The 72089-nt window shown below is 47.6% G+C and overlaps 2 protein-coding genes across 2 annotated transcripts; one reads left to right on the top strand and one right to left on the bottom strand.

Moving 5' to 3' along the window:
- Window positions 1–24135: 24135 nt before the first annotated feature.
- Window positions 24136–38326, bottom strand: LOC149343387 (uncharacterized). The gene is made up of 9 exons (XM_089545893.1): window positions 37716–38326; window positions 35598–35692; window positions 33476–33707; window positions 31087–31151; window positions 30770–31015; window positions 28763–28837; window positions 27385–27456; window positions 25318–25549; window positions 24136–24318 (listed from the first exon to the last, which is right to left on the bottom strand). The coding sequence occupies exons 1-9, from the start codon at window positions 37906–37908 to the stop codon at window positions 24209–24211; spliced, it is 1320 nt and encodes a 439-aa protein (XP_089402019.1). The 5' UTR covers window positions 37909–38326; the 3' UTR covers window positions 24136–24208.
- A 1133-nt stretch (window positions 38327–39459) lies between these two features.
- On the top strand, window positions 39460–46470 carry LOC149343386 (uncharacterized). Its single transcript, XM_089545892.1, has 4 exons — window positions 39460–41260; window positions 42518–42775; window positions 43851–44111; window positions 45401–46470. Exons 1-4 carry the CDS (start codon window positions 39610–39612, stop codon window positions 46195–46197), a joined length of 2967 nt encoding a protein of 988 aa, XP_089402018.1. The 5' UTR covers window positions 39460–39609; the 3' UTR covers window positions 46198–46470.
- Window positions 46471–72089: the final 25619 nt, after the last annotated feature.

Genomic DNA, 72089 nt, shown 5'->3' with positions numbered 1-72089 from the left:
GTCGACCGAAGAGAAGTACTTGGCTTGACGAAGTCGGTCGAGGGAGTCGTCAATACGCGGGAGCGGATACACGTCTTTCTTGGTCACACTTTTGAGCTTCCTGTAGTCGACACAGAATCGTACAGTCCCGTCTTTCTTTTTCACGAGGACGACAGGTGACGACCACGGACTGCTTGACGGTTGGATGACGCCGTCTGTGAGCATCTCTTCGACCTCTGTTTGGCTAGCATCCCTCTCACGAGGGGACACACGATAGTGCTGCTGATGGATGGGTCGGGCTCCTTCATGCTTGATAATGCGGTGTTTGACTATCGACGTTTGTCGCACTTTAGACGATGACGTGAAACACGCACCAAACTCCCGCAAGAGGTCCTGGAGTGACCTCTTTTCAGCGGGTGGAAGGCCTGAATGGATGTCTACGTTGGTGATCGCTTCGGCGTCAGCTCCAGGTGTGCCCTCCTCGCAAGCAAAGCATTCGGCCACTTCCTGAAGATGGTCGACATAAGCGATGGCTGTGCCACGAAACAAATGTCGATGCTCATTGGAGAAGTTGGTGACAAGGACCTCTGTACAACCATCATGAAGGGATCCAAGGCCCCGTGCCACCACAACTCCCTTAGTGAGTACGAGGGATACATTAGGCTGAACAACCTGCAGTCCCCTATGTGGCTCGTCACAGGTAACACTAGCGAGAATGCTGGCACGTGATGGCACCGTAACGTCATCGTCGACGACTCGCAGGGCGGGCCGAGAACCCTGGTGCGCAGGTTCTTCTGTGGCCATGGCGGTAGAAAACGTCACCAAGCGATTCGGGAGGTCTATGATAGCACCGTGCTCGCGAAGAAAGTCGACGCCAAGGATGACATAGCGAGAACATTCGCGCAGAACGAGAAAAGTGGCAACGAATGTGCAGCCTCGAACCGTAACCCGGGCCGCACACATACCGAGTTGTGCGACAAGATGTCCGCCTGCCGTACGTATGTCGGGACCGTCCCAGGGTGTCGTCGCTTTTTTCAGGGCCGTGGCAAGCCGTCCGCTAAGGATAGAGTAATCTGCGCCCGTATCGACCAACGCGCTGACCTCGTTGGTGTCGACGAGAACAGGGATATCCAAGGAGACCCTGCCTTCAGCGCGGCCCGTCGATGGCTGTTGTGGATGACTCATTCGGTGCGGCGGCGGAGGCTGGTCGGCGACTGGGGTTGCGTTGTCGGAGCGATTCAAGCGGCGCGTTGGGGCGGCCGACTCCAATCACCGCCCATCCTGGCACATTTCGACGAAGTTGCCGGCATATAGGTGCACACGGATGCGAGCAACGTCCGTCTTGGCGCCGTTCTAGTACAGCGGCAAAACGGTGTCGACAAAGTAATTGCCTACGCCAGCCGCGCACTGTCGCGCGCTGAGTTGAACTACTCTACTACGGAAAAAGAAGGTTTGGCGGCAGCCTGGGCCGCTGCTAAGTTCCGCCCATACCTGTACGGTAGACCGTTTTGTATCGTCACCGACCACCACTCGCTGTGCTGGCTGAAAAATTTAAAGGACCCTTGCGGCCGCCTAGCACGTTGGGCATTATGCCTGCAGGAATTCGATTTCACCGTCACCTACAAGTCAGGAAGGAAGCACACCGACGCTGACAGCTTGTCCCGCGCTCCTGTCGAACCTCCCCCAGAAGACACCAGCGATGATGATAGCTTTCTTGGAGCGGTCAGCACATCTGAGCTCGTTTCCAGACAGCGTGCCGACGCCGAGCTGCGTCTGCTCATCGAACATCTCGAAGGTGGGCGCCCTGAAATACCACGATACCTAGCTCGTGGACTGTCGTCGCTCTGCCTGCGGAGAGGGGTACTTTATAAAAAGAACTCTACTTCAAGTCCGACAACTTACCTGCTCGTCGTATCGTCTGATCCACGGGATTAAATCCTCCTTGCCTGCCATGATGAACCGACTTCCGGCTACCTTGGAGTTACACGCACGTTATCCCGAATCCGGAAGAACTATTACTGGCCCAACCTAACTTAAAGTGTCAAGCATTATGTCCGGACATGCCGGCAATGCCAGCGGCGGAAAAAACCCGCGCTCAAGCCTCCTGGACAGCTTCAGTGCATCGAGCCGCCACAAATACCATTCGACAAAGTCGGCATGGACCTTCTGGGGCCATTTCCTCTCTCGTCGACCGACCACAAGTGGATCGTAGTCGCCACAGACTACATGACCCGCTACGCTGAAACGAAGGCCCTTGCGCGAGCTACTGCCGCCGAAGTTGCCCACTTATTTATGCACGACATCGTGCTTAGACACGGCACCCCATGGGCCATCATTACTGACCGAGACAAGGCGTTTACAGCCCGACTCCTACGAGACATCTTACCCCTTATCCATACTGCTCATCGGCCAAAAACAGCGTATCATCCCCAAACCAATGGTCTAACGGAACGGCTCAACAAAACCTTGGCGGACATGATCTCGATGTACGTCGACGTTGAACACAAAACCTTGGAAGAGGTCTTGCCGTACGTCACCTTCGCATATAATACTGCGACGCAGGAAACCACCCAGTTCACCCTGTTCCGTCTCGTGTATGGCAGAGAGGTCCGCATGATGCTCGACGCCATGCTGCCGTACGGCGACGCAGAGCTCCCCCTTAAAGCAGGCCACTTCGTGGAACAAGGAGAGCAGGCCCGTCTGCTGGCCCGCTTGCATATCAAGGATCAGCAATCCGCCGATGCCCGACACTATAACCTTCGGCACAGGGACGCGCACTACGAGCCGGGCGACCACGTGTGGATGTGGACCCCCGTGCGCCGCAAGGGATTGTGCGAAAAGCCTATAAATAGGTATTTTGGCCCGTACAGAGTCCTGCGCCGCCTGAACAGCGTCAACTACGAAGTTGTCCCCCATGGAACTGTGATCGTCGGCCCTCTGCGTCAACGGCCTGAAATCTTGCATGTAGTGCGCTTAAAGCCGTACTTTTCGCTTCCCATTCCACATCGGGACGATGTTTGCTTTCGCGGGGGGGGGGGGAATAATGCTCCGCGCTGAATCGAAGACGACGACGAAGCGGCGGTGGGCTCTCGCGGCGCGCTTGTTTTGTTCGGTGTCGTGGAAGCTGGCTCTATAATTAAAAGAAGGCTCCCAGTCTTGGGTTCTTCCCGACGCCTACCTTCACGGCTCCTCTGGTCGTGACACTAATGCCACGCGCCTAACGCGCCGCGCGGCCTCCGCGCTGAATCGAAGACGACGACGAAGCGGCGGTGGGCTTTCGTGGCGCGTTTGTTCTCTTCGGTGTCGTGGAAGCTGGCTCTATAATTAAAAGAAGGCTCCCAGTCTTGGGTTCTTCCCGACCGCGACCGCGAGAGGTACGGGGATCGATGCCCCGCACCTCCACCAGTGTCACGACCGGAGGAGCCGTGAAGGTAGATGTCGGGAAGAACCCAAGACTGGGAACCTTCTTTCAATTATCGAGCCAGGTTCCACGACACAGAAAAGAACAGCGCGCCTCGAGAGCTCACCGCTGCCTCGTCGTCTTCTTCGACTCAGCGCGGAGGCGGCGCGGCGCGTTAGGCGCGTGGCAATATATACTACTCTGTAGACAACTATAGATATATGGACATTCACTTTTAGTAGAGATTTTTTATAGACAGCCTATTGACAAACGTCTAAAAAAGTCATACACAGCTCTATAAGCAATCTATAGAAAATCTGTATTTATGGCGGTACACTTCTTGTTGATTTCTGCATGCGGAGATCCTATAGAAAGAAGTCTACTGGTCCAGTAGACTCAGGTCTGCAGACCTTCCATGGACAATTCATAGATTAATATTTAATTTCATTTCATGTATCCAAGACATAAGGGCCCGCCCGAACTGTATAGGGTTGGGACAAGAACAGTGTGCAACAACATATTGATACGAGCTTAAGAATAACCAAACTAATAAAGCAAAGTAAAGAAACAAAGCAAGAAATCAAGACATCAGACAGTAGCGCAGGATCAGATTATTTGGTATGGTCAAAAACACCACGTAAATCTTAGGTAAATCGCTAGTTTAGTGACAAAAATTGCTGGGTCGGTGCACGACGCAATATTTTCAGGCAGGGCACTCTATCGGGCAATTGCATCTGGAAAGAATGAATCATTTATCGCTGATGTACGAACTTTCATGAGATCTATGGGATGACTATGGTCTAGGGTAGGGGATATTTTGATGGCGGCTGTAGCAAAGGACGCCTGCTTATATGATGGCAGAATTAGGAATGAAGGAGGGATAGGCGTGATACGATCCGACGTGATTGGAGACTTTGGAGGGAAAGGGCTCGTTTTAGTGCAGTGACTCTAGTATTACGCGAGTACTCTAATATGATAAACTGCCAGGTGGGTTTTGATCGGCTTCTAATTCATTTGTAAGGTATGCTTGTGAAGGGTGCCAGATGGTGGAAGGTTATTCGAACTTCGGGCGTACTTCTGTCTGATAAGCCAGTTGTCTTATTTCAGGCTGTGCTGATATTAGGTTTCGTCGTAGATAACCAAGAGTGTGTCAAGGCCTGAGACCATACTGAATAAATATGAGAGACCCATGATAAGGATGACGTCAGGTGAATGCCAAGGTATTTGTAAACGGAAGATCGGGCAGGGGGGGTCGAATAAATGTAGTATTTTCAGTTAATAGAGGTTTGTTTGCCAAGGAAATGACGAAGATCCTCCAGCGATCACGTCGTATGAAGACGCCGAACTAACTACGCCAACGCTACATGCACTAACCTGGAATAAAATGGAGAGTTGAGCTAGTTGGTACATACTTCTGGGGAAAAAAAGCAGCGCTGAGACGAAGGACAAAGAAAGAAGAAGGCAACAGGACCGGGGCTGACTATCAACTGAATGTTTATTAGAAACAACACGCAAACTATACTCCTTCGACAACCAAGAGCGCATGGCAACACCAAAGCCATAGTGATACGTCATTCACCTGAATCTAGATACATTAGTTCACAGTCATGAACTGTTACAAAGGGGATGCTCACATACGATTCAATGTTTTTGTGGATATGAAACGCTTCTCTAATTTCCCTTGTTAGTTTATCTTTGTGTTTGTGCAGGATCCCAGATTCATTAAAAAGGCGGGGACATGATCTTTCAGGAGAATCAGGTGGGTTATTCAGGGGACAGTTCCTGTAATGTAAACCTAGATTTGAGGACGGAGCCCCTTTTAAAGAAGTGTTGTAGTCTCGTAGGCGGATGTTCAAGCACCTTCCTGTTTGACCTATATAGGTCTCCCGGCATGTGAACCGCATGTAAAGCGGTTTATTGGCACCTTCAAGCGCCGGCGACGAAGACCCTGGCGCAAGAAGTCTAGGAACGAGCGAGGCGAGGGACCGGCACACAAGCGGCAGTTTTCCAGCACGAGCCTGCTACGGGCGGCGCTAGCGCTTCGTCGTCGTTGGTGGCGCTGCTGGATCATCTTCTTCATTCCAACTGCCCCGGAGGAAAGAGGGAGCCATCCTGGCGACTCAAGGCGAGGAGACGACGAGAGGGCTGTAATAAGGCTTCAAGCGGCCGACATGAACGACGTCGCGACCACGGCGGCGATGGTCCAAAGAAGGTGTCACCGGTTCGATGATATAGTTGACAGGTGACGTACGCTCTAAGATACGGTAGGGACCAATGTGCTTGGCCGAAAATTTGGACGCAGCCGGAACAGAGAGCCAGACCAATGATCCAGTGGAAAAGTGTGCAGCGGGCGTGTCTTGATCGGACTCATGTTTGCGGAGTCCTTGACGTTCGACGGTGAAGGAGCGAGCCAACTGGCGGCACTGCTCAGCATGGCGGGTAATGTCAGAAAGGGAAGTATATTCTGAGCTGTCCGGGTTGTAGGGAAGGATGGTGTCTAGGAGGCAGGAAGGCTCGCGCCCGAATAAAAGAAAGAAAGGGGAAAAGCCGGTGGTTGCCTGGGATGCGGTGTTATATGCATAGGTCACGAACGGAAGGACTTGATCCCAATTAGAGCGGTCGGAGCTAATGTACATGGCGATCATGTCCCCAAGAGTCCGGTTGAATCGTTCGGTGAGGCCGTTAGTTTGAGGGTGGTAAGCAGTAGTGGTACGGTGGACTGAGTGGCACGCATCGAGAAGCTCGCGAACAACTTCAGACAAGAAAACACGGCCGCGGTCACTGAGAAGTTCGCGCGGAGCGCCATGACGCAGGACGAAGTGATGAAGAAGGAAGAGGGCGACGTCGCGAGCAGTAGCCGCATGTAGGGCAGCGGTCTCAGCATACCGAGTGAGGTGGTCCACGGCAACTATTATCCATCGATTCCCGGCGGTCGTGTAGGGGAGCGGCACATATAGGTCGATGCCCACACGATCGAAAGGGCGAGCCGGGCACGGTAATGGCTGTAACGGAGCAGTCGAGCGTCGAGGGGGCGACTTCCGCTGCTGACAGGCTGTGCAGGAGCGAACGTAGCGACGAACGAAGTTGTACATGCCTCGCCAGTAGTACCTCTGCCGTAGTCGCTCGTAGGTTTTTAGCGATCCAGCGTGAGCGCTCAGAGGGTCGGCATGGTAGTGTGCACAGATCTCAGACCGAAGGTGGCGGGGAATCACGAGAAGCCACTTTCGGCCGTCCGGACGATAGTTGCGGCAGTACAGGAGATCGTCGCGGATGGCAAAATGGGAAGCTTGGCGACGAAGAGCTCGAGGGAAGGGGGACGTAGAGTGTGCACGAAGAACATCGAGCAAGGACGAAATCCATGGATCCTGGCGTTGTTGATTGGGCATGTCCATAGTAGTGAGCGCTGCGAGTAGGGGATCAGATAAGGGGGAAGAGGGCGCAGGAGAGGGCAGTGGCGAGCGTGACAAGGCGTCGGCGTCGGAGTGCTTGCGGCCCGACCGGTAGACTACGGTAATATCGAATTCCTGAAGACGGAGTGCCCAGCGGCCAAAACGTCCTGAGGGATCTTTGAGGGGGGCCAACCAGCACAAGGCGTGGTGATCAGTAACGACGGTGAACGGGCGGCCATATAAGTATGGGCGGAATTTCGTGAGAGCCCACACTACGGCCAGACACTCCTTTCCAGTCACGGTGTAGTTCGACTCTGCTTTGGTGAGAGCACGGCTGTCGTACGCAACAACGTATTCAGAAAATTCAGGCTTGCGCTGGGCCAGAACAGCACCCAGGCCGACTCCGCTTGCGTCGGTGTGCACCTCAGGAGGAGCACTGGGGTCATAGTGCCGAAGAATAGGGGGCGAAGTAAGAAGGCGACGGAGCGCAGCAAAAGCTTCATCGCAGGCAGAGTCCCACGTAGACAGGTCGGCGGGACCATTGAGGAGTTTCGTAAGGGGCGCGACGATAGAAGCGAAATTAGGGACAAAGCGCCGAAAATAGGAGCAGAGGCCCACAAATCGGCGCACCTGTTTCGTAGAGGTCGGTTTAGGAAAGTGAGCAACACGGAGTTTGTCAGGATCAGGTAGGACGCCATCTTTGGATACGAGGTGGCCGAGTATTGTTAGTTGCCGGGCGCCAAAGTGACATTTCTTGAGGTTTAGTTGAAGGCCAGTACGGGTGAGGCAGCTCAATATCTGACGCAAGCGCTGGAGATGCGTCGGAAAATCTGGCGAAAACACAACATCATCTAAATAGCAAAGACAAATGTTCCACTTGAGGCCGCGCAAGATGTTGTCCATCATTCGTTCGAACGTGGCGGGAGCGTTACACAGACCGAATGGCATTACGGTGAATTGATATAGGCCGTCAGGCGTAACGAATGCCGTTTTAGGACGGTCGGACGCAGACATTGGGACTTGCCAATAGCCGGAACGAAGGTCCAGAGATGAGAAGAACTCGGCGCCTTGCAAGCAGTCAAGGGCATCGTCAATACGGGGTAGCGGGTAGACGTCTTTCCGCGTGATTTTGTTGAGCCGGCGATAGTCCACGCAAAATCGTATCGAGCCGTCCTTCTTTTTCACCAGGACAACTGGGGATGACCAAGGACTGGCAGATGGCTGAATAATGCCGCGTTGTAGCATGTCGTCCACTTGCTCAGCGATGAGGCGGCGCTCGGGAAGTGACACACGGTAGGGGCGCTGGCGGAGAGGAGGATGTGTACCGGTTTCAATGTGGTGCTCGACAGTGGTCGCACGGCCCAAAGAAGAGGAGTGGTGGTCAAACGATGAGCGAAACTGATTGAGCAGGACAAGAAGCTGCGCGTGTTGAGCTGTGTCGAGGGCGAGATCAATAGAGCGGTCGAAAATGTCCGAAGACAGTTGGTGATCGGGAGGAGCGGCACGTGGGGTGAGGGCAGCGAGGTCGAGACTGGAGGAGGGCGCATCGGTGTCCAAGGAATAGATGAAGTCAGCGGTTTCAATATGACCAAGGCACTCGCCACGAAGCAGGGGAAACGCAGAGAATGAGGTGTTGGAGACTAGGATTGCGGCAGCACCGTGGTGTATGTCGATGACGGCGAAGGGAAGAGAGAGACGTCGGCGAGAGGCAAGGAGCGGGGAAGGCGTGAAGAGAACGGTGGCGTCAGAAACAGAGGCGGCGCACACAGGGACGAACACAGCACTCTCAGGGGGAATATCGGTGTCCTCGGCAACAACAAGTTTATCATCACAGCGAATCGGAGGTTCGTCGAAGAGTGCATCACAGAGCGGAGAAAAGACGACATGCGCACGGGCACAGTCAATGACGGCGCTATGGCGGGATAGAAAGTCCCAGCCAAGGATTACGTCATGGGAGCTTGCACGGAGGACTAAAACTTCGACAACGTATAAACCATCGGCGATGACGACGCGGGCTGTGCAAGCTGCAGAAGGATGAACGGGCTCGGCGCTAGCTGTACGGACGGAGAGTCCAGAAGATGGGGTCGTAACTTTTCGAAGCGAACGGCAGAAGTTTTCGTTAATCACAGAAACGGTGGCCCCAGTGTCCACAAGCGCAAGTGTCGGGACGCCGTCCACAAACACGTCAAGAAGATTGGGCGGTGAAAGGCGAGGACTTGAACAGGGCGATGAGAGCGCAGTTCGTGCCCCAGGAACTGCGGCTGCTAGTTTTCCGAATCGGCGGTGACGGTGCGACGCCTCATGGGCGACAAGGAGCGGCGGCGAGGGGATGGCGATCGGTGGGAAACGTAGGGCTGGCGACCAGGCGCGCGATCAGGTGAGGTGCCCCGATAGGGTCGTTCGAAACGTGGGCGAAAGGTGCGATCCGTAGCGGGGTAATCCGGCCTGGGGTGTAGAGGCGCAGGCACAGTACGTCGACAGAGGCGCGCGACGTGGCCGGGACGACCGCAGGCATAGCAGATAGGTTTGTTGTCAACTGTGCGCCAAGGATTGTAGGCAACGGGAGTGAAACGGTACCGGGGAGCAGCAGGCACAGACACCGCAGGAGGAGCGTATGCATAGGCCTGCGGCGGCGGTGGTCTTCGGACAACGTCGGCATATGTGAGAGGCACGGGTGCGTGCGCAGGCGGCACGGTTACTGCAGGATCGTAGCTCAACGAGGCGGCAACAGGAGTGGGCTGGATTGGGAAAAGACCGGCCTGGGGAGCCAAAGGTGCCGGTTGCCGAAGACGGAAGTGCATCGGCAACCTCCTGCGTAATGGCGTGCCGGATCTCAGGACTTAGGACGGGCGGTGACGGGTGTTGGTGAGATAGGAGCGAGAGTTGCCTGGCGACCTCGTCCCGCACGAAGTCTTTGATGGTAGCGAGTAATTCATTGTTGATGCCCAGGCCGCAGATGGAGTCGGCAGATGGGGGAGAGCGACGAACGCAAAGGCGTTGTTTCCGCAACTCGTCGAAACCTTGGCACAGGGTGTACACCGAGGCAACGGTGGTGGGGCTCTTCGCCAACAACATCTGAAAGGCGTCGTCATCGATGCCTTTCAGGATGTGCTTGATCTTGTCAGCCTCGGTCATGGCCGGGTCAACACGCTTGCAAAGGTCAACTACATCCTCAATGTAGCTCGTGAAGGTCTCATTGGTGTGCTTAGCTCGGACACGCAGGCTTCGCTCAGCGCGTCGTTTCCGCATGGCGGGACGACCGAAAACCTCCGCGAGTATGGTCTTTAGAACGGCCCAGGTGGGAATGTCGGCCTCGTGGTTCCGGAACCACAGGTTTGCGACGCCGCTCAGGTAGAATATCACATTTGTGAGTTTGACGCGGTCGTCCCAGTTGTTATGGCGGCTCACCCGTTCATACGTCTCCAGCCAATCTTCGACATCTTGATCGCTGTGGCCGCTGAAAACAGCGGGGCCCCCTGCCGGACGGCACCGGAGCAGATGACTGGCTCCGGCGGAGAGGCTGGCTGTTGACTGGGGGGCTGCTGACCGGCCTTGGACATCGGGATGGTGCGACTGCGAAGTTCCACGATGAGGGGGAACGGTGGTGACCGCAGCAACCTCCACCAAATGTAAAGCGGTTTATTGGCACCTTCAAGCGCCGGCGACGAAGACCCTGGCGCAAGAAGCCTAGGAACGAGCGAGGCGAGGGACCGGCACACAAGCGGCAGTTCTCCAGCACGAGCCTGCTACGGGCGGCGCTAGCGCTTCGTCGTCGTTGGTGGCGGTGCTGGATCATCTTCTTCATTCCACGCACTTTATAGAAACGACTTCGGTCATGCTTATAGAAACGACCTGAGGTCATGCTTAATCTGGCACCCTTTTTTTTTTGTTTTCCTTCATTTCTTTTCCTCTTCGCTGGTGCAGAAAATAGAATATCAGTGATAAATCCGCTGCCTACTTGCTTCAAATGGTGTGACGTTTGGTAAATGTACGTTAGAACCTTTGCCTTTCCTGTTGTTTTTTGCTGAACGGGTTGTGTATGAAGTGCCGGTCACGGGCGGGAAGACCTATAGAGGTCAAATAGGAAGGTGCATGAACACCCGCCTACGACACTTCTCTGAAAGGGGCTCCGTCCTGAAATCTAGCCTTAATTACAGGAACAGCCTCCTCAATGACCAACCTGATTCTTCTCAAAACCAAATACCCCCTTTTTAATGACAACAGGATCCTGTACAAACACGAAGACAAACTAACAAGGGAAATAACTGAAGCGTTTCATATTCACAAAGACATTGACCCGTGTGTGAGCACCCCCCCTGTAACACTTCATGACTGTGAACTAATATATCTAGATTCAGGTGAATGATGTATCACTATTGCTTTGGTGTTGCCATGCACTCTTGGTTGTAGAAGGAGCATATTTTGCGTGTTGTTTCTAATAAACTTTCAGCTGATAATCAGCGCTGGTCCTGTTGTCTTCTTCTTTCTTTGTGCCTCCTCTCAGCGCTGTTTTTTTTTTCAGCATACAATAACCTCCTCCACGACGCTAAACGCCTTCAAAACGACGCGCCCATCTGAAAAGCTCTGACCACACGCCTCATTCGCGATTTACATACCCGACGAAGGCGTGACCCGCCGCCGAGGACGACGTGCAACGCAGGAGCCAAGACATCAGAATTTGAAGTGGTTATCGACGACCGAAGAGTTACCGCTGTGGTGGACACAGGAGTCGATTATTCTCTGAATGGAACATTCGCTGCGCAGCAGAGGAAAGTAACGACCGCTTGGGACGACCCACAACTTCGCACCGCAGAGGGCCATCTCATTACGCCGGCCGATAAGAAAGCTGTGCGCAGCTTCCGCGGACTGTGCGCGTATTACTGATGATTTCACAAGCATTTTTCGAGCATCGCCGAGACTCTAGCGCAACTGACAAAGGCATAGATACCAATTAAATGGGAAGCAGCGCAAGTAGAAGCCTGCAAGGAACTTCAGCGTCGTTTGCAATCCCCACCTATCCTTGCGCATTTTGATGAAAACGCCGAGACTCAAATTCATATCGACGCAAGCAGTGTTAGCCTAGGCGCTGTCCTCGATCAGAAAACAGAAGGTCTCTAGAAGGTAATCGCATACGCTAGCCGATCCCTGTCTAAGGCGGAGGCTAAGTGTTCAGCATCTAGTGCCTTACCATCATCTGGGCTACGTCGAAATTCTGCCCTTACCTGTATGCACGACCGTTGAAGGTGGTCAGCGATGCGCACGTAGTTTCCTGGCTTGTCAGTTTTAAAGACCCCTCCGGCCGCCTCACTCGATGAAGCCTGCGCCACCAGGACCTTGACGTCACCGACGTTTCACAGTACAGAAGCAAGCTCTCGGACGATGACTGCCTGTCACGAGCCCCTGTACATACACAGCCGCCGGACGACAATGAGGACGGTGTCCTGGGATCCATCAGCTCCAGCTCATTTGCACAGACAACACTCGGACTCCTGCTTAAAACGCCTCACCGAGTACTTGGAAGGCAAGGTTTCTTCTTACCCTCCTTATCCAAGTGAGGACTGAATTCGTTCAGCGTACAGAGTGATACCCACATGAAGAAGAACTATGCAGCGAACAAGCAGCTTACCTCCTCGTTGAACCTGCAAGTCTGCTGGAAGAATTTACACAACGAGCACGCAGCTGGACATATCGGGCTTTCTCGAAGCCTCCACCGCATTCCGGACGGTTATTGCTTACCCCGTCTGCCGATGTCGCACAATATGTGAAAATCTGCAGAGATTGTCAGCGACGAAAGACCCCTCCCACCCGACTAGCAGGATTTCTGATCACCATTAAACCCCCCTCGAGGCCCTTTCTGCAGGTCGGCATGGACTTGCTTTGCCATTTTCCGAAGTTAACGTCAGGAAATAAGTGGATCATCACAGTGACTGCTACGTGACCCTCTATGCCCAGGCAAAAGCCCTACGGAATAGAACAGCAGCAGAAGTCACCAAATTTTTTGTGAAGTGCATTCTTCTGCGAAACGGCACCCCCGACCTGCTCATCACGGACATAGGAACAGCACTCACGGTGGAACTGACGGGAGCCACCTTGCGTCAGAGCTAAATCAGCAACCGGAAGATAACTGCTTAAAATCCGCTGACCAACGGACTGACCGAGCGCCTGAATAAAACCATCGCCGATATGCCTTCCATGTATGTCGATGCCTAACACAAGGCTCGGTACGTCATCCTCCCTTACGTCGTCTTCTTCTACAACACCGCAGGGCAGGAGACCAACCGCACACCTTTTAGGCTCGTCCATGGCCTTGGAGGCCACGACCACTCTAGACGCCATGTTGCCCAACGTTACCGAAGAAGTTAACGTCGACGTCGCCGCCTACCGTGAATGCGCAGAAGCTGGAAGACTTGCCCGATCACGGTTGAGAGACCAGCAGTGGACCGATGCCAGACCTTGAATAACCTACGAAGATGCAACGCGCAATACAAGCCACAAGATCGAGTCTGTTTTGGACGCCCATTCACCGCCGAGGATTGAGTTCAAAGGTTTTGCGCCGCTATTTTGGCCCGTACAAGCTTCTACGTCGACTAGGTGAACTGGACTATCAAGTCGTTCCTGACGAAATGACTGAATCCCTCCGATGCCACACATGACCAGAAGTTGTACTTGTCGTCCGTTACAGCCCTCCTACGCGCGCTCAAGGGCGCTGTGTTTCCGGACTTGGTGTTTATTTTTAAAAAAATCTGTTTTGTTTGTTTCTAGTCGCCTTATGTTTTAAAGCATCGGATGGATGCTTCTCTGAGAGGAAAGTAATGCCGCGAATCTTTGCAATGTTAGTTTGTTTATTCTTTAAAGCTGCCGGCACGCCACTTTATCAATTTGTTTGTGATGCAAAAAGCGAGCAGATTCCTGTTCACTCATGCGAAGCCACTTTTACAGCGACCGAAAGGAAGCTAACCCATATGCTGAGAAAAACATGTTAATTTAGGGACGCGAAACAAATGAACATGTCAAGAAATGTAATACACCTGACTAATGCTTGTCCTTAAAAACGTTTCAACGCAGACTGAAAGCTATTAGCGAAGGACCTTTCCATGCCAGGAACTTCGCGCGCACATGCTTGTACCGCATACATGTGCAATGAAAAAGAAGTTGACGACTCCGCACTGCCGCGCTTTGTCCTAATCGGTGGTGGCTAGAGCTCAAGTTTCATGCTGAAGATGCTGCCTTTGGTGACCTGCGACCTGACTGCTGCCTGCGTTGGTTGCCGTGACCATGTCCGCTCTTCTCTCGTTGGAGGTGCCACAATCCCCACCTCTGAGGTTGGCCTGGAACTCCACATTCGCGCGGTGCCCGTTCCCATGGCGGATACGAACCAGCAGCCCACAGGCCCGCTTCCGCCTTCAGCCTATTCTGGCGCCTTACGTTAACGAGACCCCGGTATGTTCAGTGTCAACTACGGCCAAGACGTCGAGGACTTGTTGTCAGCGTATGAACGGGTGAGCCAGTGCAACAAGTTGGATGACGCACTCAGCTTAACAACGTCATGCTCTAACTGACGTTTCCAATCTGTGGTGTCGAAACCGCGAGTCGGACAACACCTGGCCTTCGTTCAAGACTTCCTTAGCTAAAGTGCTCGGCCGTCCTGCCATTCCCTCACCTCTTGCTGAGCAGCGTCTACGCTCGCGAGCGCACCAGGCAGGATTAAGCTCCACAACTTGCGTCGAGGTCGTCGTGGACTTTTCCAAATGCATCATGGCGGAGGAATATAGGATTCGGCACTTCTTCAAGGGCACTACTGATGGCACCTTCAACATTCTTACCGCTAAGAGAGAGAAAGAGAGAACAAACTTTTACTAAAGAAATAAAGAGGATGAGCCGGCGCAGATAGTGAATGCCGGCACTTTCTTGGTCCGCGTCTCTAGTCCGGCATGCCGCCTCACGAGCCCGGCGTGCGAAGGCAGCTTATGCCGTCACACTCGAGCACTCGAGGAGGAAGGTCTCCCAGTCCACTTTAAAGGGAGGTGGGAGAGAAGTAGAGACTGTGATGATATGCATACACTATGTGTGGTCGATAACAGAGCTCCTCACAGTGTGGACACAAAAAATTCAATTTTGAGTCAAAGCCACCAGCCATAGCTCACTTCATTTTTGAAACAGCGCAACAAAGACGGCACATGGAAACTGAGGGGTAAAGACAACCAGGCGCTGACTAACAACTGGTTTTATTGAAAAAAACACACAAATACATAGAGTTAGATAGGTTCACCTGCTTAGGCAGGTGAAAAATAAAAATAAAAGACCGGCAGTGGTTCCATATGCGCACAGCATGTCCCATGGGCTCAAAAGAGTTGCAGGCAGATATGGCGTTGACGTCGTGTTTTCTGCCCCGAAGAAATTAGGCAGGATGTGCAAACAGGTAAGGCAGAGGCAGGAGGGAAACAAAAGGGCTTGTCAGGTGCGCCATGTTTCTCCTTATGTACCTTGCGAGGTAGGGGTAGTATACCAAATTCCCTTCTCGTGTGGCGGCACATATATTGGCCAAACAGGAAGATGCATCAACAAGCGACTCATGGAACATGAGAACACCAGAAAAAAAGACCCCCTGTCACACTTGGCGGTCCACTGCAGAAAGTGCAAATGTAAACATGAAAAAGATTACGAAAAAAGAAAATCAGAAGGAGACCCTCTCGCTAAATGTGCATTTCGGTGCAAGAAATGCAAATGTACCCCGACTATAAGAACACCAACATCATGTTCCGCCATAGTGATAAGATGATGCGAGAAGTTATTGAAGCTTTTCTTATACGTGAGAAGGGCGCAACGTGCATTAGTTGCCCATCAGTCGCCCTTTCCGAAGGCGAGATTGCGTATCTGGCGTCCCATGTGGCATGAGATGACTATAGTGGCGATTAATCTTTCCTAACTCTGTCTATATATTTCTGTTTTTTTCAATAAACCCAGTTGTTAGTCAGCGCCTGTTTGTCTTTACCCCTCAGTTTCCACGTCCCGTCTTTGTTGCGCTGTTTAAAAAATGAATACGTACCAACTTGCCCAAATTTCCGCTTTACTCAGCCATAGCTCGACACCATTATGTGTTCGTCTCTAGCTGTCGCAGAATTCGTACGTCTGGCTTCGACAGCCCCTTGTGGAGGGAAGTGGCGATGCCTGCCTTTGAAACAGTGGATGACTTTTTCAAACTGCAGAAGCGGTCGGCTAGGCTCGCTAAGACTAGCTAAGAGTCCGGCTACTTCTACGACGGTCTACGAACTCTGCCACAGCTTTTACGAGTTGAGCTGCGCATGCTCTGTTAGGTTTCCTGGGAGACTGACAGTTTTTCAATAAAGCACAGTTGATAGTCCAGTCGTTGTGTGTGCCTTGCCTCTCCTTTGTCCCCGTCTTTTGGCTGGTTTTTTCTGAAGCTCTTAAGAGCTGCACAAGCGGCGTGTATTGGTTCGCCACCCGGCTGAAGCGTCGTTTGCAGTTATGGCCCAGGGCAACGAACGAAATCAAGAAGTGTCTGCACAAGGAGGTCGCCCGTCTGCTGTCGCTACTGCCCTGTCCACCGGAACCACGATAATTGTGTCGCATCTCAGGCACGAACTTCAGGTCAAGGTCTCGGAAGCTCTACATTTGCGGCCATACTACAGCTCCTGTCCCTGCTCCTTCTGCCGTTTGCTGAGGCCGCCCTCACTCATCCTGCCCCCGACGGTGCTCCGCTGAGTTATCCCGACGCCTTCGCACCGTACCAGATTCTGGCAGCGCCTCGTACCTATGCCGAAGCTGTGGCTCCCCAGCAACCTTCCCGATATCATTCGCCCCTGGTGCGCTCGCCACACACTTTTCCTAGACCTGCGCCGCAGCCTGCAGCTCCACAGCGCACATCGGACAACCGCTTTGCTTGCTGCATACAGGGACGCGCTGCATTCTTTTGCGGACGCCGCATGCCGCTGTCCTTGCCTGCACCACGTGCGATGTCCTATTCGGCACCTCAGTTCTGGGTTCCGCCCAGGCTGCCTCCAGAGTCTTCTGATCTTCACTCCATCCTGTCTCGCCACTAACCTTCACCTCCTCCCCGGTCCATTTCGCCCATGCACCGCCGCCACCCTCTGCCGAGCCAGGAAACTAACCGCGGCAGTTCCTGAGGCATAACTGCGTAGGCGTCTGAACGCCACAGTCCTCTTTTCCCCACGATTGTTATTGTCGTTATCGTTGAAGGTGTTTTGACTCTTTCCCTTGTAGACACTGGCTCCGCCGTGTGTGTTATTAGTCAAAAACAGAAGCTCTCTTCGCGAGGTGTCGACGCCGCTTTCTGGCCTCTCGATGCGTGTAGTGCTCGCCCAGCGCAGGCCTGGCTTTTTCAAATATGTGGTCGCCTATGCCTGCAGTACTCTTCTCCAACATCTCCGATACTGAAAAATAGTGTTTGGCAATCACCTCTGCGATAAGAAAGTTCAGCCCTTACCGATACGGCCACAACTTCGACGTCGTTACAGACCACTGTGTCCTTTGCTGACTCGCTTTTGCCATGGATCCGTCGGGACTTCTTGGCCATTGTGCCCGAGGTTTCAAGAATGTGACATCCGTGTCGTGTACCACTCGTACCGCAGGCATGCTGGCAACAGCGCGTTCTCTGTCACCGGGGCCGTCGCCTACTCTTACTGTTCCCGCGCCCGACCCTCCACTGATGTCCCTCCTCATCTTAGATATGCCCTCCCAGCAACAAATGAGATCTTCGGATTTCTTCGCTGCTCAACATCCACGGCGCCCCAGCCATTGCGCCACATTCTCGGGGCCTCAGCAGCAAAGTTCCCATTTCACCATCAGGAGTGGTCTTCTTTAGCGCCACGACTGCACTGCTGACAGCAAAAAATGGCTTCTTTCCATCCCATGCCATCTTCGCTCCGAAGTCAGCCTATCATCACGCTGACTCGCAATGCGCTCTTGCTGGCGTCCTGAAAACCTATAATCAGCTTCGTCAGCGCTGCTGCTCGGGTTGTATGTATAATTTTGTCCGTCGCTACCTTCGCTCATACCCCACCTGTCAGCACCCAAAGGAATCACCTTGTCGCTGGGCCTGCCCGCTGCAGCCTTTGCCATGGCCTGCTCGCCCCTATGACAGCATCGACATCTACCTTTAGGGGCCGCTTTTATGCACCTCCGCCGGTTTCCGATGGGTAATCATCGCCGTAGATCACATAACCCTTTATTGGGGGACAGCCACACTTCCCGCGGCGGCGGCCCTTCACATCGCTTACTTTATTCTCCGCCAATTCGTCCTCCGTCACGGCGCATCTCGGGAGCTCCTGGGTACCAATATGCTCGTGTCTTTGTGTCCGAGGAAGTTTAAGAGCTCCTCTCAGCATGCACATTCGTTCAAGGCCTCACACAGCGGTTCAATCCCGCAGTTTAGGTGTTATGCTCGCAAGGGACGTTATCATACCATTCCAACTGGGATCAAGTGCTCCTATTTGTTCCTTTTGCGTACAATACAGCTCAGCAAACGACAACAGGTTCCTCACCTTCTTCATCTTTCAGGGCCGTGCACCACCCTGCACTCTTGACACCATTTACCCTATTGTCCAGATCCATCTGAGTACACAGTTCTCTCAGACCTCACTACGAAGGCTGAGGAATGCCGTCAGCTGGCCCGAACTTCCGACATCCAAGGCTACCGCAAGGATCTACACAATGCCAAGGCTGCTCCGATGTTTTCCGCCGACTCCCTCGTTTGGCTTTGGGTTCCTGCCACCAGCTAATTTTCCACCAAGCACCGTGGTCCTAACAGAGTAGTCCAACGCATGTCTCCCGCAAACTACCTCATTGAGTCAGTTACTCCTCTCTTAGACCACCGCCGCCGTGCTCGCGTGGTTTTCCACGTTAGCCGCTTTAAGCGGCACTAGAACTCTCTGCTCGCCTCTTCGCCGTGAGTCGCCAGGATGGCTACTCCTTCCCGTCGGGGCCATTGTAAGTGAAAGATGAAGACGCCATCGCACTGCCGTGCTTCGTCGTCATCCCTGAAGCCTAGAGTTCGAGTCGCGTGCTGAAGCTGCTGCCTCTGGCTGCCTGGGTTGGTCGCCGAGACCCATCAATAAATCCACTGTTCAGCACACATGTTTGAGAGCTCACAGATTATAGATAGCTAGCCCTGAGCCCAACTCTGAACTAGAGTCAGTGACGACTGAATTATGGTCCGAGAAAACAATCATAAGTATCGTCTCTGGTTAATTAAGCACGTCAATGTAGGCGGCGCGACTCATACTAAATTATTTTCACGGGAAGAGCGAATTGGTAAATAGTATTCTTTAGAAAGTACAATTCATTTCATAAAAAATGTGAGGCATGTGGGTGGCATGTCGACTGCACCGAATCTAAAGTAAATGTGCATAGTATGTCCAACGCATAGTAGATGTGTCCGGTGGGTAGGTTGACACACAAAATCCCGAGGCAGCGAGACTGCCGGCTCGAAGTCGTCCTTCCCTGAAGTCACCATCAAAATACCATCCGCGCCCCCACGTCGACGGAGGTGACGCTGATGAACACTTCCAAGGTCATGTGACATGCAACAAAACCTACTCTCAAACGTAGAAAGTTGGGAACCCGCCTTCGTATTTCAGTTGGTCCTGTTCTCGCAAATATTTTTAACTACAGTGCCTACTACGCAAATTACTACCGCTGCGACGCCTATTCCTAGGGCAACGGCGTCGTTCCGCTCTCTCTACGCCGCAAAAAACGATTACGAATCGTCATGGCCCAAAACATACTCGTGTTGCATAACAATCCCACTGCAGCGAGCTACGGCCTGAACACACCCACTTGATAGAGTGAGCCAGACCTAGAACGTACAGCAAAGATTTCACTATCTCTTCTAGAAATCATTAATTAGCTTCGATTGAGCCACTCCCTCAGAGTCGTGAAATTAGTCAATACTTTTTCTGAAAGCCTGCCGTCTAACGTTACATTTCGGGAGTTGGTGTACAGCGTCGTGGAGAGCGACCTCATTACTGGCCAGAGCGAAAGTTTTAGGTTCTCGTATTGTTCTCTAGATGGCGCCACCCTGCTACAGCTGGGGTTTTCCGACAAGAGCCCCAGCTTTGAAGGCGCGAACTGGAAATAGGGCAGTCGTACGTCGTCAGTGGTGACGCATGCAGTGCGCCCGTTCCGTTCGGGGTCTGAACGTGACACAGGTGTCTATCGCCAAGTGTTAATGCAAGGCGCTACGCGCAAACGCTACGTTTCTTCGGTGCACGCTCGTGAGTTGGCTCTTCCGAGTGTTCGGTAGGCGCAATGTTATGCCGATAAATTTCGGCAGCTAGCTCCCGTTTCCTTCAAGCTTAAAGCTTTCGCAGCTGGCGCGGTAGTGAGCATTGAAGGGGAACTCAACGAAATAGTGAAAACAACCTGGAGCGTTTCATAAACTTCGATTCTGATTACAAACTGAGTTAGAAAAGTTCACAGCGGTGAAGCGCTGCTAATTTTGTCCAGCTGTCACCCTTTAACGGAATACCGCTGCCACTGTGAGCCTACAACATAGATTAGGTTATAAGACAAGTTAAAGATGCACAATAATTTTTTTTTCGCTGCTCTTCTGAACACTTGCACTGCCCCGAGACCTGCATTAGCTCTCTTGAAAATCCTTGAGCGATAATAACGATCTCTAAGGGGACAAAGACAGAATAAACAATAGCTTTCAACCAAAGGATGTTTGGTGGAACAACAGTTTCCACTGCACCAGCGAAAAGTTATTGAGAGGAGCCGTTCCTTGGAAGAGTACAAGGCTCGAACTTAAAAAGAGGCTCTTTCAGTATCCATCTAAGCAGTTTTTGAGGTAGGATAGGATAGGATAGCTGTATTTAGCTCTAGCGTAAGTGCTTTTATGCCGTCAGATGAGACCATCCGCAACGGTCGGTTTCCCTATTCCAGGGCTCCACTGAATGCTGCCGTCAGCTGAGATTGCCGTATCAAACCGATCTGGTCATCGCGGCAGTCGCTGGAGAGCAGACCCTCCATTGCTCCGCACTAGGGTTTGGTATAACGTCGACTTTTTGACATGCTCATGTTATGTGATACAATGTAGGTTTTTCATGGCACCACGTCGAATTGGGTGCGTAAAGTGTGGGGTGAATTTTACTTAGTGTGTTTAGATTTAGATATGACCCCGTTTGAAGTTGTCTCCGCGTGAAATTCATTATTGAGATCAAATTTCTTCAGCCATTGTCATGCATCCAAGGGCCTGAAAAAAAATTAACCAAAGAAACGGAACAAACTGTCAAACTGCTACAAAAGCAAAAATTATGTCGTCATAGCAAGCTGCCGCCTATAAACTATGCAATGGAAACAGCACATTAAGGATAATTTGCAGAAGCAGAAGGCTGCGTCTTGTAATCAGTTAGCAATCGTTTGGCGAGTATACGATATCTTCACGGTACACTCATGACAAGGATAGTTGAACAATGCACGTGAAGAACGAAAATTTGTGGTGTTTCAAATTCTTTGAAACATTACTGAAGTACTGCATTCACTTAGCGTACGCAGTGCAAATGCAGTACTGCACTCTGAGCGTTATGACCGCGTCCCAATCGTCTGGTGCTCGTGCAGTCCTGATGTACAACCCGCCTGAGGCGAGACTTCTCTACAATAGCACCAAAGCGTTTCCCATCCCGTTAAAATTTGTGGCTGCTTCAGATGATCAAATAGAGTGTGAATTCCACGGTTTCGTGGTCAGAAAACCACTGCGGTTCTGCGGCATGTCACCCGAATAACTGATGCTAATTCAACGTCGTCAAAGAGTAGTCTTTTTACCCTCCTCGTGGCATTCCGTACCTACGCCCATAAGGAACAAATTTAATAACTTGGTCGCAACCAATTCACGCAAGCTTTTGTTCCTTTCTGCGGGGTCGCTGGAGGTCGCACTGCGTGAATTTTCTCGAGCACTCTGCCAAGTGGTCAGTGTGAGCAGCGACGACATCAGTGCTCCGCAGGACCGTTACCTAAGATGCGCGACTCGCAAAGCAGTTATTCCGTCACAGCTGTTCGTTCCCGAGAGATCAGACGGAACATTCCCCAGAGCTCACGAGTAAACTTCTGCAGTGTCTACAACCCGTGGAGTTAAAGCGAATATTAAGACAAATCCTGAAGCTTTGGCCCTTTTAGACGCTTACAGGACACTAAACAACACAACTCTTACGACCAAGGTTCTTGACTGGAGGGCCGTAGTCAGCAAGCACGTCGACCTAAAGCCCCAACTCCATCGACGCTTTTCGGCGCGCGTCTTGCGCGCTGGGGGGCCCACGCGCCGGCCGGAGGAAGTCTGCGCATGCGCGACGCGTCGGCCGCCGTCGAGCGCGTCCACGACGCTCACATCCGACAGTGCCAGATATTTGGCGCGCGTGCTATATCTGGCGCGCATGCGTCAGCCAATCAGTGGACGTTTTGCCTCTGCGTCTTCCGGAGCGGGTCCTCCAAGCATGTTTTGAGAAATGGCGGACCTCCACCTCAATGGAAACTTCGTCGGTCACTGGCGGCCAAATCAATCAACTAAGCAACGAGTTGCTCATCGCCACCCTCGAACCACGGCGGCCGCTATGGCTCGCGGGCCACGCTCTGCACAAAAACAAGCAGGAAGCGGCGACCACGTGGAGAGAAGTGGCCGCGGGACTTTTTCCGGGATGCCCGCGCGAAGGTAGGATGCCAAACCTTTTCTTTCGGTGTTCATGTCGCGCGCCTGAACGAAAAAACTGAAGTGTATGTTCTCATGTTTTTATCGCAGAGGCCGTAAAAATGGTACACAAGCGGTGGAAAAATTTGCGCGATGAGTTCCACCGATTATTTACGGCGGAACAAGACACCAAGAAAAGCGCCGCCGGAGCTGACAATGTAGACGGCAGCGCAATCGTGTGGCCCTACTACACACAGATGATGTTTCTGAGGGACACGATGGACTGCAGACCGTAAGTTGGCAAAATTTTTCGCTGCTATCAAAGTAAATGGGAATTATATGCCACTATAAGGAAAGCACCCGTTTGTTTCGCCCGTGATGGCTGAATTAAGTGGCGATAGCTGCGGTGGCGAAAAAGTGTCCAGTGAGCGACTCGTTTTTGCTTATAGTTCACATACTGGACAAATTGTGTGAAATCGTAATGTACTAGCTTCACTACGAGCACTGTGCTTGGCCATTATTTGCGTAGCTACAACAGCGTGTGCCGAGCTGTGGTGTGTGGAAATCGCTCCTGCAGGCTTTATTCTTTTCCGCCAGTTCCCCCGCTGGCAAAAGCTCTAGCGCTCTAAACAAGTCTGGCTACACGTAAACCCTGCCCACCTCAAAGCAAACGCGTCATTGTTTGGAATGCTTGTGCCGCGCGCCATTCGAGTCGATGCAGACCAAAATGAGGTATTTCATTTTGGAAAGCGATGCCGGTTTACAAATTATTTGTATAAATAAGAGCCATTGAAAATTAAGTTAGGCGAGATAATATGGAGCTATGCAAGCTTGTAAGTTGACAATAAATTCCAAGGCGAATGCAGTGCAACATTGTTTACAATCCTAGATAATAGTGCACATTCAGCAATCTGAGGTGCTGAACAAAAATATCAATCTTTGTTCATATGTCCAGAGGAGTGAATGGGTTTTTGATAAATTGCATATTCTCATCAACAGTTGTTTAGCAATGTGAGCCATCATGAGCAGTTTACATAGATGAACAACTCTTGACACATAATCATCATCATCAGCCTGAATATGCCCACCCTACTGGAAAAAACCGCATATATGGACTCCATACAATACGGATTTCCATATATACGCACTTATTGGAATACGGAATTCCATATCATACGGAAATAATATGGACTTCCGCATTATATGGAGAGCCTTATATGATACGGAATCCTTACGACTTCGTATTATACGGACTGTACGGAATTCTCTGCTGAACCGTATGATGCAGAAATGATACGGAATAAGCCGCCATGGTGCCGCAGTAGTTATGGCACTCGCCAGCTTACTTGAAGGATGCGGGTTCGATCCCAGCTGCAGTGGTCGCGTTTTGATGAAGGCAAAGTTGTGGAGACCCATCATGCAATATATCAAAATGTTACAGAACCCCAGGTGGCCGAAATTTCTGGAGCCCTTCACTATATGGCATCCCTCATAGCAAGAGTCACTTCTCTGTGCTTTCCATGCAAAAATAATAGAGAAATGCATTTAATCAAGAAAAGCAACTGGTGCACAATTATTAAAACATATTGCATAATTACACTGTTGCACACATTGTGACTTGTACTATGAACAATGTCAATGTCATTTGCTTATGAAATGCTTGTTTTTTAAATGTGTTGCATTTTCAAAACCATAATCTCGCACTTTTGGTTTTGAAAACGAATGTGCAGGAAACACAGGAGCCAATATGAAGTGAAGATGAGAAAAAAAAGCTTTACTTTTTCACCGTTTCAATACCTTCAGCATATCAGCCAGGTGCCTGTTCACACTGGCACGTCTCTTCGTGCTAGGGATGTCACTTGGGTGATTCCCAAGATGTTGTTCAAAAGCACCTGAAAAAAATAAAATAAAAGGAGAGACAAAAAGTAGTTTTGGGGCAATATCTCCAACTCTAAAAGCACGTTCAATGCTTGGAAAGAACAATTTACACCTAAAATGCTTTCAGGCTAATTTAATTGCGCACCTCTGTCAGCCAACCATCAACCTCCCTAGTGTCAACTAATGAGGCAAGCCAGGCAGTAGAACTACTCCAGCAGTACTTCCAGCAAGAGGGTTGCTCAGAGCACATGTGCAGCCTAACCATGATGAATGACTATTTGGTGAAGCGGTGGCATACCAACCTAAAGCAAACTACCTTGCACAGCTTTTTTGGGGGGGTCACAACCCTTAAATGAAACTGCCAATAAATGAAACAGTTTTCCTTGTCCCCATCGAGTTTTGTTTAGAGGGAGTCCACTGTAGTGCCCACTGGAGAGCATGTGAAAACTAATCTGCTATACAGATCTGGAGGCACATTTTCAAGTGGTTGACTTGGTGAAACAGCTATCACTGGCACACATCGCTACAAGGTAGCCACTCCTAGTCAGTGAACCTGAGAGCCAACCACTCTAGCACATGACCCCTGGTTGAAAACATATGAGTGGTGTTGTGCACACCACAGGTGCTGTGCCTTCTGACACACCATGTTGCCGTATCACTGGAGCATACTCCAAACGAGCTACATGCAGTTCAGTTGAGCAATTTGAACATGCTGCCGATACTTTGCACTAACCCAAAACCACATTATGATTCATGTTTGCCATGTCAGCAATAAAGCTTATCCACCAACCAGGTTTGCCTTGCATACAAAGCTACTGTGCTTGCAACTCACAAACCACACAAACGCAGCAGCCTGAGCAGTGCGCACAAACATCACAGTGCACTACTCAATTTCAGGTCATGCAATATGGGCACAATACAATTCAACCCTTTTGCCATACCCACAGTTTGCACATCCACCTGCAAGTCTAATTCAAGAAAACTAAGCTTAATTATGACAGAAAAGCACGCACTTTTCAGAGCATCGAGCTTCATTGGTGTCAGTGCCTTCTTTTCGGTGGTCTCAGGGCCGCCCTCTTTATGCAGGTAGCGGCGGCAAGGGGCTCCAGTGACGCTCCTGTTGTACAGGTTCTGGATGCCCCAAATTGCCTTCGCTGCTTCCCGCACAAAGAGGCTATCCTTCGGTTGGTCCATGAGGTGCTGCCACTTGTCAGACGGGATCTGGACACCAGGCCCAATAAGTACCTGCATGGCCAAAGAAAAGAGCGCTATGTGCAGTAACTCCCCAATGCCGACATGTTTCACCTGAATCAAGAGATTAGATGACAGAAATGATACTTCCAAATCAGAAATTTTGCATCTGCATGATGAAGCTGCAGTTTGAAACTTTATGAAAGCACCCCTGTAGTACACCATGTACACCCTACGGGTGTTCCCATGTCATCTAGACATTAGAACACAAATAGCAGAAGCACGCATAAAAGTAAATGCCGTTTGTACCCCTAGCAGTGTTCTTCCTTAGCAACATTAAGTTCCCAAATATCATTTACACTTTAAGACACCAAGACCTCAGACACATGAGGGATAATTATAGCATATATGCTCACGAAATAATACTTGAAGTTTTAGTAATTTGGTACCACTCAAGATGCTATACATTTGCAAAAAGCTGCAAAAAGAATGCAGCATAAAACACAAGGCTACCCTTTAAGGACGCAATTCAAAACATGGAAAATATGCAAGGCCTAAGTAATTATTTACCATGCAATGCGAGAAACTGGCAAAAAGATGTGATAGCTAGGTATACCATCAGTGCCTAAAACAGGCATAAAAACTACCAATTTTTTATTCCCTACAGGATATTAAAGGAATGAAACATCGGTACATTTCACCATGTGTCACTGTTAACTACCTAAAAAATATTCAATGGCCATTACACTCATTCCAGGAGAATACTGGAAGGGAAAACATTTTTTTTTCCAAGTGCACTGTAAAATCTTTGTAAAAAGAATACTTTACCAGGATTCGCTTTTTTTGGATTGAGATACTAATTGCAGACTGGTGCGGCCCTTGACCTAGGCATGATTATCCAACTACTATCAATAAACTCTTGGCCCAAAACAGAAAACATTGTCTTGCGTACATCAATACTCCATAAGCACCTTGAGTTTGATGTTACAAAGCAAGAGCTTCCTTGTTTGCCAAGCTAAAAAATTTATCTAGACTGCATTCTTCAATGTACAAGCCGACCCCAGGTATATCGATCCTGCGTCTTTTGAGTCAGCAGCTGAGCACCATAACTATTGAGCCAGCACGGTGGCTGTTTTATCATCATCATTTATTTTACCCTTAAAGGCCTCTGTTGAGGCATTACATAAGGGGGTGGGGGGACAAAGCAAATACATTTTAAGCAAATAATTTTAAAATAAACTAAAAGCTTAATACATTCTTGTACACTAAACCACAACGCGCTCCGATTAATGGCCATTTCAGCCCACAGTGTTAGACACTCCTCACTTGAAATGCACAAAACCGCAGCGCATTTTTCATCCGATATACTTATTACAATGCAAACTGTTTTTGGCAATTTTTTGGCGGGGGACTTAAGTCAACATTCGAATTTGATTGGAGATTTTTCTATTTTGCATCTCCATTAACGAGGTTTTACTGTACACAATGGTGGATGGCATGGAGAACGCACTTTGTACAGCACTAAACATCACTGAACTTTCAGTACAGATATGCATGACCCGAATGAAGAGAGGCGCTCAGATATTGCAAGCGGCTTCGCCAACTCTAGTGTGCTTCCTTTTGTTCCCCATTAACTCTGTTCGCAAACAACACATAACACGCATAACTCAGAAAATGTGTCAAATGAGAGTTCTGCAATGTTAAAAAACATGAAAATACAACACTACCCTAAAAGCTTTTTAAACACCATAATATCCCTATGTAAACTGAAAAAGCAACACCATCTATATGTAATGGTAATCACACGTACGTGGAGCTTAGTTGAAGAATAAGGTAAAAATCATGAAATTTTACGAAATATAGTGGCGAACTGCTATCTCAATTCATACCTGATTGACGCACACATTGGACACCTGGTTGGTAGTGGCACTGCAGGATGCCATTTCTGCAGGTTGCAGTGCCTTCAGCAAGAAAAATAGTATAACATGGATTAAATGTCACTGCAGTCATACAGATGTACTATCAGGAGCATAAGTGTGCGCTTCACACAGAAAGCAGCGGAGCAAGGCAAACGTGCACTGCAGTGCCATCTACGGAGAGCATCTTGGATCGAGGCAGCCAATCGGATGCTCTTTCTCATCTGCAGGCATGTCGCTCGGCTAATTTCAACATGACATGCTAAGGCTAGCCAGGATCGGTGCTACATTAATCAAGTGAGAAAGCTAAAACAAAAAAGAAAGTCACATGCTGTTCCTATTCATCTAGCCGGAAGGCTGCGCCGAGATAGTAATGGTACCACTCATTGTCATCAAAATAAATAAATAAATAAAAAATTCCCTGTGTCCCTTGGTTTCTGTGGCTGTTGGCTTCTCTCATATTTATAACGAGCCCCTCATTCCCCTTTCCTTGTCTGATTAATTGCCTAACGAGAGCCTCGGTTCTGGCAGCTTTGATGCCTTAGGAAGCATAAGAGGGTTCTCACAAAGGTTCCACCCTCGCCGTTCGATGACGTCCTACGTCACATCAGCGGTAACTCAGGACGTGCTACGTCCGCCGCTTAAGAACGTGGATGGCACTGGTGAACACTCCCAAGGTTAGGTTATTTGTAAACATAAATACCCCCGAAAGCGGAAGGTTTGACAGCTGTCGCCGTAGCTCAGTGGTAGAGCCCCGGACGCGTAATTCGGAGGTCGTGGGTTCGGATCCCACCGGCGGCATGTGGTTGTTTTTTCTTCTGCTTTCCTAATCAATTAGCTTTAAGTGATAACATATTCAGTAATATTCTATATCGAACAACAGCACAAAATAAATAAATAAATAAATAAAAAATTCCCTGTGTCCCTTGGTTTCTGTGGCTGTTGGCTTCTCTCATCGTTGTGAATTAAGTTCTAAATATGAACTGTTTCTGCAACAAGTCAGCCACGCACACACAACCATTTTATTGTATTGTGCCATGGTGCACAATGGCCCACACATCATTCCTCAAGTGTGCAACACAAAATGAAGAGGGCCACAGGATTGCTACTGCTGCGGCACCATCAGGCATTTTGACGAGCTGGAGCAAGCTGACTGATTATGTGAAGGGCATTTATGGACTCTTTGGAGGTGAATTAAAATATATTTTGAGCACTGCTCACATCCAAACTTGGCCATAAGCTTTGTATAGCCTCAAAAGTTGGTGTCTCAATCCCTCCAAGCTGGGAAATAGCTGTTAACAGTAAAATCATAAACGCAATGAGAAATTCTCTAAACAAACTCAATTCACACCTGAACGGTATCTATGCCGAAGGCAGGGTCTACATCCAGGCGGCTTTGAGGCGTGTCCACTGACAGTTTCCCATTCTGGAATGGAATGAAAATAATAATCATCATCAGCAGCAGCCAACTACACCCACTGCAAGGCAAAGGCCTCTCCCATATCTCTCGAATTAATCTACTCCTGTGCTGGCTATGGCGATTTTGTACAAGCAACTTAATTTTATCTACCCACCTAACGTTCTGCTGCCCCCTGCAATGCTTCCCTTCTCTCGGAATCCAGTCAGTTAGCTTAGTAGCCACCGGTTACGTATCTTTCCTTTGCATTTACATGCCCTGTGCATGCACATTTCCCGATTTCGACTTAGATGTCTTTAACTTCATTTGTTCCCTGACCCACTCTGTTCTTGTCTCCTACCGTTACAACTATCTTTTTTCTTTCCATAGCTCTCTGATCCGGATCATAAAAAAGAAATGGTTTTGGTTTGGGTTTGGGAAATGGTAAGGGTTTGATGTCCCAAAGCGACTCAGGCTATGAGAGACGCCGTAGTGGAGGGCTCCGGAAATTTTGACCACCTGGAGTTCTTTAACGTGCACTGACATCGCACAGCACCCGGGGCTCTAGCATTGCGCCTCCATAGAAATGCGATCGCCACGGCCGGATTCAAACCTGTGTCTTTCAGGTCAGCAGCCGAACGCCATAACCACTGAGCCACCGCAGCGGCTTACGAGAGGGAAATAACTCTAAGGTTAAGAATGGGGTGGAGCGCATATGGCAGGTTCTCTCAGATCATGAATGGCAGTTTACCAATATCCCTCATGAGAAAAGTATACAACAGCTGTATCTTAACGGTAATCACCTATGGGGCAGCAACACGGAGGCTAACGAAAAGGGTTCAGCTTAGATTAAGGGCAACACAGCAAGTTATGGAAAAAAAATTTCTAGGTGTAACGCTAAGAGACCGGAAGAGGGCAGGGCAGGTGAGGGAGTGACGGGTTAATGACATCCTAGTCAAAATTAAGAAATGGGATTCCGCTGTGTATGTTATGGGAGGGCAAGATAACCGCTGGTCCTTAAGGGTAAAGGAATAAATTCCAGGAGAAGGCAATACTAGCAGAGGGCAGCAGAAAGTTAGGTGGCCAGATGAGATTGGAAGCTTGAGGGGATACGATGGCCGCAACTGACAAAGGACAGGGTTAATTGGAGAGACATGGGAGAGGCCTTTGCCCTGCAGTGGGCGTAGTCATGCTGATGACGAGCTCACTGCGTTGTGCTGAATTCAAGCTGAATCCTTTTCGTTAGCTCCATGTTTCTGCCCCAAAGGTGAGTACTGGTAAGATACAACTGTTATGTACTTTTCTCTTGAGGGATACATGAAAACTGTAATTCATATTCTAAAAGTACCTGCCAAATGCATTCCACCCTAGTCTTATTCTAGTTATTTCACTTTTGTGGTTCATGTATGAGATAACTACCTCCCCTAAGTAAACAGTATGAACAACATGAGCAAACAATACAAAAGCTTGAGAAAATGCTTCATCAGTTAGCACCAAAAACCTTTTTACGGCAGCACAAGCCCAGCAAATCCAAGACATGCCTGCTTCAGCATGCTCCAACAGTGTTTATAGACCATTACCGCAATCAATCAGTGCTAGCCCATTGTTTCAACTCCAAAAAATTTGCTAGCTGCTGTAGTGTGTTGTCACTTGGCTCCTGCTTGTACTGGGCAAACTAGCAACTAGAGTTGTGAACAAAACTTATTTCTGAGTAAAGGTTCGGCGCAATCAAGAGAGGTACTGTGACGTCTGTAAATGAGAAAGTTGGTTCGAAAATCTGAGGCCTCTTGGACATTTGGAGAGAGTTGGCATTAATTGAATTGTGACATCTGGTAAAGAAACAGCTTGACATTTTGGTTAGTGGCTGCGAAACAAAAGCAATATAATACTTTCTTCTACCTCAGAAACATATTCTCATACAAAAGGTGGCTATATAGCTTCAAATAACAATGTAAGACCTACCTCATCTGCCTGTAACAGTGGTGACTCAGCCACGGCTGTCTGCAGGCACTGCCCTTCTGTCAAAGTAGCCTCGGTTCGGCCAGACCAATTCTCATTCTCACACATACCCATCTCACTAGTTTCAGTGACTAATTCAAGATCTGAGATGGGTTTATTCGGCTCAACAGCCCTAAGCACCAACGTGCCACTTGTAGCTTGGTCTATCCCAAACAGCCTGCGCTTGACAGCATCTTCTGGCGCTGCTCCCTACAAAAATAGAGTAGGAGGAGGTAATTAGGCATATGCATCTTGGCCCCACTGTTCAGGAATGCCCATACCTCTCGCTGTTCTTGAGAGCATCTGCACATCCTACGGAATGTGCTCATATCCTGCCGGATGCTTTCTGCACAGCAAAGACAAAAGGATGTCAAATGATTACTTGGTCACAGCTTGCTAGCACCCCAAAACTGCATATGGGCTATGAGAGACACTGCTGTGTAGGGTTCCAAATTAATTAAGCCATGAAGGGTTCTTTAAAGCATATCTATCGAAACACAGCCGCTGTGGATGTGATGCCAATAAGCAACTGACACTTGCAAGCAAATATTATGCACTGCATGGGACTCAAGTCAGACCTGTACGCATCATATATATTTTGTGGCACAAGTCGCTTACAGCGGAGAGGAAGCTATGCATGCTAGGCAACAGCTTCCAGGCTTGTCCGGCTGGCTAGTGAGTGCAAGAGCAGCGTACTTGTGGAAGACACTGCCTTGTGCCGGTAGCTTATACTTCGTGGTGCATAACTTAGGAAGCGAGATGGCAGCACATTCTTTTTTCCATTGAACAGTAGCCTACTTTACTTTATATAGGTTACCTACAATGAAAAAGACGTTTGGAGCTAGAAAGCAATCAAGCAATTTTTAAATCCAGATCTCTCCACAAAACTGAAAACATGAAAAAAAAATTGATATAAGCTTGAACACCTAAAGGGGCATGGTAATGCAACTATTGTGATTCAATTCCCAAAGATCTACAAGAGGATGGGTAGTGCAGCAAACAATGAAGAGCGCATTTTTTTATGACCTTATATTAATCTCAATTTACTCTCTCCTAATGACCTACAATACTGCTCTCGCCTTCCCTAGGGTTAACGTGTACAACCATGCATTTGGCTTTCTTTATTTTCTCAGAGAGGTCACTGCAAAACACAACTCTACACACTGTTTACTACATATAATCAAGTTCTCAACACAGCTACAGATCCACTTGACAAATAGTCTTACAACTAGATAGAGGTTGGACTTTGTTTTTATTTTTTTTTAATTGACCAGACTTTTGCAATGCTTACTTCAGTGCGCAATTCTTATTTTTTTTTCAGCAAATATAGTTTTTATTTGCAGGAACTTTTTTTTCCCCAGGGATAAAGTCACAGTATATTTTAACCATTTTTTCAGCACTGGCATAAATTTACCTGCAATTAACGCACATATCATCGTACATACAGCTGTGCTTGTCGCAGAGATCTCCATTTAAAATACCAGCAAAAGTCAAATGACAGAACCATCAGACAAACACAAACTGGGCTGTCACTAGAAAAGTGGCAAACTGGGCTCTCATGTTATCCTTAGGCCATTGCTCTCAGCTGACAAAGAGGGTGACAAATCACATGGTCCAAGTGTTGACTGCAGTGATGAAACTGCTGTTGAACCATTGAGGTAGACAGAAAATGGTACTTTTTCATGAAGCTTGCTCAAGACCCTCAAACATGGCGTGGACAAGCCCACTTAACCAAGCAACAGCCTTTATATGCTATGGCACTGAACAGCACTAGCCTAGACGTTTGGCGAAGAGAGGAGCCTCCTGATTTGTAGAGGCATGTAAGGCAGCGAAACAATGCCCAAAAATGCACAACTGCACCCAATAGCAACACCACCCCACCATGCCCTTGGTTTTAATACCTTTTTATTTTCTCCTTTGAGTGTAACTTCTACTCAATGGCCAGCAAGCTGCAGCATACATGTCAAGAATACTAACGTTTTTTGGTTAAAAGTGAATTGCAAAAAATCATTTTGATATAAGTCCAACCTCTACCCATAACCAAAAACACGAAATGCAGCAGCGCTGCTCATGTTTTTAATACCTGTACAGCTTACTGAGTTATGGATGCAACTGATTTAGATTAACTACATTAGCAAAAACCAGTAATGCACCACACTGCGTTACCAATACAGCTTACAGTTCCTCTCCCAGAAAGTATTGATGATGAGTTTTTGTACTGCAAGGGCATCTGTGGCCAAAGAGTGCCAAGACATGGTGTTTTCAGCTACCAAATGCAGGGTCAAAGATTTATTTCCCCAGCATATCACCCAAAGCACATCGAATACCAGGCCAGGGAGAGCTAGCATCGAATGTATCACTGGTAGATACCTGGGGGCACTGGGGATCAAATCCCACATTTCCTACATGTCCCCTCCTGGAAAGTAACATTACAGACAATAGGCACGCACAAATAGGTGAGGAGACATCAGCGTCCCCTTATAGGCATGTGGAGGAGGGAGGAACAAATATTGTTGCATTTTCTTCTGTTTCTCCCACAAGGCAGGCACTGAAATGTGCTGTTGGTGCCGCCCCCTTCCCTTTTGGAAACACTTGTGTACATAATTTACCATTAAGGATGCAAAACAATGACACATGCAGGTGGTGCAACACTATGTGTTAATGTCTTACCCATTCCTTTAATGACTTCCTGTTGAAGGTTGTCGTTTCTGTGGCGCTCCTGTGCAAGCTTTTTTTTTAACACAAGAACTTCATTCTGAAGTTTCTTTACGATTTTTCCTTTTGGAGAAAGGGTTTCTCCGCATTCCTCTTCAGATGAATTGCTCTCGACAGCAATTTCCCTGAGCCTTTTTCTTTTTGCGATTTTCTTGCGGGTATTCCTTTCTTTTTGGCTCAGCTCCCGCTGAAATTCATGACAAATGAAGACAAAAATGCCACATTAAAATTAACACCTATAAAACTCAAGAACTAAGCGGCTTTTCCGTGCCAAAGGATCCCCTTCCAGCCAGCGGTGCTGGCTGATTCTCATGAACCTGCTAGTGTGACAGTGCAGGGAGCAGCAGACTGCCACTTCGTGCACTGCTCCCTGCACTGTCACATTAGCAGGTTCATGAGAATCAGCCAGCACCGCTGGCTGGAAGGGGATCCTTTGGCACGGAAAAGCCGCTTAGTTCTTGAGTTGTATCCGACTACAGTTGTTTAAGATTGCAGATCAGGTTGCACATTTTCGTTAACTGCTGAAATTATTATTAAAAACTGTGCCAACTGTATTACCTAAAATTTGTCTTCAGATCTAGGTAAAAAATTGGTTTTTAAAGAAAGCAAATGATGCAGTAATCTCACTTATCTCGGTGGACACCCAAACTGCAGCCTAAGGGAAGGCATAAAGAAAAAAAAGAAAGGAAGAAAGGAAGAAAGAGGTGCTGCAGTGGCGGTCTTGGGAATAACTTCGACCACCTTGGGAACTTTAACTGGCTGAAATTATTCCCAAGATAAAATTTTTGGCAATGCACTGTTATCAGGTTCAGGCAGTGACTACAGCAGGCAGGCATATGTGGGTCTCTGGGCAGGGTTATTGGAATAAGACAAGAGGTGCTGTCTCCCCTGTCACATGACAAACTTGACATAATTTTCACCAAACAGCACTTCCCAAACTTACTACCATGCTTCTAATGCATGCACAGCAATAAATTATTCAATGAAAACATCAAACCTTTCCAAAATACACCTTAAAAATCATGCTATAGTGAATCTGAAGGAAATTATAGGAAAACGCTACCAAGATATCAAACATGCAGAAGCACATGAAAGTCTGTGACACAATCCCAGGGACTGTCAAATTATAAAAAGGTAAGAGGTCAGCAACGCCAAAAAGTAAAGTACTGCGTTAACACAGCTCTTTCTACCAATGAAAACACGCGTTTGCTTACAAACCAACCAAATTCTTCATGCTAAGGGGAAGCAAACACCCTAACTGTATGGCGTTGAGGACAAGCATTGAAATGAAATGCAGGCAATTGCGCAGAGTAGTGACTTTTTGAATAATGCACTAGTAGGTGTTGTGTGGCAATATATGATCAGCAAATGCCACTAACATTTTCTGTTAAACTACAAAAAGATCAGATCTGAGCAGACATCATCTGTGGAAGCGAATGCGTGAACTAGTTATGATTGGTGTTCACCAAAGAAAAGAAATAGCAGCACAAGACACAAGCACAAACCAAAAACGGAACACATCACAGTGTGCCTGTCTCACACAATATGGTAGTGTGCACCCTCGTTTTGTCCCTCTCTGGTGACTGATTGATGGGGTTTAACGTCCCAAAGCGACTAAGGCTATGAGAGATGCCGTAGTGGAGGGCTCTAGAAATTTCGACCACCTGGGGTTCTTTAACGTGCACTGACACCGCACAGTACACGGGCCTCGAATTTCTCCTCCAAAGAAATTCAACCGCCGCGGCCAGGATCGAACCCGCGTCCTTCGAGTCAGTAGCCGAGCACCATAACCACTGAGCCACCGCGACGGACTATCCTTCTCTGTTCTTGTGCTGTGCTAGATGTAATTAGTTGGATATCACGTTAAATTTGATGAATGACAGGGGTACATGCCATGAGGTTCTTGCTTAACTTGTTTGCAGAATGTTGACTATCCCGCATTTGTGACAATAGCTTTGTCAGGTATGCCCACTTGTATAATTGGACCACAAGCCGAAAGCTGTCATTTATGCACTTGCTTATAACCACTACGCGATTTCACTATTTAAATTTGAAACTAGCCTCACCGCAAACTTACCTTTTCAGACGTTCCGCACACTGGTCCATCAAAGACACTGTCGGGCCACCGAATGCGTCTCTTTTGCAGCCTTCGGGCCAGTTCCTGTTTTGTCACTGAAACCAGGGTGATGTATTTCACATAGGGATTTTCCCAACGTTGCACATTGCAGTAAAATCTGTTCATGCAAGCAGTGAGCTGCTATAAGGAATGTCATTAGAACACCAAGGGCATAAAGGCTGGTGAATACACACACCAAGCACAAACACAAGTGCACTACTGCATTCATCGCTGTTTATAAAAAAATGCATATGTAATATTGATGTCGAAAGTCTCTAGGATGCCTCAAAAGCATGCATAAGTGGTATGTATAAAAACAATCATGTCATCTGACTGCCGCACTTTAAAGTATGTGAGTCAAACTTCCACCATCACACTGGCTAACATACCGTATTTACTCGCATAATCCTCGCACTTTTTTTCGCAGAAAATCGGTGCGAAGTTAGGGGGTGCGATAATTACGCGGGGAAAATTTTTGAACAATGCTTTGGAGTGCTGAAAGCAAATGTAAATAGGCTGTGAACCGGGGTTCTCAAGCCAGCTATTGTAAATTTAACCAAAACTTCAATTGCAAGCAGGACTTACGTTTGTAATAAAACCACAGAGACGACAAACACTAGCTGCAGAAACACTTTATTTGCGAAGGCTGGCCGCCCGCAACATCACCATCACTCAGAGTCCGCGGAGTCCACGTCGACATTGCCATCGCTATCGCTGGTCGCTGCTTCGTCGGCTTCCTCAGCTTCACCCTCTTCATCTTCGTCCCACACCAAGTGGTCTTCTGTCGTGTCCAGGGCGTTGGAAATGCCAGTTTTCTTGAAACTCTTCACGACCACGTCAGCGCCAATCATGCTCCATGCATCTGCTACCCAGCTGCACAGCAGCTCCACAGATGGCCTCTTTATCTTGCCACCCGGCGTAAGAGCGTGTTGGCCTTCGGCCATCCATTCTGCATGCACTTTTCCTTAGTTCTGTCGAGTGATGTTGGGGATGCGATGATTATGCGAGGAAAAAAAAAATTCCAATTTTCGATAGGCAATGTGGGGGGTGCGAGCATTATGCGAGTGCGAGCATTATGCGAGTAAATACGGTAGGTATCAACTGCTCACACAAGTCCTGGAGATTTCTGTCCCGGATAGTACACAAGCAATGTTTCACATAACTTCAGCCAAAGCTTTAAAAGAAGTGCAACACCATAAAGGAGTGAAACAAAGGACTTATTGTTTGCGACTACGTTGCACAGCTTTGAGTACTTGTAATTTCAATATTCAGTTTGAGACCAAGCAGAAAACAAAAATGCGAATGGAGGCCACAAACAGCCTATTCAGTTTGTTGTAGCAACATACTTCCTGCACCACTTTTTTTACAGCATCAAAAGGATACGCCTTAAAATTAAAAATACCCCGCCACTGCACTCTCGCATTACTGTAGCACACTACCTACTGACCAGCGCGCTGGGTAACAAATAAATAGAAGGAACAACCAACGCTCACTTCAATGAGCTCCCAATGATAAACAAAAAATATACAGAGGCTGCATTGAACAATAACAATGTCACTTCACCGCTTTCCCTTTCTTGACTTTCAAGTGACGACTCGGCTTACAATGACATACCTATCAGATGGAGGTGCACCCTCTTACAGACAGAGGTGCTGATGCACTTCTAGGGCGACGCTGACAGTGCTCCAACATGATGCCAAAGAATATCTTTTTCACATATCTATGTTACGTGCAACGCCCTGTACAGGAGCACTACAAGATATGCATGCATGCAACATCACAAAGAAAAAACAAAAAGAAAGGAAAACAAAGAAGGGCAGTGGGCCCTCGAGGTGCTGGGATTTCGGCATGTAATCAATCGCAACTTGGGCAACTTGAATACTGGGCAAGCACGACGGGGCTTTTCTGACAGGAACGTTTAAAGCGGGTTGATGGCACATGCTCAACAACGCAGCCCACTTGGAGCACATGCAGCGGCCTGTTGTAAATAGCTCTTTATCACCATGGGTTAACAAAAAAAAAAGCACTGCGCATTAAAATTATGCGCCAAACGCATACAACTGCAGACATAAAACTTACCGGCCAGTTCTTCGATGTGCCCAACGTAGTAGCCCTCGTCGTCTTTGGTTGTTTTATTGGCGCACCAATAAACCTGCTTATTTTTCGCCAATTCCTTGACGGACTGTGGGCTGTAGTTTTTTATGCACGAAACACTAACTACAGCTTTACCTCCATCTTCGTAAACCACATAGGCAAACTGTGGCTTTTCCATTTTTACAAATGTGCACAGTCAAAAGCTCCAAAAAACGACGCACGCCGACCGAGCAAACCACGAGGTCTACAGAACTGTCTGAGGCTATGGATGGCTTCGGCTTGTTTGGTTTTTCATGCTTTCCGCGACATTATGTCGTCTGCTTCAGACAGGAAGATTCGTTCATACTGTGCGGTTTGTCGTGTTGTTCACAGAAAAAGAATTCCCTCCTATTATTCCAGAGGAAACAGTATATGTGCACAGTTCGTGTTATATTACGTGCAAGTGTGCAAGTGCTCATGAGTCTCAACGGGTCAACAGTCATGGTCTACTACGCAACCGTAAGCTGAGCCTTAATTTCAGGCCGCAGTTTTATCAACTGAATAACACGCACCCTCCCGACTAACAAAAAAATAAAAAAGGAGGAAAACCAGATAAACAATTAAATATAACTTAATCGAACGTGTCTGGATCTTCATTCTGTGTAGGTGTTGTTGACGCTTTGTGCTGAGATTAAAGTGGTAGAAAAATTGCATTCGTAGCAGCATGTGCCGCAATGACATTAACGCATGCGTACACACAAACACACACAGGGAGAAAGAGAGAGAGAGAGAGACAGACATACACAAGTCGCGACGACCTACATAATTGGAATGTGCCTGCTTTCAACATCTCACGCCCGATTGTGCACACATATACTTGCACGAAGAACATGACAGTCACGACGGATATGACTCGAATATAGCGCTGTGACAAACGGGAATGTTGGTAGTAATATATAAGTTTTGCATGCATGACGTTCTCGCAAAACCACTATTAATAGTTCTCTATCACAGTTTCTGCTCATGTATAAGCCGCACACCATCTATTATGACCTTTCATTACTTAGTCAACTGCGCCTTTAATATTTTTTTTTGCGAGCGAGAGCTTAGGAGTGGTGTGAGGGATCACTTAAACCAAATATCGGTGCCTTGCAAGGCAAGGACCACGACGCGGATCCACAGGCAGACGAATAATGTTTATCATTTATCCTCCTCAACCACCTCGTCTGAGACAACGAACTGCTTAGTTTTTAGCCAACGCATCATAATCATCATATTATCTGATCTGTAATGTCCACCCTTTATAAAGAGACAAACATTGGTGTTTATCGTCATTTTAAGGCGAAAGCCTTTAATGCCTCATACTGTCGTTAGCAGACGCGTCGGCAGCCGTGTCGACAGACGCGTCGGCAGGAGTATAGTGAACTAGAATATTCTAGTTCACTGTAGGCAGTAGTGTCGACAGACGCGTCGGCAGATTCGTCCGCCTTCCGGCGTCACTGCTTAAAAGGCTCAAGGTTCCAGCATGCATAAAGGCGCATCTAGTGAATGCATGGGCTTCATAAATAAAATAAAAGGAGTAAAGTCAGGAAAAGGGAAATAAAAATAAGAAAATAAACAAAAATAAAAAGACAATAAAAATAGGATGTCGAATAAAAATAAAAAAAAAACAACAAAATTAAGAAAAGGAGCAACAAATATATTGTAAAAAAAATTATGAAAAATAAAAAAGTAAATAAAAACAAACAGTGGCCAGGAAATGCTTTCACCTTGCAGCACTTTAGAGACCCAAGTGCCCCCTGAATTTTCATTCCTTTGTCGCTACCGTCGTTGCGCCATACCGTCGTTGCTGCAACCATAACCGCTTGCTGCGTTTGTTATTAAGCCAGCAAGCAGCAAAATGAGCCTTCGTCCCACGAAAAAGACACGTAAGCGCTATCTTGACAAAGATGAACCATTTGTCGTGCCGAAGTCCACGGATTACTGGAAAAAGCAGCGAAAACGAGCAGTTCTTTCCGGGGAGACAGCGTCAAGAGGCGATCCTTCAGAACGCGCTCATGGTGCCAGTAGTTCGACCGCGGACAAAACGTCGTCAGTTTCGACATCTGCTCCTTCAGGTGAGCACTGTGTTGAAGGCGTCTACGAGGGTGGCCCCTTTGTAAGTGCTGAACACGCGGGAACATGCAGCCGTGTACCGGCGCAGCCGTCGTCCAGTGCCAGCAGTTCGACAGCGAACACAGGGCCATCTCTCTCGACACCTGCTCCTTCCGGCGGGCGCAGTGCTGAAAGCATCGATGAGGGCACCCTTGAAAGTGGCACTGAACACGTGAAGGAATGCGATCGTGTACTGGCGCAGCCGTCGTCCGGTGTGAATACTCCTGTTTCAGGCTACAGAACCGAAGTGGCCAATGAGGGCATCCCCGGGACTGAGCGCACAGTTGAACCAGTTGAACCTACTTCTGAACCGCGTCATCCGTCGCCATCGAGCTCCAGATCTACACTTTCAGGTGACTATGCTGAATGGTCTGATGAGGACATCCCAACTCATGAAAGTGACAGTGAACACCTAGAGGACGACGACACAAGTGGCAGTGAATCTGAGGAGGAAGCCGAAAGCCTAGATTCACTTTTGGATGAAAATGAGCTCCTGGCACCTGGCTTTGCTGACTTAGATTCAGCAACGTTACCTGGCTCTACGACAACCAAGGCAGCTGCAATTGTAATGATCATGGCCTTTGTTGTTGCTCATGGGCTTACTTGGGTTGCTTTGGATGATCTGCTGGCTCTCATTGATGGCCTTTTTGGCTTTAGAGGAAATGTGCTCCCGCGATCAAAACACTTGTTCAGGAAGCTATGGGCTTCAAGAGCAAAGCGGGTCGCCAAGCATTTTTTTTACTGCAGCGTCTGTGGCAACCTGCTCAAGCCAGTGAGTGGGACATCTAAAATGAAGTGCTCTGCCTGTGTCCTGGCAACTGATGTGAGATCACTCAAGGCGAAGGGGAATTTTTTTGTTATTATGGATTTAAAGGAGCAGCTGAAGACTTTGATAGCAAGAACAAAAGCTGCTCTCTACAGCAACCTTGTCAATCTGAAAGAAGATGCTGAAAGATCAACAACGACCCTGAGAGACATCACAAGTGGCAGCATTTGCAGGGAGCTACGCCAGAGTAATCAGCTGAACTGGATGGACCTGACGCTAACTGTCAACACAGATGGAAGCCCCGTCTTCAAATCCTCTTCATCATCAGTGTGGCCCATACAGTTTTTGGTTAACGAGCTGCCACCCAGTCTCAGGATGAAAAACTGTTTGGTTGGTGGCCTTTGGTTTGGAAGGCACCCTGATATGACCCTGTTCATGACGAAATTTGTCGATGAAGTGAACAGAGTGGGTCGTGTTATCTGGGAACAAGCTTCCACGACAATGAGATCAGCAGTGTATGCTGTATGCTGTTGCGTAGATGCTCCTGCTCGGGCTGCCGTTAGCAACATGGTGCAATTCAACGGAATGTTTGGCTGCCCCTGGTGCTACGCCTGTGGAGAACACCTCGAAGGTAAAGTACTCTGATAAGTTCGATGTATTTATTAGGTCACCTGTTGTTATACGAGTATGTTGTTAAATAAAGTCTAAGTAATTCTCTCCCTTGCCTTGCAAGAAGATTGCATATCTTCTGGCAGCAGAACTTTCGCATCAGGAGTGCACATATTAAGTATAGAATTTGCTATAGGTGTAATGGGCATTTTATCTTAAGAAATTGAAGATATAGAGTTTATGCACAATTTGTTTACAGCATAACGGGCAGTTCTGTGCTAATGTTATGCCCTGCACCTTTGACCCTACCCTGAATGCGAGTCTTTTCTTCTAGGTTAGCCAATCCACTGAATGCCTTTTCATACTTCTGCTGCCCTCACAAGGCAAATATATTGCACATAAACTTCATTCATTCATTTCTTTGAGTTCTCGAAACTTGTCAAAGGGTTTGCCTTTGGTAAATTCTCTCCTTTGCCTTTGCAGCAGTTCTTCATAGCCAACATGAAGACATGTAGATATTGAGAAGACATGGCGAAAGACCTACTTAGTCTTTACTCATAGCTTTTGATTTTATGCTAAAGCTAATGCACTGTACATGCTCGTGTACTTTTAACGTTAACAAGTATGCGTCGTATGTCGGGTACATGCAAACTGATGAGCTCGTGCAGGCAGTTTTCATTGTTCTTCAGCTTCTTGCACAGGCAAAATAAAATGGCCATTGCTGTCGTCATGCTGTGCGGAGCTGTGACTGAACTGTAATCGTGTTTTTGAGTTCACCTTAGAAGGGAAGACTCTTAGGCTGTTTTTGTATAACTGTCAGCTTTTGGAAGCTGTTAGTATCGAAGATGTGCTGCTGAAAATTACGGTATGTTTGGGCCCGTAAATTTTCAGGAAAAAATATATACTAGTGGTAGCCTTAGTTTGTTGGTGACAGTAGTGTATCAGTGGGAAATGTTCTCTTGCTATATTATTTGGTTTGGTTTATTGGGGTTTAACGTCCCAAAGCGACTGAGGCTATGAGAGACGCCGTAGAGGGGGGCTCCGGAAATTTCGACCACCTGGGGTTCCTTAACATGCACTGGCATCGCACAGCACACGGGCCTCTAGAATTTCGCCTTCAAGAAATTCAGCCACCGCGGCCGGGATCGAACCCGCGTCTTTCATGTCAGCAGCCGAGCGCCGTAATCATTGAGCCACCGCGGCGGGGCTGAACCCTGCTTACCCCACAAGTCACTTGTATTTTCTGCGATGTTGTAAAATCAAAGTCTGTTTATTTAAGGTGGGCAGCGATACATGCAAGCCACGGTGAATGATGAGCGGACACCAAAGGGAATGCTTCGAGAAATGAAGCTTGCTCTCGAAGTCAACGAAGCAGTAAATGGAGTGAAGGGGCCATCGCCACTTGCTCACTTGAAGCACTTCAATGTGGTCTTTGGGCAGACAGTGGAGTACATGCACTGCGTGCTCCTTGGCGTCACCAGGTGCCTCACTGATAACTGGCTTGACTCTTGCAACAGCCAAGAACCCTTCTACATAGGTTGGTATTACTGTACTAATTCGTGTTACGCATACATACAAGCTTCTCAGTTTTGAGGGGTGTGATACGCACCAACGGTGGTAGTTCGGCCTCCTTGTCATTGTTGATGCATGGTATTGATGGAGCATTGAAGCTAGCACAGCACATGTGCATGCAGAGCTTGTGAACTCTAGTGTCCACACTCTGCCTATACACAGTATCTGTGCGGAAAGCAGCCAGCCAGTTGGGCAGGCAGTGCCTGTCACGTGACTGATGGGGCCAGCAGGGCATACGGCATGATTGGCATTCAAATTTCCCAAATTGCTGTCATTAGTAGTTCAGCAAACGTGCATACATTATATCTTTTGTTAGTGCTGCCCCTGGCTTGCACCTCTCATGCCTTTCCTTCCACAGTTGCTTCACTCTTTCCTTCTTTTGCCTAGCTGGAATACACACATATTCTGATTGACATTGAACCCCCCGTAAGAGCGTGCTTGGTTGGTGGTTACGTACTCTGAATGCGGCTTTTTCTAATTTTTTGGGTTGCCACTTTCGAGGTATGGGGTAGGGGGTGTCACAGATGTCTTGCAGCTCTTTTGTTGCGGCAAGCATGAGTTTGACAAGTGTCGCTAGTTTACAGCACCTCCTTGTTCACTGTGAGTGGGGCAGCCATGGTTGTTTGTTTTATCTTGGACGAAATGACACTGCCATCATACATGTTTTAATGGTAGCACTGGCCTCTGATAGGCAAGCGCTCGCTATAACTGTAATCATTATAAGTGGGCTCAACTAGTTATGTCTGATGGTCAAGCATTAACTGCAGTACATCTGCTCTTAGGATTCCTGAACTAAATACCTGTTGTTATCAGGAAGCAAGGTCATTAGGGTAGGCATACCTTTATGATTTGTTCCCAACATGAATGCTTCAGCTTCGTGCTATCTTCATTCTTATGGCACACAGCAACAACATTGCATTCAAAAAGCCACAGGCTCAGTTTGGAATATGCTGCTGTTTAATGGTTTGCAAGCGGTGTTGTTTGGCTGGCTCATTCAATTACTTGCATTTAAATTGCACATCTCTTCCTTTTTGCTTCAGGGCGCCCGACAACATTGGAGCAGCTTGACAACAGGTTGCTTGCCATCAAGCCCCCACACTGCTTCACAAGGCTGCCACGTTCGATTAAAGAACGCTGCCATTGGAAGGCAAGCGAGTGGCGGCACTGGCTGCTGTTTTATGCTGTGCCATGTTGTTTAGGCATTCTTCCCCAGCGGCATTTAAATCATTTCATGCTGCTTGTGGAAGCAGTCTTCACACTTCTTTTGGAAGAGTTGACTGAGGAACAGCTGCATCATGCTGGTAAGTTTATACATTTTATTGGCTGTAAAATTGTATTGCATTTATAATGCTACAAAAATGCATTGAACTGCAAATTGCACGTATGTAAGCATTCACAGCGAATTGTACATATGAGAAAGGGAAGTTGTGAAACATGTTTGGCAGCATGACTTCAAATGTACAGTAACTGTGTTAGAATGATAGAGAATGATAGAATAGAGGTGGAATGATATTATGTAAATGGGAGCTATACATAAAGCATGGACCACTCAGCATGTACCACTCGCACATGTCTCACATAAAGTTTGATATAGTAGTAGCGCTCAAAACAGGGACGACAAGATAGAAGAAGATAACACAAGCGCTAGCGCCTGTGTTGTCTTCTTCTATCCTGTCGTTCCTGTTTTTAGTGCTACTGCTTTGTCCTTCCAGTGTAAACACCAACTAGTCCACTGCTTTAAATCACGTAAAGCTGTCATGACTGAGAGTCTATCATCATCATGAATGAATGCACAAACTTTGTTGAGAAGCTCATTCACAAATACAAGTTCTTTGCCGCATGTTCCCCAAAAATATTCAAAGGAGGAATTATTCATCAGTGTTAACTTCCATAGGACGTAACCATGTTATTTTGATGGAATTGCTACTGACCTTCAGCCACTTTTTAGTTTGGTAAACATTAAGATGAGAAACTGGAACCCACCTGGTTTCAAGAAAGAAGATGAAGCTGCTGAAATAAGGGTCCCTTCTTACCTCAAGACTTTTCTTGATAAAAGTGCTGTCTGAATTTCAGAACTCATCCGAGGTCAGGGGGCATTGAACAAAGCTTGCTATTGAACTTAGACTAGTGCTGAAGTTTATGTTTCTGGAAGTGGGCACAAGGTTATGGTAGGGATTGTGCTGATGCCGCGTTTCCTGATGTTGATGGGATGAAATTGCCAGTTCGAGTAAAGCAGCATATTGATTTAGCAAGTTCGAACTAATGAGCTTTTACTCTATATGATATAAAATTGCTTGAAAATGGTGACATCACAATCCTTTTACCATGCACGCTGTGGCAGTTCCTCTTCAGAAGCAAAAAAAAATAGGCACTCAAATGAATATTAATATGCCTTATACAGTGCAACTAAGCAAGTCTAGCAGTTTTGATTTTGCTTCATTTGTTAGGTATTGCAAGAAATGTTTTGTAAATGGTAAAGCACGCCCGATTTGTTGGAACAGTGGTGTGATAGAGCGCAATCACAAGGAAACACAAGATTAGGTTTTGTGCGGAAATCTTTCACAGTGAGCATGGCTGCTCTTTTGTGCAGGTCGCTTGCTGCAAGAGTTTGTGTCCAGGACAAGAACACTCTACGGCCCACGTATGATGACTTTTAATGTGCACCAGCTGCTTCATCTTGTGACAGCTGCAAAAAACTTTGGGCCTTTGTGGGGGCACAGCGCATTTGTCTTTGAAAGTGGAAACGGCAGACTTGTGAAGACCATAACTGGTGCAAAAGGGATACCAAACCAGGTTGTGGAACGCGCGGTGATGCTGCAACAACTGCAGCTCATGACGACACTGCACATTTTCGAAAGAAAAGTGCAGGAATTCACCAATGCCCTACTGGCTAAGCCTTTAATTGCTGCTGCTACGCATATTGATGGCGCATGTCTATTGGGCTATTCCAATCGCACGCCTAGCCTGTCAGCGGAGGAGACCAATGCCCTGAATGCTATGTTCAGTCGTGTCATTGCTGTAAATGAACACTTTCGTTTTGCTTTTAAGGGAACAGTGTTGCACAGCAGAATGTACAGAAAAGCGAAAAAAACCAACAGCACAGCAGTGAAAGCATTAGACAATGACTACTTTGTCATTGACAGGATTTTTGAAATAATTCACGACTCTTGTGAAGCCACTAGTGCTGTTTTTTTTTGTAAGAAACTGGTTTGTATAGATAGCACACACAGGCTCCCAGGACATATTAGCGAGTGTTTTTTGTCTTTTATGACTACTCCTTCTGTTTTGAAATTGAGTGACATCCTTGCACCATGCCTTCTGATTGAATTACCAGCTGATGATACAGCGTATATATGTGATTTGCCAAACCTTATTGAGCGTGACTGACATCTCAGCTAAAAGAAAGCGACCAATAGAACATGACAAAAGCTGGCCAGAACCAAGAACCTCTTTCAGTGCAGTGGTACAAAACGCAACGTACAAATATGATTGATGAATTTTAAATGAAAAAGCAAAACTGTGGGCTATTGACGGTTGCTTCTGGGGGGCTATGGAGTAACTTCAACCACCTGGGGATTTTTAACATGCACCGACATCGTAGAATGCATAGACAATTTTGCATTTTGGCCTTATTAAAATGCAGCCACTATGGTTCTGATTAGACCCAAGGCCTTGGGAATATCATCATCATCAGCCTGACTACGCCCACTGCAGGGCAAAGGCCTCTCCCATGTCTCTCCAATTAACCCTGTCCTTCGCCAGTTGCGGCCACCGTATTCCCCGCAAACTTCTTAATCTCATCCGCTGACCTAACTTTCTGCCGCCCCCTGCTAGCTTGCCTTCTCTTGGAATCCATTCCATTACCCTTAAGTATCTAAGTACCAGCAGTTATCTTCGACTGAATTTCATATTCACCAAGCCGCCGTTGCAGTTAAAAAATAAAGAAGGAAAGGATTGATGATGATGGATTTTTACAGCGCAAGACAATCTGTGGCCAAATAGAGCCATGTCAAAAGGTTTTTTTTTCTACTCAAGGTGGGGTCAAAGACCCATTTGCCAAGTATTTCATCTTAATTAAGTCGAGCACCAGACCAGGAGAATTCTTGTACCCATTGTATCACCGATGGGCAGCACTGGGGATGAAACCCCGCACCTTCCGCATGTGAATCAGATGCTGAGACCACTAAGCCACCGCTGCAGTAAAGAAAGAAAGGAAAGGACAGTTGCTGGTGTACAAAATGTCTTCCGGTTACAGTAGTGTTTTCTTCGTCAAACTAGCTTCGGAGAACATTTGGCCTGGTGAAGGAAAAGTGGTGGGTAGGCTAAAATCAGGTGATAGGTTAAATAGGCAAGTATTTGTGTGCCATGTAGTGTGGCTATGGTTTATTGGGTGCAGTTACACTCAGTAAAGTTTGAAACTTGCCAGACGTCCAAGCTTACTTTCAGTAAAATGTGGGAGCCTAGTGGGGTTGAATAATTAGGCATCTAGCTTCTAATTCAAAAGGTTGAGCTCTATGTCATGGTGCATTCAGTTGCTGTAAAGTGCAGGCTGCTGTACTGTTTCACAAGAAGGTTGAAGATCCTAATGGCCAGTTATACCTCTGTTTTGAAACTAAAGTGTTGAGAGGAATGGCCATTGTAATAATGCGAGTCCGTGGAAGCAGAAGCATTTTCTAATTCTTTGTATCCTATCTGATGGTACACTCCAAAGAGTACATTAGCTACCTAAATTTTGTGCTGTTTAAACTTTTCTGTGCTTTAATTTCTTTTCAATCTTTTGTATCACTGAACTGCAATATGATGGGACCTCATACCGGTTTGTTTTTTGGGATTTTTCGCTTGTGTTGTATGTGTGTGCAATGTGGTTCATGCGCTTTTCATTTTTGTATGTTATGTCCTCTATTTAATTAACCAAATATTGTTTATATGCTTCATACATCTTCTCAGCACTTGGCCTTCCGTGCTTCTGAACTCTGTTTGTGCAAATTGTGCTGGTACGACATTTCTGGTCCAGTGACTGAAGATGAAGTATATATTCTTGGTTACATCAAGAAATGCATTAAAAAAACATGCTTGGTTCTGTGTAACGTGTTAAAATGTATTAGTCCATATTTCTGTGATATGTATGTGCTACCTATCTGATGTTGATTTTTATTTTGTCCCTTGTTGATGTTGATTTTTCCCAACTTTTGGTTCTCTGCATATGTCAGAGTTAGCTATTGCGTACTCGTCTGCTGGCGTTGTTGGGCCGAGTCCCTGAAGCTATTGGTAGCTTTGACATGCCCACTTCTGGGACTCTGTATTCTTTTCGTGAAATAAAACAAACATTTTGTTCCCTTGCATATGTCAAAGTTGGCTATTGCACACCCGTCGGCTGACTTTGCCAGGCATAGTCCCTCAAGCCATTGATGGCTTTGACATGCCCGCTTCTGGAACTTTGTATTCTTTTCGTACAATAAAACAAACATTATTATTATTATTATTATTATGTATTCGGTGATTACTGTTTACGCCTTGTATGTAATCTGTTGCTTTCCAGTGTTGGGGCTTGCCATTATCATGACTAACTGTCCTGTGACGTGACAAAAGGAATGTATTATACATAATTACACCGTGACGGCTGAACTGCAGGTAGGCCATATACCTAACGGTTAGTAATGACTGCTAAATGCTGAGGTAGCACAACTGTACTGCTACGGACTATAACTGGTTCAACATAATGGAAACCGCGTCTGTGTTGTCTCTCTCATAATCCTGCCCTCGTGCGCTGCTGTTTTCCACAATTGAACCCTGAAGGTTTTCCTGAAAGGGGCTGTTTAATTTGAAACAAGCAGGTGCACTGATCAACTCCAGCCTTCTATGGATATTTACCAGAATGGTGAAGGGCCTGCAAATATGGCTCAGCTACTGAGGTGTCTACTGGTTCCATACAACGTTGGGACTGTTTCTTGGCAGTTTTGTAAGAATCAATTAAGTGCTTTCTTTTGAGTATTTTGCGTTCCACATTGATTTACAGCAATTTCTGCTGAAATGCGTTCGGCCTAATTGTTTCCCGTAATAATGTATATCGAACAACAGAGCATATATATATGTATTTGCGAGTGCCTTCGTAGTGCGGACCCTCGTGGCACCCGTTTGTAGTCTCTCCTCTCTGTTCGCAGTCTTTAATGTGCATAGTATTCGAAAAGGTTCTTTTCCCTGCGGGCTCTTCGAAGATTCAGTTCTCACGCGATGTAGACGAAAGGCCTTCATAGGTTCCTCGACCATAGGCGTACGCGGGAATACGCTGCTCCCCGTACATGCTGAATACCCGCTGCCGGATCAAGTGTCGCTTCTGCCCGCGGCAGCGCATTATTCAGCAGCTGCCGTTGAACCGCGCTTCTTCGCCGTCTTCCCGGCGCCGGTACGCGGCGATCCATATTGCTCACCGTTCTGCGCCGTTTCGTCCGTCGTCATGCATGCGCACGTGCACATGTGTAGCGCTGCTCGTTCCTAGCCGTGTGCGAAAGTCCAACCGCGCGCTTAAATTTGCATCTTTACCGCATATCTCAAGATATATTGTCACGTTGTAGTGACGGCAGGCCAGCGGTTATAATTGTTTTACAAGAACGGGCGTTTGTCGTCGCTTCCGTCTTCACGCATCGATTTACCGAGCAGATCCATGCATGCATAACTGGGACATATTTCGTGTCTATATATGCGGATGCAGATCTACGCAAGCGGATCCACTTCCATACATATATGTCTGCGACCATCCATTCATATGGATAAGTTTCCGTAAGTGCTGCGCAGAGGCATATGCATACAGACTGCATATGTGTCGTAAATGACGTCAGTAAGGACTCCGTACGCTCCGGCCATATAGCCGCGTCCGTATCCGTCCATATTCCATACGTTCCGTAAGTTCGTCCTTAACACCTTATGAAGTCCATATGCTCTCCGCACACAGCCGTCCGTACCCACCGTATATTCCATAAGGCCGTCCGTAACACCATATGACGCCCGCATGTTCTCCGCATATAACCGTCCGTAACCTCCGCACGGTTTCTATAAGATCCATATGGGCTTCCTTAAAGTCCGTACGGCATCCGTTTGATTTCTGTATGCGCCTTGCGGAAAATGTACGGAAACCGTATGCCTTCCATATAGTTGCATACGGATTCGTTTCAGTAGGGCATTACAGGGCAAAGGCCTCTCCAATGTCTCTCCAATTAACTCTGTACTTTGCCAGCTGCGGCCACTGTATCGTCGCAAACTTCTTAATCTCATCCGTACACGAAACTTTCTGCCGCCCCCTGCTACCCTTGCCTTCTCTTGCAATCCACTCAGTCACCCTTACGGAACAGCGTTTATCTTGTCTTTGCATAACATGCCCTGCCCAAGGCCATTTGTTCCTATTGATTTCTGCTAGGTTCCATTAACCCATGTCTGTTCCCTCACTTACTCTATCCCCCTCTGGTCTTTTAATGCTACAGCATTAATTTTTCTTTCCGTAGATTACTGCGTTGTCCTTAACTTAAGCTGAACCCTCTTTGTTAGCCTCCACGTTTCTGCCCCACAAGTGATTGCTGGTAAGACACAGCTGTTGTATACTTTTCTGATGAGGGATATTGGTAAACTTCCATTCATTATTTGAGAGAACAGGGCAAAACACTTGTCATGACAACCAGGCTGAAGAAGCGAGGAGGGATAGATGTGGTTATGAGATGAGATTTAAGACTCTCGCGAGCTTTTGCGGCTATTTCATTTACGAGACGGTCCGGTCAGCTGATCAAAAAGAAAACCAAACGCGCTTTAGTTTGTGAATTTTCTCACATGAGAAAAATATAGCTATAAAATAAAAGCTACGTTTTTGGGGCTTAAGGACCCAAAGGGAGTCAGGCTGTGAGAGACACCGAAGCAGAGGGCTCCGGATCATTTGGACCACATGGGTTTCTTCAACGAGCAATGATACTACAAACACAGTTCCCACTTCGAGTTATTGATCAATTCGCTCTCGTCCTACCATAAGCTTGCCGTCCTGGTTAGCTCAATTGGTACAGCGACTGCTCCGGTGAAGCGGTGGTCCTGGGTTGGAACCCCGGACCAGGACGAATTTTTCTTTAACGACGAAGTTTCTGAGAAAGCTGTAGAGCTTTCCTTTGTAGCCGTATGGCTGCGGTCGGGTGGATGCCAATGAGTAATTACTCCCTTACTACAAAGTATATGGCTGTCATGCTTGCCGCCTAAACAGAAATGCGGCCGCCAAGGCTAGGAGCAAACTCGGGTTCCCCGGCTCAGTAATCAAGCGCCTTGACCACTAAGCCACCGCGGCGTGGAAATAAGGAAATAAGTCAATGAATAAAGCATAGTTTTCTTCTTAGCGCGTATTATAACTCATAGCTCATCCATGTCGCTGCTCCAATGCCGCAGTTGTGTATTTCACTCTGTAATAGTGAATGAATAGTCAGACACCAGCCGTTTTTGTACGGACCCAAGCCCGACTCGGGTCCGCAGCTTTAAGCCCGAGCCCGGCCGGGGCCAGCAACATCAGGCCCGGGCCCGGCCCAGGCCCGGCAAAACAAATCATGTCCCGGCCTGCCCGGCCCGCGGGCCGGGCCGGACCCGGGCTTTCGGGCTGGCCCGTGCCCGTACAGTGCACTAATTCCAACCACCATCCTTCTGTTGTGCCGCCGAGTGTGCTAATGGCTACGCTACTTCCTGCCAACGCATATGTAGTTTTCCTTGTCTAGGACGCTGGAAAGTGTTTGCAGAAAGGCGTCGAATCAGACGGATGCCTCCCAAACGCCCTCCAGTGTCTCCAGCATTTAAGATTCACAAACAATTGTGCACTCAATTAACATCTTAACCAGACATCTGTAACACAAGCACAAACAACACGCTAAAGGCTTTAACCTCACCACAATTTAGGTCAACAACATGTCCCCCTGAATATTTTATGGCGTTAGCTTTCACTATCTCTTACCCAGGTTTTACAGCGTCCATACGTTTCGGGTTGCTAGTTTTTCAGGAAACATCATGAAGCGTAAAGCGTGATTGTAGACAGAGTTAAAGACACGTAGTGTTTTTTTCGTTCTTTACTCTGTATTCGGTCGCGGTGCACGCTTCATGATGTTAATTGCGACTTTGTCGTTCGCACCGCACAGACCGTCTGCCACGCTGATTGGTAAGCATGGAGTGATTTCATGACCTACGTCACAACAGCTTACCAAGACAACGGGAATAAAAATTCCACTTGCTACCTCACGCTCCAGCCGCCTCCCTTGCAATGCACCCTTTTTCTAACACTCATTCACACCTCCGCGCAACATAGCGCTTAACATTTGAGTTTCAGTCTTGTAGCCGTACATGAATTTATTCTGGCTATAACACCATTATGTTTCCAATGTTTCGGTCGTGAGAAGCGTTCGATGGGAATGGCGGGGAGAGCGTCGGCTGGGAGAAATATTGTAAACTAAGCACCGGCCAGTACTTTCTTGTTACAACGCAGCTTTACTTTCTATAGCTGCATGATAGTTTAAAGCGTGTACTGAGCTATGCCAACATGAGACGCACCGGCCTGAAGTGTAAGTGTGAAGTTCAGGGTGAAGTTTTCGGCTGTTGTTTTTGCCGTGCTTCAATTTTTGCTGGGTTTGCTTTGGTGGTTTCCTTCCTGGATGCGTCTTTGGTCCAGACGCATCCATGAAACGAAAGAAGGAAACAAATTCTCGCACTTATTGACCATTATTAAAAACAGCTTTTAAATTAATTCCCGAGTTCGTTTTGTCACATCTTTGAAGTGTACGATTCAGTCATACCCTGCTCTTTAGTGTTTACTAATGCATCAAGTGCATACTGAGGCTTTTTCCTCTCACGTGTTAATTGTATCAAATACATATAAAATACTTGAGCATATATGTTATTTCTGGCACGAAAGACATTCCGAAATGAAAATGAATAGACCATGATTGAATTTTTTTATGTGTCTTACTATAATGCGAACTTTAATTTGAAACGTTAATTAACCGCAGTAGATTTAGAATCCCTGCATTTCTTAAGCATGTCGGGTAAAGTGTGACACTCCGCAGTAACATTACCTGTTAGTATTTCACCAGCAATTCATGCAACAAGAACGGGTGCAGCAAGGTCAGGTGCAGAATGCAGCAAGAACATATGGTGCAGCATAATAAAACATCCACTGGAGGCATTAGGCTGCATCGCTGTGGTGTTGTAGGTATTGTCTACTCGCTGTGTTGCTGTCAGTTAAAGAGGCGGCTCGTTTGGTTTGGTTTGGCTTGGTTTATGGGGTTTAACGTCCTAAAGCGACTAATGCTATAAGAGACGCCGTAGTGGAGGGCTCCAGAAATTTCGACCACCTGGGGTTCTTTAACGTGCACTGACATCGCACAGTACACGGGCCTCTAGAATTTTTCCTCCAAAGAAATTCAGCCGCCGCGGCCGGGATCAAAGAGGCGGCTCGTGTACTCGTAAATGTGAATTAGAAGCGACTACCATATGGCTAGTGGCATCAGTACATGCTATAATTGTGAATACACCATTCAAGTACAGAACCTTCCGGCATTTACTATTCTCAAAGCTACACCAGAAGAAAATCCTAGCAGGGCCAGCTGTGCAAGCGCTTACTATGAAGGCATATTGCCGATTTCAACATCAAGAAGATAACAAACCATCTCTAATCAAGAAGATAACGAACCATCTCTTCTATACGCAAGCTGCTGTGTGATCAGTTCGCCGCAACACTGTTCATGGCTTTCCAGAAGAAGGATGGTAGGTAGAAGGCTGCCTTCCAGAAGGAAGACAGGCGGGCAAGAATTCTAGCGTCTCTGTACGCGGATGCAATGCAGCAGAATGCCAACGGACACTTTTGGGAGACGTTTCATTGTTTTCTGTGTGTAGGTTCGTTAGATTATTGTGATACTGTGTGATGACAGTGCACGTTTAAGAACCCCAGGTGGTCGCAATTTCCGGAGCCCTTCACCACGGCGTCTCTCACAGCCTGAGTCACTTTGGGACGGTAATCCCCAATAAACCAAAACCAACCAGATTATTGTAGTGTTCTCTGCGAAAATGTTGCAGTGTTATTTGGTGTCGCGTGTAAGAGATAGTGTGTTTTTTTGTCTGTCCTCAGTGTTCACACTCTCTCTCATGCGGCGCAGGAATTTTCATGACAATTGGCGAGCCTCTCCGAATCAATTTCCGATCCTTTCACGGAGTCTCGCACATTGACTATGGATTGGGGCAGAATATCTCTCATCAAGGAGTGAAAGCTTTGTAAGGAAGCAGCTCGGAAACTAAATTGTGAGGAAGAGAAGGAGCGCGAAGAGAGATAGTTAGCACGCAATGTGCTTGAACAAGCATGTAAGAATGAGCCTAAGAATCAGCGTAAGAATGAGGGAATCAACGAAATATTTTAGAGGCATTCAGCCTTGTAGGACAGAAAATTCTCAACAAGGAGGCGCACCTCCAGGTGATGAAGGAGGCAAAAACAAGTTACGGTTCGAAGAAAAAGAGAGCGTGCAAATAGAACTCGAGAGAGAAAGAAGGTCTGCATCGAACGCGGTGTACTGCTCGGGGCAAATGAGAATACCAGGCATACGGGTAACGAACAAAGAGACGCGAAGGAGCTAATGAGAGACGTAAATATTTCCAGTGAGACGTGCAGCATTAAGGAGATAAACGCAACACGTGAGACATGTGCCGCCCAGTATAAAGTTAAAGACCAGAGCTAATATGCCTTGAAAGAAGGGCATGTCCAAGACCACTGGACTTTTTCGGTGCTCCTTGAAGAGACCCACGCGCAAGTGTTTTCGCTTATGAATGCGAACGACCTCCGACTGTTACGGCGGTTTCACGCTAAAGGCAGCGCAGATAGTGAAAATCTAAGAGTGCCAGCAGTGGTAGTGCTCAATTTCTCTTGACAAAACAAACCAGTGATGAGCTATCGACGGCAGTTTGACTGATTATATGGAGCTAAGGGTACGCCAAAGAAGATAAAATCGGGAAACGACTTCAACAGGGAAGCTATGTTGGACTGAAGGACGATTTCACAGATTTAAGCAGTGCTTGCTACAACATGACTAAGACTTTTCAAGACAATATATGTGTTACATCGGAGCATACTAGCAATGATCTCCATGCGGAAGACGTATTCGGGGTCATCACCAAGAAGTGGTGGTAGCCGATGCGCGCAATAAGAGTCGACGATGGAAGCAACACGAGCAGCGCATATGTAGCGTTGTAGCGTTCATCAAATCGAGGTAAAGGAAGTAGGGGGATCTGAACAACGCTTCTTGTAAGTGTTCAGATGCTCCCGATCATACACGCATCGACTGCAGTCAATGCGCATTCTGATCAAAGGTGAACGCCAGACCTTGAGGCGAATAATAAAGTATTATCGACTCGATTCTGGGGGCCAAGAACGGGTATACGTTCAAGTGGTTCGTCATCTGCCTTGGAAGGTATTTCGACATAAATCCCGCTTCATGAAGAACTGACGAAGAGGTATCAGCTTGAACTCTGAAACGAAAGAAAATAATGGGCTTCGCAATTTAGAGAAAATTGCAGGCAAGGTGAGCATTTGGGCTCTTTTTCGTGAATGGAGTGGTGAAACTTTGTCGTATTATTGCGGCGCTTTTGCTCTTTTTTCCATTCGTTTTTTTAATAAAGAATAAATTCGCCTCACCTTGAAAGCACTTTATTCTCGGCCCTTTTGGTGCAGGAACTGGATGTCAAGAAAATTGTTTCACGAATTGTTTCGCGGAATACGATAGATTCAGAGCGTAAGAATCTGCCAAGCTGCTCAGTTGCATAAAACACGAATATCATTAGTTTCATCCGGTTTACCTCGAGCATAAACACATCATAACCATTATGTCCACAACATAACAGAAAAGGGGAGTCAGACGTTTCCGGACAGGGCCTTCATTCCGGCTAACACATCTCACATCCCGCGGTAAGACACATGATACAGGTATGCATTAAAAATGTGGGGACTGCATGAATGCACACATAAGAAAGAAAGAAATGCTAACGGTGGAACACAATCATATCTTATTATTCCATAAACTGAGCTGCACATCATATGAGCAAGAAGCTACATGTACAGAGGGCAAAACGCTTGTCTAGAACACGTTCTGGGCGTCTTTCGGGCTGAACACGCGATATCTATTGATAACATTTGGTCAAAAATGGTCTGGATGTAAGTATGTGTAGTCAAACTTATAGGATTTCGTTGTCACTTTTTGACTTCGTGGCCGCAGCGGCTCTGGGAGGTGCAGAACACACAGTTTGATTGTTCTAGACATGCGTTTTGCCCTCTGTACATGTACATATTTTACACAACATCACTGGGAAGTTACCCCTGCTCGGCCTCACTACAAATTATTAGCTGAACATTTCCTGAAAAATTTCTTGCGAAGTATTTTATTCACCCTAATGGTACTCTGCAGTCCAGCGTCTGCACTTGTTTTTATTGTGTTCCGCATTTGAGTGACTGCACCTATGGTTTGCTTAAGCCATTGGAGCCTGCGATGAGGGCCCCTCACCCGACCATCATCTCCTATGTGGCACGAAACTCCCGCTTTGAGATCTCGTTAAGGTATCGCCCAGTGCCTTCATCGCTTCTGCAGACGTGAAGGTTACTTTTCCCCTTTCTTCGTTTTGATCGGACAGTGTCGGAGGTTAATATAGCCCGTCTGTTTGTCAGCTGGTGAAAGGAGAAGATTTATTTTTTGATGTCCGTCTGTCTCAGGTCCTCCCAAATGAAACATTATTGTTGCTTGCCTGTTTATCAGGCCCTTTGCGAAATGTGCTTGCATAGTAACGCATGAAATTTGTGCGCGTCAAGAGGGATAAACGGTAAGAAAAGAAGCGAATCCAGAATGTACAAGCAACCTTGAGAGGACACGTTGTGAAGAAGTCAGCGAAAAAAATGGACGAGGGACAGAAGAAAAAACATATAAGACATTCACGAGCAGAAGTAGCATGGGATCTCCTACGTAAAATGTGTCATATGTCTAGTTTACCATATCCCCCTTTCTTGTGGGGCTTCATAAGTCGGCCAAACTGGCCGCTGCATTAATAGCTACGGGAGCATGCTAATACCTTAGAAAATAAGGACACTAATGCCAATCTCGTGTGGCACCTTGCTTCGTGTGACAGCACGTGTAGGGGAAGATTTGAGACGACCACGATTCTTGGGAAGAGCGGGAATAATAAGACTAGGCTCCTTCTAGAGGCTTATTATGTCAAAAAGGTGTCCGCGTGTTGTGTGAGTGGCACAGCTGTACACGTATATTCCGCTGAGTGTGCTTCTTTAGACCCGTTTATTTATTAACTTGTTGCTATACTGCTGTGCCGTTTCTGCCTTCTCTACGTGCATGTTCACCGTTTTCTTTTTATATGCATTGTACGACAGCGTTAATGAACAGTTGGCAGTAGCGCTCGTGAATGTCTTATGTGTCTTCTCTTCTGTCTCTTGTCCGTTTTTTGCGCTGACTTCTTCACAACATGCCTCACCAACGTGCCTGGCAGCTTGCTCTCCTGTTCAGAGGTCACATAGACGTACACATTTCACGAAAGTCGCCCGAGATGATTCTGCTAGGTGAGTCAATGCGACACTGCCACATGAGGACAGCAGGATTACCAGTGAAGATAGGTAGGTTAAGGATGCTAACCACAAAGAAAAAAGTGGCAGAAATTCATCTATCTCCGTTTTCTATCTGTTCCCCTTTTTAGCGTCTTCATTATTAATTTTTACCTCCTGCTGGAGTGCTGTCAGAACGTAAAGAAGTTCGGAAGAGGTGCCCTTCAAAATAATGAAGATTGCAAATATTAAAGTACTTCTTTTCTAAGTGTTTATATGACACGTGTTCTGTGCATGCGCTTGGACACTATTCCAAAATTGATGCTCTATAACTCGCAAATTCTTGTTCTCCGTCCTTATCCTGTGATGCGTTATAACTCGGAAATGTAAACAAACAAGCCCAAGTCTCTACGTTACTACTGCTTTCTTCCTTATGTTAGAAATTCTTTTACATTATGTTTTTATACCTCTCCCCTCCTGTCTTTCTTTCCCATATTCGCTTCGCCACACACACAAACACACCAGCCATATTTAAGCGAAGGCTAAATTGTCTGCTTTTTATAAAGCGTTTCCTTCTCTCTCTTCCGGGCATAAGCGACGAGCATGTGCAAATAGCCTAGGTGCAGTTCGCAATGAACGAAGTTTAGAAAAGCATTTTTTGTTCCTCAACTCGAGCCCTCTGATAGGCTCGCCATTATGTCCGTGTGACTGGAGAATCAGGCCCAAGACTCTGATTTGCTCGACTATTGGTACCTCCTTACCGCCACTTTAATTTTGATCTCCGACGATGGCCTGCACATTAAGTGCTTCGTATTATATATAAATAATTCTGATTTCTGCGGCTAGCACGCTAGGCCTCTCTCGGCCGCGTACTCGACTATGATTCAGAGGAGGCGTGGAGCAGGTTTTCGACGGCCGAATCACTTCCCCCATTAACCCAAACGGTGATATCATCCTCATATATACTAAATTTTAATCCCTCGAGCTTTGCTAATTGCTCGGGGAGCTCTCTCATAGTCACGTTGAGGAGCAGGGGAGACAGAAACCATCCCTCGGGCGCACTCTTACTCCCTAACTCAATTACGGGGGATTCCAGCGTTTGGAACTTCATGCAGGCAGTTCTGCAGGAAGTCTTTGATGTACCGATATGTCCTGGTACCTACAGTAACCTTGTACAGTCCTTCCAGGACCGCTTCATAAAACCGGATAGGGGTCCCACACAAAAGGTGGAGGTAGATAGGGAAGTCAGACAAAATCTGATGACTCCCCCCTCCAAAAAACATGTATCAGTAATATAACAAACACAGGACGCAAAAACTAGCCGAGGCATTAGAAAATATATTCGGCAAAATTTCGGAATATGAGGTGGCCTGTGTAGACGCGGCGGGAGGTGGTGGTGGTTTTACGGTGGCAACGGTTTTTAGCGCCCGGGGCGATCCCGTGACAGCTGCCACTTTGCACGGGCGTAGCATAGAAGTTGCCGAGGAAAGTGCGATCGCGTTAGCTTTCGTTGGAACGGAAGCGAAGTTTGTCATCAATGAAAGCAAAACTGCCATACAAAATTTTAGCAAGGGAAGGATCTCGCCCTAAGCGGCTAGAATCGTAGGCCAAGGAAAGTTGTATAGGAAAATTAAAATGATTTGGACTCCGGCGCACGAAGCCGCCCCGACAACGAGGCGGCCCACGAGCTGGCTCGAGATCTCTACCGCCGAGCCGCTACAGGGCCCCTCGATGACCGAGGGAGCGGAGAGCGCATGCTATAATATAGGAAGATCACGCAGCATTATAGATTGGAGCGTAGACTGGTACCCCGGCCAGACCCGAAATTAGACAACAGACAAGCAGTCGCGCGGAAGCGACGGCACACTTATACGTATCCGCACCCGGTTATGGCGAACCACATGTTCCCCGAGGCCATAAATGATAAATGTGATCTTTGTGGAGCGAGAGGGTTTCTCGACCGCATAATATGGGAATGCCCGTACTCTCCCGGGGAAGGGGGGGGGGGCGCACAATGTAGACAGTAGAGACACCTAAGAGACCCTGCTGCGCAGCTCGGACCCTGAGCTCCTGCTGCTGCTCGTCCAACTGGCTGAAGAGGCTGCTGGGACCCAAGACCTCCGAGTCTGCATCTGAGGCGGCGGCACCCGCCCCCTGACCTGCGTGTCGGGGGGTGGGTAGATCCCCTTATTAGTTGGAGATTAAAGTTCGTTTTCTCCCTCTCTCTCCTCAACTCGAAAAGCAAACAAAGGGCACTTTAAAATCATTAAATAAACTCTCATCAATGTTGCTGCGCGCTCTCAAACACTGCATCTGCCGTGAAGGCAAGTGGCAGGAAAGTGAGCGATTGAGAAAAATGTTTAATGCATTATATAAATCGATGTTAGTTGGGTGGGTCAGCACTCCAGGAGCTCATTGGCTTTTGCAGCTGCTTTTGCCTGGTTTACCAGCGGTGTGACAAAAAGTTGGGAGGTATTGTTATACCGTGTTGAAGAGGAGGTTAAAAAAAATCTATACTGCTGAATGATTAAAGCACGAATTATAGAAGAAAGGAAAAAGCGATAGCACTTATATAAGATATATAGAAAAGGTAAGAAACTATTCAATTTGATATTTTTCGATGAACGACTGCCCCAGATGCGTAGTGTACTCCTTTTTTATAGTTCCTTCTACGCTTCTCTAAGAGGCAATGCCGACCCATTACGAAGGAAAGAGCCGTAACCAGAATCCCCGTCACCATCGCTCATAAATACATGTGACGTCGCCGTCCTATTCTCTGCTTTGCAGGAATGAATGAATAAAAAACAGTTATTCTGGAGCCTTCCCTGCTGATTGGGTGGATCTCCAAACCATTCCCACTGCGGAGTCAGCAGCGGCTGCCACCCAGTCCACCGGTGTTGCTGGTCTTCTAGGTGTGAGGGGACAAAGCTTCCTCCCACTGCTCTTGTGATTGGTTTTATATATTGGTGATTGCCGTTTTGCGTAGGCAGCCGCACGAGGTTGGCTTTCTGAAGGCCAACAGGAGCATTAATAACTTGTGGGTACCGAAAAATTTTAATTTTACCAGTTTTTTACAGGATACTTACCGTAAAATACCGAGTAACCGCCTGCCTAAAATTTGATGATAACCGCGAAATATTCGGTCATGAGCGCTTGTGAGATTCAAGCATGAAAATCCAGAACAGGGACCTGGAGGAGTGGGAATTTATTTGGTCCGACGGCCTATCATTAAATGGCAGCTACCGCGGCGGGTGGGTGGGAGTGGGGGGGAGAGGGGGCGAGGGACTGAGCACTACATAAACAGAGCAAATGCGAGTGCACGAATTTGGAAAGTTTAATAGAATTTATGAAACACTGGATGATTAAAGCACGGCTAATCGTCACTGAATCCGTCGAACCACTCTTCCGACTCCGAACAAAACATGAGGTCCAAGCACACGACGGTAAAGACGCTGCGATCTTCTGGCACTGATGGCGGAACCATTGCCGCTAGGTGTTGACTGAGCGCTCCGTCCTCCCTGCACCCAGGAAAGTGTGAATGCCGCAACGCTTTATGGTTGCCGGTATCACACCTTTGGATAGTGCCGCGCACGCTCTGGACACGAAGTTCATGACAAGTTGCCGCAACAGCTTCTGTTGGATCCCTTTGTTGGTTTCTTTTGGAAACAGTTCGACCTTGAAATTAGGCCCATCGTCTGAATGATATCACACCCTTCCCCTACCTTGGCTGTAAACAATGGGCGCTTGATGGGTCGTTGCCGTGTTTTTGAATGTTTCCAGAAAGCGGGCCATAATCGCTTGCGCGCTTGATCGGTTTTTGAGGAAAATTCTAATTCTCGAGAAAATGGACGGGGGGGGGGGGGGGGAGGGGACGACAAACTCACCTGGCGGCCTCACATTGACCATGTTGCTGTAAAAGGGACTCGTGCCGCTGGCATGTTACGGAGGTTATGTAGTCACAGGTACGGCATGCGCAGGGATACGCTCCTAATGATTTACGTATTGTATGTTAGGCCAATTTTAGAATTTGGCTCTGTGTTGTTTTCAGGCTCGGCTTCATACAAACTTCGTCCTCTCATCCTTTTGGAGAGGGAGGTGCTTCGGATGTGCCTTGGCGTCCCCAAATTCGTGGCTACCAATGTGCTGTACCTTGAGGCCCGCATTCCTCCTCTGTTAACCCGATTTCACTTTCTAACTGTGCAGACTTTCCTCGAAATTTTTGAATCCCATTTTCACCGTTCGCAAAGCATTTTCTGTTGCCAGCCGACCTCCTTTTTTGGTGTCCACTGGCCTCGTTTTCATACCCCACAGGTTGTGTTCGTGCAAAGGCTGCTTGAGCCTTTAAACGTGCAGATTTACAACATCCTTCCAGCATTAAGCAGTGGGTCCTCTGTCCACATTGTTTTCGACAACATTTTTCCTCAAAACGCGAAACTTTTACCACCCCGTATTTTAAATGGTCTATTAGAGGATCATTTAAGGTCCCTACCTACAAAAATTGCAATAGCAACCGGTGCCTCTCAGTGCAACGAAAAGGCAGGGGTGGGAATTTACTGTCCGAGTTTTGACTGGTCCTTTTCGCTGCGCCTTCCGGATTACACCCCTATTTTCAAGCTGAGTTTCTGGCAGTAGTTCTTGCTCTGCGCAAGCTTGATCCTTCTATTTCTGCAGTGGCAGTCATTACCGATTCTTTATCTTTGTGTTCGTCCCTCGCGTCGCATGTTGACTGTCCCACTTTAAGCACTTTCTTATCGCTTCTTCCTTCGCATTTGAGCTTTGTTCACTTGATATGGGTACCCGGCCACAGCAGCGTGACTGTCAATGAGATCGCGGATAACCTGGCAAAGGCTTCCCTAGGCGGCCCTGTGTTGCCCATCATCCCGGCTACAGCGTTTATCACAGCATCTAGGTTCCGGCGTCGAGCGTTATTAAGCGTGCAAGACACAACACTTTTAACATCGGTGGAATATCAGCATCTGAAATATTCATGGAGCAGGAAAATTTGTCCATCTCGGCAGCTAGAAGTATCTCTGACGAGGTTGCGCTGCCGCATCCCCCCTCTAAATTTCTATCTGCACAGATCTGGTTTGGCGGTATCTCCCCTCTGTGCATTTTGCTGTGAGCCTGAATCTATCGATCATTTTTGGCTCCATTGTCGTCGTTTCACCTCTTTGAGAAGAAGACTGCTGGAGTTGCCCTTACAGCAACTTGGCCTCAGTTTGAGCAGCCCACACTTGCTATCATTTGGTGCCACCACACTTGGGTTCAGCCACAGGTCTGTTTGTGATGCTGTTCAAAATTTCTTGCTGGAATCTCATCGACTACCTTGCTAACGCTTTCAGTAATTTCTTTTTATGCTTCATTTTTTTTCTTCGAATTATTCTCTTTTCTCTCTTTCTCCAATCCAATCTCCTTTATATATATATATATATATATATATATATATATATATATATATATATATATATATTATGATTATTATTATTCTTATTATTTGTTTTCAGTTTTGTTTATTTTTATTTTTCATCCTCTCCGTGCCCTTCTTGTGGTAGACTCCCCCGGTGTTCCTCTCCCGTGTGCTTTCCTTTTGCCTTTACTACGTACAGGTGAATTCCAACCTTTTCCACCCGATTCTTGGCCGATCCCCCAGAGTGGGTATGTGCCATTCTGTCGTAGGCTACAACAACAACAACAACATCTTTTCTTTTCGGAGCTTTTCGTTGCTTGGGCATTATTGCACCACCACTTCTCATATATGTGACTGCCGAAATACAGAACTATTAAATGTGGAATGAACGTTGCATTCATAAACTTGACACCGATTTAGCGCGCCACAAGATGCGCGAAGGAAGGCAGCATCGCCAAAAGCATGTCACTATTCTATTGACGTCCTTCGCTGAGTTGAACTTGCGTAGGCATGCATCCGCAGCGCTCTTCCACGGCCGGGATCGCACTCGCGTCTTTCGGGTCAGTAGCTGAGTGCCGTAACCACTGAGCCATCTCGGCGGGACATCCCATCTGTACCTTGGCGACGAAGACCCTTGGTCGTGAAGTTACTGGAGTTCAGTGCTAGAAGTCCTACTTTGTTGTCACATCCTATCTGGCAGTGCAATCTTAACAAGTCCTATGTTAATAATGCAAAGCAAAGTTAACTGTTATTGTTTGGTTTATGGTTTATGGGATTTAACGTCCCAAAGCGACTAAGGCTATGAGAGACGCCGTAGTGGAGGGCTCCGGAAATTTCGACGACCTGGGGTTCGTTAACTGTTATTTAACGGTCACATCTTATACGAGTTCCAAAGAGTGAAATATCAGCCTCCCCCCCCCCTCCAGAAAAAAAAAAGTCAGAATCATATATCAGTCCAAAGCAGTCTCTGATTCATATAACAGTCCAAAAGTTGACTGGGGTTTAACTCAGTTGTACTTAATGAGACGAGCCAAAGAGCGGCCTCCACCGCTCAGCAGAGAGCAGAGTGGAGCCCTCAACGGCTCCGACTGAAGCGAGCGCGGAGGTGCGCGCGCTTTATACAGCTAATGACTTGGTACGGTAGAGGCTCGGCGCCGCGTAGGCAGAGCTCGGCTCCAGGTGTGGCCAGTAAAGCCTGGCTCAACGTAAAAGTGAAACCTTGTTGACCTTGAAAGTTGCAGCTCGGAAAGCAAAGCTTTCACTTCAAATCCAAGTCTCCAATGCGGCTGGGTGGCTGCTGCTGACGTTGTAGACGACGAGGTTACGTTTGTGGTTGGCATTCGGCGTTTTCGGCCCTTAAATCACTGAGGAATGCGTGGGCGCGAAGCTGATGCTGGGTGTCTGATGACGTCGGCAGGACATATGGCTTCAGCTAAGATACATGTATCGTACTATGCTTGTTGGGATGGTGCGGTGAGAACGCCAACACACGAAAAGCTTTGATTGTTTTCGGTGTTAGCGCATGCTCAGTGAAGCAATAAACACCGCGTTGAATCGAGATGCCAATTCTCAGGAGGCACAGACACTTGGCGTTTGATGAATACTAGGCCCCAATTACAAAACAGTGGGAACGGCGACTGAGATCATAGTTTTCTTCGCGATAAACTTGGGCTGCTTCAGAATCGGCAGCGGCTTCAGAGCGTTTGGTTGCAATATCAAGAAGTCGGTCAAAAACCCCCTGTTGCTGAAATGGTAGTTCCTGCTGAAGCGGATTTTTAGGTACATGTCCAAACAACATTTCAAAGGGCTCAAAGGTGGCGTCTGCATTCACTGATATATTGATTGCAAAGGCAGGTTCTTGAAGCTTTATAGGCCAGGACAATGGTTCCAGAGCACAGATCCTGCGAAGAACTGTACGGTTCTGTTACATGTTTCAACAAGTACATTTTCTTGTGATCGATAGGCAGTTGAGTAGTGAATCTAGACATCTATGTATCAGCAGCGCGAACAGAACACGGGAAGAAGAAGGAGAAGGTAAATAGCGCTGATTTTTCCTCTCGCTCTTTACCTTCTTCTCCTCCTTCTTCCCGTGGTGTGTTCGCGCTGCTGATACATATGGATCGCAACCAACTAGCCCGACAGATGGTGTGAATCTAGACGCTGTGAAGGCGGTTGAAAGGTTTGAGCTCAATGAATTGAAATGCTGAGCCATCTTCCATGAAGGCAGTGATCTGGCGTGCGTAAGTGTGAAATATGCGGTATAAATGCTGGATGACACCATGTACCGAAATCGAAGAAAGTGCTGCTGGCACGACGAAGCTCGTTGCAAAGTCATCAACGTCCGAAATATGTCTTGTCGAACCGCAATGTGGGATGGTGACTGCAATGCTAGAAAAAAGGATGTCTGAGGTGGGCATTTTGTGAAGGTATCCAACACTAAAAAATGCAGGGCGATTATATTGTTCGCAACACTGACCGGATGACACATATTCATTAATAGCCTACTCCTTGTTTGGCCACTAATATCAGGCCTGCACCTTCTATAAGGTTCGTCTTGAGGAAAATTGTCGGGTATTGTAGTGTAGTGGGCGCGAAATGGCTGGGCTCAAAGTGGCTGGAGCTACAATGGCAAATGTTCCCAGCTGAGGGCAACGGTATAAAATGTTGTCAACTAGGCTGTACGCTACTGACTCGTCTGCTGCTAGATTATGAACAGTAGCACTGCACTCGGGGTCGTCTTCTTGCTAGACACTTATGCAGTGGAAAGCGTAATGGCACAAGCCAATCGGGACAGGTGATTCGCTAATACGTTCTGACGACCTGGGTGGTGCTGTACCGAAATGCCAAACTCTACTAAATCTAAGACAGCAGGATGGATTTACAGTCTTACTTAAGCAGGTGACAGTTCAGTTATCAGTTACAAGAAATAACTTCATGCAAAGGAAATACTGCCGGCATTTTACTGTTATAGCTAAATGTACAGCAATGAATTCCCGCATATTACTGTGATGCTTGCGTGCGTTCTTCTGGTGCCAGGCGACGACTGGCGTAGGCAATCACAGAGTCTGTCGTTTTGCACTTGAGACAGCAGCGCTTCTTCATCTGCGTCTGTGGTTAGTGTTGTCGGGGAACCTGAGTCAAAGTACGCAAGAGGCGGCTGTATGTGGGCAGTACGGATCGTCTGAAAAGCTTGCTCACATAATGGAGAACAAAGAGAAGTACAGGACCTATGATGGTTTCGAGAGGAGGTACGACTTTCGTGAAGTCTGATAAAATGGAGGTAAAAATTAGCTGTTTGTGCTCACGAGAGCCCGTGTCACTGGTGGAGGGGACGTGGAATGAGGGACATTGCAGCAGATTTATTGGGATCGGGCTGCTGGTCTTTGCTTGAAATTACAATTCCGAGGAACTTAACAGATTCTAGGCCGAATCTGCACTTCTCCAAAGATAGCTGAATGTCGTTGATATAGAGAAAATGTAGACCTTCTTTGAGTAAGCTTGCAAAAGTAGCAAAGGTGGCAGTGTACACAAGAATGTTATTTAAAAATGCGCGAATGCCGTAATGGCTTGCGCGTTGTTCAGGGTCTTGAAATACCATCTGCATAGTCCTTTGAAATGTGTATGGAGCAATCTTCAATCCGAAGAGCATGCGTTTGCATATATGTGCCTTTATGTATGACGAACGCTGTCTTTTCGTAGTCTTCAGGCCAGAGTCAAAGTTGTCAATAAGCACTTGTCAGGTCCATTGTTGCAAAGCAGGCACATCTGGCGATGTCCTGTATGATGTCGTCCTCTAATGGGAGCACATGCAGTACTGCGACTTTACGGCCATTCAGGCGGCCACAGTTCACACATAAGCATTTCTTGTATCGACGGAGTAGAACAACTGAAAAAAGCCATGGGCCAGATACCGCAAGAATAATGCTTTGCTGCGGCAGCTTCTTGATTTGAGTTTCCAGAAAAGCTCTGTCATCAGGCGCATTTCGGTATGGAGCTCGACTATAGGGTGCAGTACTGGCCAAGAGATCAATGCGGTGCTGCATGCCTGTGTAAAGTCCAAAACATCATCACTACGAGCGAAAATGTTCTTATGGCGATAATGTTTTCAGTTTTCACTTTCGGTTTAAGGCACACGCAGTTTGAATGCTAGCATGCCCATTGTTTTCGCCGCCGCGGTGGCTCAGTGGCTATGGTGCTCGGCTGCTGGCCCTAAAGACGCGGGTTCGATCCCGGCCGCGGCGGTTGAATTTCTTTGGAGGAGAAATTCGAGGCCCGTGTACTGTGCGATGTCAGTGCACGTTAAAGAACCCCAGGTGGTCGAAATTTCCGGAGCCCTCCACTACGGCGTCTCTCATAGCCTCAGTCGCTTTGGGACGTTAAACCCCATAAACCAAACCAACCAATCCTATTGTTTTCGATATATTTTCAGTCTAAAAGTATGAAAGCAAATGAAATTCTGAGTGATTCTGACCGGCCATCAACGCAGCTGCGCCGCAGCCTTTGTCAAAGAGTGGCGTTCTAGAAAACGCACCAGAGGCTTTGTAAACTGAACAGTTATTTTGATCCCTATATACACAAAAACAAACCGATACAGTTGGCGTCCCCATTCGGCACATCACTAAGCTCCTTCCGGGCTTCTTGTGCGCCCGTAGTTAAGCATTATGGCTCATAGCAGTGGCTGTCACTCCCACCGGGCACTGTCAGCTGAAAGTGTAAACTACGACCAGGTGTCATTCTGATTAACCCTATACCAAAACTGAGGGAACAGGCAAAGCAACGAAACTGCGAACACGGACACACTTTTACGCACCTCGCACGCTGAATAACATTGATGCATCAGATAGAACACTACCAGGTGGAGACATCTTCCAGTGATTTTCAACCATTCCTCCATCCACCGAGGCTAGTTCCTGCCCCCTAAAAGCCAGATAGACAGCCGACTACGCACTTTGTTGGACAAAAATTTGCGATACACGAGCGACCACATCACGACTCCCAGCCAGAAGTTCACCTAGTGTCTGCAGGGCAGACTGAGAAAAATTGCGGGGGTGAAATGTGAGTTTTGCATAGCGCAGGTGACGGAATTTTCGACGCACATGTTCCTGGGTTTAGAGCTTTTATTCCCTACGCATTATCTTTTCTCCGGCTGTCTGGAAAGCACACGCCAGTGCTACAAAAAAAAAAAGCTTGCTTCGATACGCTTGCCCATTGTTTTCAAGTTAATTGATTTATTTAATCCACGTCAACAAATGTATTCGTAAGGGTCATAAAAAACGGAACGTCTCCGTAAGTGTCACAGCTAGTGAAACCTCCCGCGTCAATATAGCAGACCGGCAATCGCGAACTGCATAGTTTCTGACACCGACCGGCAGGGCGGGCGTGCTCTGTCTAGATGGCGTATAATGCAGGGTATAGTTTAACAGAAAACATTTTTTGCTACCTTGCCTCTGTCAGGAACGTTAAAAACGTCGCGTCCCCGTTAAAGAGCAAATGCGAAACCACTTCGTCACAGCTGCCGGCGGGCCCTAAGCTCACTCCATGGTTCATAACACCGGTCGGCTCGGCCAGCCTGCTCAGCAAACACTATTAAATACAGCGTAGTTAGGCAAAAAAAATTCGCACCTTACCGTCGTCAGAAACCGCAGGAGATCCCCATCAAAGACAAAGAGATAGAGACAAAAATGTGTTGTCCGAGCGCCCGAAATAAAACGCCGCACGCTCACACGCGCAGACAACAGTCACCTAAAGGGAGTTTAGCGTCACCCAGCTTGCTCTGCCCTCGTTCCTACGCTGATGACATCCGGGACCAGATTTGGCCTATTGTCCGCTTTTTATAAAATTTCTTTCTTTAAGCTGCAACCGCACTGGTAGCGACAGTTATCGGTTGTGCCACTGCACTCGATGGATGGATGGATGGATGGATGGATGGATGGATGGATGGATGGATGGATGGATGGATGGATGGATGGATGGATGGATGGATGGATGGATGGATGGACGGACGGACGGACGGACGGACGGACGGATGGACGGATGGATGGATGGATGGATGGATGGATGGATGGATGGATGGATGGATGGATGGATGGATGGATGGATGGATGGATGGATGGATGGATGGATGGATGGATGGATGGATGGATGGATGGATGGATGGATGGATGGATGGATGGATGGATGGATGGATGGATGGATGGATGGATGGATGGATGGATGGATGGATGGATGGATGGATGGATGGATGGATGGATGGATGGATGGATGGATGGATGGATGGATGGATGGATGGATGGATGGATGGATGGATGGATGGATGGATGGATGGATGGATGGATGGATGGATGGATGGATGGATGGATGGATGGATGGATGGATGGATGGATGGATGGATGGATGGATGGATGGATGGATGGATGGGTGGGTGGGTGGGTGGGTGGTTGGACGGATGGATGGATGGATGGACGGATGGATGGATGGATGGATGGATGGATGGATGGATGGATGGATGGATGGATGGATGGATGGATGGATGGATGGATGGATGGATGGATGGATGGATGGATGGATAGATGGATGGATGGATGGATGGATGGATGGATGGATGGATGGATGGATGGATGGATGGATGGATGGATGGATGGATGGATGGATGGATGGATGGATGGATGGATGGATGGATGGATGGATGGATGGATGGATGGATGGATGGATGGATGGATAGGAGCGCCCCCTTTGAAACGGCGTGGTGGCAATTGCCACCATGCTCAGCTTTTCTTTCTTTATTATTATTTTTTGTGTATTGTGTTGGCAATTCTCATTAAGATTCTCAAGCCGGCCAGGAGCCGCCACCTGTCGCGCGGTAGAAAAAGCATGCGAATATCTGCTGCTATCTGTCGAGAACTGTAGTAAATGGCTCATAACTCGCAAACGGAAACAGAAGGTAAACGCTGGTCACCCGCCGCGGTGGCTCAGTGGTAAGGCGCTCGTCTACCGAGCCGGAGCACCCGGATTCGAACCCGACCGCGGCTTCCGCGTTTCGATGGGAGCGAAACGCAGGAGGCGCTCGTGTGCTGTGCGACGTCAGTGCGCGTTAAAGATCCCCAGGTGGTCGAAATTATTTCCGAAGACCTCCTCTACGGCACCTCTTCCTTCTTTCACGCCTACCTTTCTCCTTCCCTTAGAGCGTGGTTCAGGTGTCCGCAGTTATATGTCAGACAGATACTGCGCCATTTCCTTTCCTCAAAAACCAATTTATTTATTTATTATTAAAGGTGAACGCTGACCACTAGACTGCGATCGATAACCATCATTGAATTGGATTGCAAAGCGTTTATTGTCCAACAGAAAGGGAAGTTTTGTATGCTTCCCCCGTAGCCAACGGCCATCAATTCCTGACTCTTTGCTGTGGTCCTGACCTGACTAGTCGGACGGCTTCTGGTTGGATCTCGAAACTACAGCTGAGTAGTATATAAAGCCTCCCATTGGAAGAGCGATTTTATTTTTCGACCCTCAGGAGGGGCAAGAGAGCATTCCCAAAGGATATGATTAAGGTATGCTTCATTCTTACAGAGATTACAGAACTCTGTTTACTGATCCAGGTAATAAAGGCTGTTCATCGCCCGCTTCTTAATTGGAAATGTATTAATTTGCAGGCGACGCCAAGTGGTGGCCTGGCTTTTGGTTAGTGTTTTCTCGGGGGGGGGGGGGGGGGGGGCGGTACCGAGTCCTGCTGAGTCTGTACTGTTGTGTAATCTCTCTGTAATACACTAGACGATCTCTATCTGTGACGCCCTCGGTACGACGTCCAGCTCGGAAAGCGAGACCTCGAGGCAGTCCGTGAGCTGCTTCATTACCAGGAAGGCAGGCGTCTGCAAGTGTCCAGATTACTTGAGAATCTTTGGATCGTCCGTTGCGGTACACAGGATTCTGTTCGTCAACAGAGAGATATCCTCATAACTTGGAATTGCTGGCTATAATTTCCGCCTTCGTGCCAGCAAATGCGAGCGCGATGGCAGCTTCCTGTGCAATTACCGGGCAGCCCGACGTCCTTGTGGCGCCAGATCACGTAGGCCTCATCTTCTATCGAATAGTCTTTAAAAGGCCTGGGCGTTCCTCTCTGTGATCCCTGTGGTGAACGGGATGCATGTTCTTAGGTACTGTTGGGATCCTTAGCCTATCACGCACACTTTTAAGCATGCCTACCTTTCGACCTTGTTTATTTGCGCAATTTATTCCTGGTTTCTGTACGATCTCCCTACCCATGACACTTCCAGACAGTCTTTTGTACTGCGAGATTTTCACGGCTCCTACAATTGCGTCTGGCGTGTTGTAGAGACCCAGTTCTAGTAGCTTTTCGGTGGGGGTTCGGGGGGGGGGGGGGGGGGGGGGAGGCGCATGCTTAACACCTAGCACACTATTTTTGTGCACATTTCGCCATCGTCATCACCCTGAGAACGCCCACTGCAGGGCAAAGGCCTCTCCCATGCCTCTCCAATTAATCCTTCCCTGTGCCAGCTGCGGCCACCGTATCTCCGCAAACTCCTCTTAATCTCATCCGCACACCCAAATTAAGGCAGTAGCCTTTAATGCTTCATGGTTGTAAGCAGCAGTTGTCGACAGAAATGTCACGCTTTTCAATTGGTCGAAACGGTCGTGACGTCACAGTGCGCGAACCATGCAACCAACTAAAGGGTCCGTATAGTGATGCTCCAAGTAAGTGGGACTGAGTTTAGTTAATTGCTTACTTAACCAATTAGCCTAATTAACCTTTCTACAGAGATCAGATAAACAAAGAAAACCGAGAAGGAAATTGGCCGAGCTCGGGAATCGAACCCCGGTCTCCGGAGTGCGAGACGAGCACGCTACCACTCCGCCATGCCAACCCGATGGTTTGGAATGAACAAAGGCGCGTGTAGTGAATACGATGTCCGTTCACTCCCAACATCCTCCCATCCCGTTAGGGCGAGGTTTAGGTGTCCACCGAGATATCAGAGACAGATACATTTCCTTTCCTCAAAAACCAATTTACCGACGAGCAAGGCGTAGAACCGAACGGGCGATGGCGTTCTATGGACTCCCTGGCAGCGTTGCAAGACGCTGTCGCGTTCGCTCTTAGAGGCGGGTTGGTTAGTTGGTTGGTTACGACTGAGAGAAGGACGAAAAGGAAAGTGCACGGGGCCTGCCTGCCGACTGGCGGTGGTGGTGGTGGTGTAAAACATTTATTTATACTATGTACAAGAGGTATTGCTTAGACCGGCCTGAAGGGCCCGGCCCTCACAATCACTAGGA

The sequence above is a fragment of the Amblyomma mixtum genome, chromosome 5, assembly GCF_055824585.1.
Source record: "Amblyomma mixtum isolate Tamu chromosome 5, ASM5582458v1, whole genome shotgun sequence".
In the NCBI taxonomy this organism is placed as follows: domain Eukaryota; kingdom Metazoa; phylum Arthropoda; class Arachnida; order Ixodida; family Ixodidae; genus Amblyomma; species Amblyomma mixtum.
Note: the sequence above shows the minus strand (reverse complement) of the source record. Positions and strands in the feature narration are given on the sequence as shown.

Excerpts from the sequence above, each read along its gene's own strand:
- LOC149343386 (XM_089545892.1), top strand. The coding sequence starts at position 39,610 with ATGAGCCTTCGTCCCACGAAAAAGACACGTAAGCGCTATCTTGACAAA. Across the intron at positions 41,261-42,517 it reads CTGTGGAGAACACCTCGAAG|GTGGGCAGCGATACATGCAA; the intron begins GTAAAGTACTCT and ends TGTTTATTTAAG. Across the intron at positions 42,776-43,850 it reads CCAAGAACCCTTCTACATAG|GGCGCCCGACAACATTGGAG; the intron begins GTTGGTATTACT and ends TTTTTGCTTCAG.
- LOC149343387 (XM_089545893.1), bottom strand. The coding sequence starts at position 37,908 with ATGGAAAAGCCACAGTTTGCCTATGTGGTTTACGAAGATGGAGGTAAA. Across the intron at positions 33,708-35,597 it reads TGTGCGGAACGTCTGAAAAG|CGGGAGCTGAGCCAAAAAGA; the intron begins GTAAGTTTGCGG and ends CATGAATTTCAG. Across the intron at positions 25,550-27,384 it reads CCAATGTGTGCGTCAATCAG|GTACTTATTGGGCCTGGTGT; the intron begins GTATGAATTGAG and ends TTGGCCATGCAG.